At 43.1% G+C, this 68560-nt stretch overlaps 6 protein-coding genes across 10 annotated transcripts in view; 2 read left to right on the plus strand and 4 right to left on the minus strand.

Moving 5' to 3' along the window:
• The first annotated feature begins 987 nt into the window (after window positions 1-987).
• On the plus strand, window positions 988-29223 carry igsf9b (immunoglobulin superfamily, member 9b). Of its 3 annotated transcripts, XM_039621165.1 has the most exons (23): window positions 988-1059; window positions 2952-3226; window positions 8866-8961; window positions 11298-11504; window positions 17885-18031; window positions 18946-19097; window positions 19290-19407; window positions 19691-19832; window positions 20113-20258; window positions 20366-20508; window positions 20597-20737; window positions 20846-20962; window positions 21047-21197; window positions 21297-21408; window positions 21488-21663; window positions 21762-22000; window positions 22124-22208; window positions 22305-22475; window positions 22623-22659; window positions 22892-26308; window positions 26457-26614; window positions 27386-27597; window positions 27809-29223. In XM_039621165.1, the coding sequence occupies exons 3-22, from the start codon at window positions 8901-8903 to the stop codon at window positions 27583-27585; spliced, it is 6120 nt and encodes a 2039-aa protein (XP_039477099.1). In that variant the 5' UTR covers window positions 988-1059; window positions 2952-3226; window positions 8866-8900; the 3' UTR covers window positions 27586-27597; window positions 27809-29223. The 3 variants fall into 3 exon arrangements, with proteins under 3 accessions (XP_039477099.1, XP_031600774.1, XP_039477100.1); XM_031744914.2 differs by lacking the exon at window positions 988-1059 and having other exon boundaries at window positions 2595-3226; XM_039621166.1 differs by lacking the exons at window positions 988-1059; window positions 27386-27597 and having other exon boundaries at window positions 2595-3226.
• Window positions 29224-31460: 2237 nt separating this feature from the next.
• On the minus strand, window positions 31461-35684 carry es1 (ES1 protein, mitochondrial). The gene is made up of 7 exons (XM_031743295.2): window positions 35568-35684; window positions 35430-35482; window positions 35232-35345; window positions 35010-35141; window positions 34788-34880; window positions 31804-31969; window positions 31461-31698 (listed from the first exon to the last, which is right to left on the minus strand). The coding sequence occupies exons 1-7, from the start codon at window positions 35682-35684 to the stop codon at window positions 31564-31566; spliced, it is 810 nt and encodes a 269-aa protein (XP_031599155.1). The 3' UTR covers window positions 31461-31563.
• Window positions 35685-36936: 1252 nt separating this feature from the next.
• Window positions 36937-39554, minus strand: tmem127 (transmembrane protein 127). The gene is made up of 3 exons (XM_031744341.2): window positions 38793-39554; window positions 38530-38694; window positions 36937-38436 (listed from the first exon to the last, which is right to left on the minus strand). The coding sequence occupies exons 1-3, from the start codon at window positions 39025-39027 to the stop codon at window positions 38126-38128; spliced, it is 711 nt and encodes a 236-aa protein (XP_031600201.1). The 5' UTR covers window positions 39028-39554; the 3' UTR covers window positions 36937-38125.
• A 367-nt stretch (window positions 39555-39921) lies between these two features.
• ciao1 (cytosolic iron-sulfur assembly component 1) lies at window positions 39922-43124 on the plus strand. The gene is made up of 7 exons (XM_031744329.2): window positions 39922-40345; window positions 40458-40606; window positions 40699-40810; window positions 40899-40987; window positions 41078-41279; window positions 41382-41448; window positions 42679-43124. The coding sequence occupies exons 1-7, from the start codon at window positions 40207-40209 to the stop codon at window positions 42911-42913; spliced, it is 993 nt and encodes a 330-aa protein (XP_031600189.1). The 5' UTR covers window positions 39922-40206; the 3' UTR covers window positions 42914-43124.
• Window positions 43121-57283, minus strand: snrnp200 (small nuclear ribonucleoprotein 200 (U5)). The gene is made up of 44 exons (XM_031744317.2): window positions 56979-57283; window positions 56598-56761; window positions 55538-55709; window positions 55247-55439; window positions 55095-55150; window positions 54915-55013; window positions 54654-54806; window positions 54464-54563; window positions 54240-54376; window positions 54082-54159; window positions 53790-53963; window positions 53520-53657; window positions 53274-53429; window positions 53012-53182; window positions 52734-52927; window positions 52504-52627; window positions 51580-51729; window positions 51237-51479; window positions 50954-51142; window positions 50662-50859; window positions 50418-50570; window positions 50255-50335; window positions 50024-50107; window positions 49772-49878; window positions 49566-49684; window positions 49323-49477; window positions 48942-49131; window positions 48678-48851; window positions 48390-48550; window positions 48053-48280; window positions 47731-47922; window positions 47429-47607; window positions 47171-47322; window positions 46953-47061; window positions 46485-46593; window positions 46210-46399; window positions 45950-46114; window positions 45728-45849; window positions 45485-45628; window positions 44537-44713; window positions 44286-44446; window positions 44089-44170; window positions 43905-43997; window positions 43121-43823 (listed from the first exon to the last, which is right to left on the minus strand). Exons 1-44 carry the CDS (start codon window positions 57021-57023, stop codon window positions 43674-43676), a joined length of 6411 nt encoding a protein of 2136 aa, XP_031600177.1. The 5' UTR covers window positions 57024-57283; the 3' UTR covers window positions 43121-43673.
• Window positions 57284-62041: 4758 nt separating this feature from the next.
• The window catches only part of zfand5a (zinc finger, AN1-type domain 5a), a 7167-nt gene continuing 648 nt past the window's right edge, over window positions 62042-68560 (minus strand). For 2 of the 3 annotated variants that reach the window (XM_031744294.2, XM_031744302.2), the window contains exons 2-6: window positions 65527-65688; window positions 65015-65117; window positions 64818-64903; window positions 64161-64289; window positions 62042-64064 (exon numbers count right to left, since the gene is read on the minus strand). In XM_031744294.2, coding sequence (XP_031600154.1) covers window positions 63916-64064; window positions 64161-64289; window positions 64818-64903; window positions 65015-65117; window positions 65527-65688 — 629 coding nt within the window. In that variant the 3' untranslated portion in view covers window positions 62042-63915. Of the gene's footprint in view, window positions 64065-64160; window positions 64290-64817; window positions 64904-65014; window positions 65118-65526; window positions 65689-66008; window positions 67684-68560 lie in introns of those variants that run through there. The other variant, XM_039620830.1, reaches the window with a different exon arrangement.

A 68560-nucleotide genomic window follows, 5' to 3' on the forward strand; every position in this document is an offset into this window, starting at 1 on the left:
CTGATGGCTGCTTGCTGCAGAATAACGTGCCACATCGTCCCAAACTGGTTTCTTGGACATGACAATGAGTTCATTGTAGACAAATGACCTCCACAGTCAGCAGTTCTCAATCCATTAGAGCTCCTTTGGTATATGGTAGAAGAGGAGATTTGCATCATGAGTGCAGTCGTCTGCAGGAATTGTGTGACGCTATCATGTCAATATGGACCAAAATCTCTGAGGAACCGTTTTGAATGTTGAATCTATTCCTCCAAGAGTGAAGGCAGTTCTGAAAGTGGCCAAAAGTGATTTCCGATGTTCCTATGTGCTTTTGTAATGTCTAATACGTTTACTTATATTATTAAAAAAGAATTTATGAAGGGGTTTTATATTAAAAAAAAGAAATGACCTGTTTTGCAGGTATCTTTTGCTTTTTTGTACAAACTCTGTTTTACATTATAATTAATCCAGTTCTTTTTGGCCACTTAATATAGAACTGTTATGTTGTATTTATTGCAATTTCTTCTGTCCTCTTGGTCTGATCTCTTTAAAAAGTATTATTAATGTCAATGAGAGTTTTACATTCATAAATAAATGATATATAAAAGTTATAGTCCAACAAGTCATTTTTAACAGTTTAAATTCCTGCAGTCATTTTTTGGCAGACAATGGTACTAACATGGTGTGCCTAATTAAGTGACTGGTGAGTGGATGAACCCAGGAACAGTACAGAAGTGATTTTGGTAAATTAGATAAGCTCGTCCGTCTGACCAAACTGATCCACTGTAGCATTACTATTAACCAAGGACACACTAAATACTATACTATAAACTATACATATATAATACATTACTGTATATGTAATACACTCTATTTGGACACAATCATAAACCTTAGACGGTTAATACAGCCATCCGGTGTCACCACGTGATCTGGCACTGGATTGGCTATTTTAAAAAGTAATATAAAGCATACCCAATAATCTTTAACCAGCTGCAGTCACTGTCAGCCACACATGACAGCAGGTTAGAGTATTCGGCTCATTTTAGGAGGCTCAGGATCACAGGAAGCGTTTTTGAGGTAAGATAACGAATATATTTGGCAGGAAACTTTACTGAAAGCCCCCACTCGAACTTTAAAAGAAGTAACAGTCGTCTCATAATAAAATAGAAACGTTTTAGCCTTTTCTTTTAGCAAGAAAAAGCAAAATAATAGTTTTAAGAACATTAAATGACTTTGTGGTTCATTAGCCGGACTAAAGCTCCGCAAACTGTTTAGCTAATGCTAAGTTGGTTTAACTGTAGATACAGATCTTGTTCCCTGCTAATACACTTTTAATTTTATTTTACACACTGTAGTTTTGAGTTTTTTAATGTGTTGCCTTTTAGGAATATGAATGTGAAATTTAAGGTAATAATAATAACTGGCTCTTGCTACTGTGACGTTTAGCGGAAAGCTAATTCTTTTTATTGGAGGTTAAATGGGCATTTTTTTTAAAATGTGTGTTTATCGATTTCTAAAACATAGTTTTTACTGGCATTCAGATTATCAAACGATTGCAGTTTTTTTTTTTAAAAACCCCACTGTTAAGAAATTTCTTCACATGGTAAAAAAAAGTCTGGTCTTCTCAGCAGGCTTGTAACAAGCTATTATAAGATGGCTATAAATTATGTATAACACTGATAAATTTTAGGTGATCTTACTGAAAAAGTTAGGTTAGTGTGCCTGTATTATAACAAAATCACAGCTAATTCCGAACATGAAATGGTAAATTTTGTTACAAACATGTCCGTTTAAGTTAGTTTTGCAGATAGTTGGAGCTACTTCCTCGCACCATGTTTTTTTTAATGTATATCTGTTAAATGATTTAACAGCCGACTAAAATGTGTCCTTAAGGTTTGCGTTTGCCTTTTGTTAAGACCATCACCAGTTTTTCCCACGGAAAGGCGCTTTTGTCTGAGGCGCTAAAGGACCAATTTCATAAACCAACACAGACACAGGCAGTAAAGTGACGGAAGTGTATTATTTCACCTTCAAAATTAAAGATACCTTAAGCGATAGCTTCCTAAACTGGAGTTAAACACTTCTATTATTACTTGATCCAGTATACTATGCCTTTGTAGGAACTGTTTAGTGCTGGCATTATTTTTGTTGTTGTTATTTATAGATTTGTAATTGATTGTAGCTGTGAATAGTAGGTCAAAACTGCTGATACCGCTATGAATCATGTTCAGTGGTTTTCACGCATTCATTGAGCTGGCTTCTTAAATGCTAGATTTGTTATAAGTGTAAACATAAACAGTATAAAATACTGTTTTACAGACACTGAGTGTAACAAGGAAACAACATGCACAGTAGTGCTTGGATGCTGAAAAGAAAGAAACTCAATGGACTTAAGCATTTTGGCATTTACACAGTGACATTAGCAAGTTGACATCTTTTATCTTTAAATTCCTGTTCTGATTTTTTTTTTCTTTATCAATTAAAAAAAAATAATTAAAACGTCAAAGCTTTAATTTGAAAGTTGTACCAGGAAGCTTCGTGGTTGTGCTCTGTGTGAGTTGACAGCCGTTCAAACGTCGCTGTGGTGGGAGGAGGAGGGAACGATAATAACGGGAGGAGGGCCACCGCGGGGAGAGTATCAACAGCAGGGCTCAAACTAAACGTGTAGTATGCTCTCTTTCTGATGGATCTTGCACCTGTTTGAGGATCAATGTGCTCCAAATCGACCGAGAGCCTTTCAACTTCTTTCTGAAGTCTGTTATAAACTCTCACTTACGATTAAAGGCACTTTGAGGGAGTTTGGACTGAGAAGATTGCGCACATTAAAAAAGAAGAAAAAAAAGAAAGCCAGTGCTTGGAGTGTTTAAATGGACTTTAAATGGACTGATGTCGGAGTCATGAGGGTGGCATGGGTTAATGGATTTTATTGAAGCTGCGAATAGTTTTTTTTTTTGTTTTTTTTTTTGTAGAAAGTCTGAGCGCCATGGATGTCGAGGAATAGCAAGACTTTCGTTTGATCCACGCTCGGACTGAAAGAGGGAAAAAAATGTGACCACCTGCCTTCTTCTCCCAGCACCTTCTTCTTTTTCTTTTAAGTCGTGTATGTGTGTTTGTGGTGTTTGATCTCTCTGAAGAGAAAGGAATAGACGGATAAACTGGGTCTGTAAGAGGAGTCTAAAAGAAGAGCATCAATGGACTGAAACACTGCACTTTCTGCTTCAAGTGAAAAGTGCCTCAAGCAAAGGTAAGGAGCTGGGCGGGCAGAGCTAAAACATCCTCCGCAGGCTAGTCAGCACCAAACATCCTGTAGAAGTTTCTTTGTACTAAATCAGCACAGCTTGAATAGAAATATCTGTGAGATTTCGGTGGTGTTCTTAAAGCCATTTAACAGGAGCCTTTTGGTTGGTGTTTAAATTACTCCATTTGGTTCCTTTTGTTATGATTATTATAATTTTTTTTAAAACTAGTAATTTTGCCGTGGTTAATGTCTAGTTTCCACGTTAAGAAATACTTTTGCGATAACATCGTGCACAGAGTCATCTTTGTGCAGGATTTGTTTATGTTTTGGGTAGCACATGCAGCACTTGTAATCCCCGAATGAGTGTTTCCTTCATGTTAAAGCATTATGAATAGGTTTCACACGTTGTAATGACCCTTAAATCAGCACTTTGCCAGTCAAAATACGTTTTTTTTGTTTGTTCTTTATTTAGGCCCCCCTCGTCTTAGGTGGCATCGGCTCTTCTGAGTCAAACAAAAGATGCACCTGTTTTGTTTCATATAGCGAGACGGGTGTTGACATAAAGGGCTGTACATCAAAATTTACTGTAGGGTGCAGCAGTACAGTGGCTTATGGCTTGGTGTTTGTCGTTTTATTTTTAGACTAGTTTATCAGGCTGATGCACGTTATGGGACAGAACCTAGTAGTTCTGTCTAAAGAACCTAGTATTTTTGTGCCAAAGAATGCAGCAGCCCTGTGCTTTATACATAATATACAGTGTATGCTCTGCTGTTTCCCTTCCTTTGTTTTTGTTGTGCTTGCTGATCGTTAAAAAGGGAGGTGCATAGGGGTACAGATCACTACTGATGCCTTGTAGTCCCCTCTGTTAGAAAATCACTTTAAAGATTATGCTTGCTTTCAAATTGGAAAGAAAAATTTGTGCTATTTCCCCCCAAAAAGCATACTCTACACTACTCTGCTATTTTTACATGCATTTGTGTTTGCAGCAACACAGTTTTTTTTGTTTTGTTTTTAAATTGCTTGTGCATTATTTACACTGAGGGAGCACTAAAAGCAGTTTTGCATTTTACTGCTAGAATCTTTAAAGTCTGTGTTCAACAGTCTCAACTTAACAAAGTCTGTGTGTGTCAGATCCCAAGCCCGGGTGTCATTTTACGAATATCCCCCCATAATTCAGCAAGCCTTGACATTTTACTGGAATATTGCATTGTTCAAAACACTATGTGGCAAACTGTCCCCTGTAGGCAGATTGTCAGGCTGCAGGAAATTGATTGCACCGAGGAGCAAATTATTCATGAGTCGAAAGTGGTTACTGAAAATGATTCTGTTATTGTGTGTAAGATGGAGCGTCTGCTCCTCCATGGTGAATTTAAGCCTGTGACAGTACTGAGGCATATAAGGAAAAATACATGTAGTAAAGCATAAAGATTAAAGAGAGGGTCTAATAAAGTATTTCAAGCTTTGCAGTGTTTCATGTTTGGATGCTGTTGCATGTAATAGATCTCAATTTTGACCTGGGAAGTAACAGCTTTTCCTCTAAGCAGAGAATCGAGCAGCATGCCACCAAAATACTGAAAAAGGGCAGTTCTGTGGACGTCCTTTGAGTCTCGTTGATCTCCAAGTTAGGCATGTGCTTCATGGCTGGACCCCCGAGTTTGTGACCTTTGCTTTTAGGCCATTGATTTCTTTCACTGTCTTGTTTTGAAAGAAACTTTATGGGACCGACCTGGTCCTGAGAGTTAGTTGGGGGCAGGGAGACTTACAAGAGTGATGTTAGCTGCCTTGCTTTACTCGGCACTTACCGTTCCCCCGGGATGTCTGAGTGAGTATTATCCTAGGATAAAACAAAACATGAAATTAAACCACTCATGCATGAAGCAGTAATCTGCAGCAGTATTTGGCTGCTGAAAAAGTGCAGAGTAAAGGTAATACTGTTTAAGTTTTCATGTGCGACTGAAAACATTCAACCACGGCAAGCAAAGTTTTTCCTGGCTCGGAACGGACCTTTGGGAGTAGACTAAGCATGTAAGCACGAACGAGCCTGTGTTACCTTATTTGACAGGAATCTAAGAATTTTCTTGGTATTTTCGAGCGTTTGATAAACACAGATGTCCTGTTTAGCAAAGGAAACCCTTGTTCAAACTCAGTAGTGAAAAAAAAAATATTACAGTGCTGGGAGTGGGGGTTTCCTTTGGATTTGGATAAAACTTCTGGATAAAAACAACATAAAGCTCCCTGTGCAGGAAAAACCCTGGTTCAGTTATCAGTGTTGTTGTGCTAGGTGTTAGGTTACTAACGATTACTATGTTAATCCATATAAACTAGGCTTTCCCCGAGAGCACAGGACTCTATTCTCGTGCCCAATGAGTGCTAAGCTCATTTCCTTTAGTTAAAGTTAATGTCAATACCATTTCTGAGCTTGGTTACAGTGCCAGGGACAAAATCCATGAATCGATCGCTCTGCCGTGCGTGCTTGTCTAACCAGTCTGCTTTGGATTACTGATTTTTCAAACCCATTCCTGCGTTAATGATGGTTCACATCTTTGCTCTGGATGGTTGCGTGTTATTTTTACATCTGTATCAGAGTCTTCTGCGTACCTGTTAAAGTTTCTACTTGAGCAACACTTGTAGTTCCTGCTACAGGCTGGTTTGTGCTGATGCCACGACCTGTCAGGATTAACAAGGATTACTAAGAGAGTAATGCTGCTGCTTATCAGGCCTGTATCTGTCACTGGCATCACTGATGGATCTGCTTAGGTACCGGTGGATAACGCTCTCACACCCATTAGGTCAGGAGTTCACTTTTTGTGACAAGTTTTAACACGAGTGTCACAGAAAACATCAGAGAATATGATAATTTACTTGTCACTTATAGGCCGAAAAAGACAGCTGAAAAGATCCCTTCATTACTCATGGTTACTCCTGCGCGTTAAAAAATGCACCTTTCTTTTTGTGCATTATTCAGCTCATGTCTGAATAATATAATAGTGTGACACAGATGACAGCCATTGGAAGAGCTCACGCCCACCAGCTGTTACAGTTGACAGGTTGACATCAGCTTGCATTTACTGCGAGCAAAGCTGTTGATGTCATGTCAGATTTCAGACATGTTCGTTCATCCGTGAGAAACGGCACCCTTTTATTGCTTGTTATATTATTAAATATGAATTTGGAGGGTGTGAGGGTCTTTGATTTTACTTTTTGAGTCAAGTACTGGCGCTGTAGTTGTTACTACACGTTTTGGAAAATTTTAAAAGTTGGTGGAGATCAGAAAGACCATGAGCAAAACCCCTAAAATAAACCCCAGGTTACCCGGGTTTGTCGAAGCGTCACGCGCCTGCCTTTTCTGCACCAGAAGAAATAGAATCCCAGTCGGCAGACTTGTGTGACTTGGCTTACCAGTGATTGATCACTGAACAGCTAGATGACAGACTGTCCTTGATTTGCCTCACGAATTTGATCTCTAATTCAATTACACTATTAACACTCAAAGCAGCAGGGCGGGATTAGACTGGGTGTTACAAATGGCCTGTCCAGAAGGCTAAGTCATGACTAGATCCAAAGCAATCTGTGTCAGTCAAATCCAGCGAAGCACTGGATGGTATCCGCATACACGTTACAGAGCTAACAGTCTTATGCTGAAGCTTGGTTTTTTGTTTTATTCTTGTTTTGTCGTCTTTATGTTTTCTTTTTTCTAAACACACAAAGGTTGTATTATTCTTTAGTCAAGCTGGCTTTTCGCCACCCGAGAGGTCACTACCCTCATGATGAGTTAGCGTTTAAGACGTTTTACATGCAAGTACAATAATGTCTGTGCTTTTACTGTAGAACAGGAGCTGTTTTTCTTCACACGTTAGTTCTATACGTGAATCATGGTTGCTTAAAGGTAGTAATTGGCTTAGTGCAATGAGATAAATAGAAAAAGTTCCTGTGGTTAAATGTTTAGTGGCTTGTTACAGTTTAAGTGTGCTCATTTTAACATCTGGGCTCCCTTTGAAGCCCTCTCTGTTCACATGCCAATTAAATGGCCTTCCTCTGCTCTACTGCCTGAGGAAATAATCTGGTCGTCCTCCTGCACCTGCAGACAAAGCCCCCACCCACCTGCCCCACAGGCGTCCCCTGTATGTGGTTGTTTCCACATGAAAGTCCTATATCCCGGTCTAGGAGCACATCAGAGCTGGCGAGACAAAGGGAAGCTGGCGAAAATTACTTGAGATTTTCATATGAGCTGGAGTTGTATACATGCAAGTTAGGATTTGTTTATCAGTTTTTCATGTTGTCAAAATGACTGTGGAGCTGGTAGATAAGACAGTCGAGTGGTGCACAAACACTTCCCACATTTGTTGGCTGTCAGAAGTGACACAAAAAGAACTAAATCAGTTTCTTTATTTCTTTAATCCATTGTAAGAGTGCCGTTTATCCGTCACCCCTACTGACCAGCATTATTCCCACAGTCAGAGTAATCCGCCCTTATTTTTAGTGCACTGAAATGATTTTGTCATGCAAAAAGTAATGACCATATCCCAGACTTGCCCCTGACCACCCTCCTCTTCTTTGCTTGTGCAACCACATTCTTGCCTTTCTGTTTGCTTTAGAAAGGTGCAGCATAAAAGTTATTACTACTACAGCATCTCTCCCCCGGCTCAGCAGAAACGTTGTTGGTGTTGGTCAAGTGCGAGGAGATAAAAGCATCTTTGTGCTGTTCTATTCTGGGCTGTTTGTTTGCTCATGTGCCGCCAAGAGACTAAAGGTCTCAGTCAAATGAGTCAGACGACCTGTGTTTCTGCAGTGAATCTCTGGTTGTAGCTGCAGCCAATATCCAACACCTCGCTGCTTTCTAAGAATACCCTCCGCCTTATATTACCTAAATGAACTTAAAGTAATAAGCTGGTATTAGGAGTACTGAATGACTTAAGGGAAGTGTGCGAGGGCTTCCGTTATGTTTGAAGGTCAGCAACTTAAACTTGTGCCTGCAATCCAATTTGAAGTAGAGGGCCATGTGGTTCGCTCCAGCTGTTCTCTTCGTTCACTGGGAAGGAGGTCAGCAAGTCATGAAAGAGTCTGGTCTGTGGGGCTTGTGAAAATTAAACGCTGTTAACAATATAACATCTGGAGCTGGGCTGTGTACCTTTCAATATTGCTCGTCTAACCTGTCAATTGCTGTTGGCCTATTTAGCATTTGACGAGACCTTCTGGATGAGGTGGACCAATCACAAGCACCGGGTTAATCTGTACGTACATCTAGAGCCTTGTAAAGGCCTTCTCTGTGGCCACACATAAACACACACATACACACACGTTCGCCAGTGCAAGCAAACATCTACAAGATTCAGACTCCAAGCAATTGCCCTGTCTATTTGTATCACTTGTTGAAGTAGCTTATTTACCTTAATCCAACCACAGCGCAAACGTACAATTTTCCCCAGGATGATGTGTTTTGAAAGAATATGGTTATTTATAAACCAAGAAGCATCTGGAATGCAGTGCAGTTGTTGGATAATGAGTTGATGTTAACTCGAGGGGTGGGGGGATTACATTTATCTGAGGGGGGATGTGAGGGATGTACTTGTGCAGCGGGGGAATCTGTAAACAGTACAGTAGTATTCTGCTGAGGAGTAAACGGTATGTGTGGTCTTCATTTTCAGGTTGGGAGATGTGTGAAGGAGTGTGACGGACGGCCATGGGACTGGAGAGACAGTGGCTTCAGGCTGTCACCACTGCTGTAGCCATTTGTCTGCTAAGTAAGTATGCCAATGCAAATACTAAGCCATTGCATATATTAACAGTGCATTTGTGTAATTTATCTCTCCTTGTTGTGCTTTCAGAGATTTTTTGCTTTTGGATTTTTTAGAACTGAATAACTCCCCAGTACACCTGAACTGTCATGTCATGAATTGAGCAATTTTTCAGCACACACACAGGAAAAGCAAACAATTGTAGATCTTTTTTCTGCTAACGTGATAAAACTGATTCCAAAATATGAGACCCGATTATGCAACAATGACATTGAAACATTATTTAACAAGTCCACATAGGGCTTATGTAGTATTACAGTACAGATTAACAGTGATAACAGTCTTCCTTATTGGATCACGCTTTTTCATCGTGCTTCACAGTTTTGCTCCTTATCGCCAATCTTTAGCGACTGAAATCTCTTTCACGACACTCTTAATAACACTCTTACCTTCAACTTTAAATTTCAGTTTCGATTTGAATTAGTTTAAAGTGGTGAAATGTTTGAATATTTAATCTGCAATGGAAATAACAGCTGGTTGTCAGAGAAGATGAGATAGGAGAGGTGATAATAAGCTGTTTAAATATGCATATGCTGCACATTGCTTTGGGCAGTTGCGTCGTGTCTTGGAACAAATGTAACTTTTCCTAACGTTGGCTAATGTGAAGCTTAGTTTAATAAGATATTTTCAGTCATTGGAGACATCGCTGCCTCCTTTGTTAAAAAATAGGCCACTTTATGTTAACTTCTTCATTCAGACACACCCACAAGACTGATGGATTGAGTCTTGGCATGTGCACGTACAGGGCTTGTTGGATTGAAGTGAAGTGTTGCCACACTTTTGTCTTTTTGCTTTCTCAACGATTGTCAGTAAGAGGAGTGCATGTCTGTGGGTGGTTCACAGTACTACAGCAAGAAGTAGCTATCACCGCCCTTTGCTCTCAGGCTCAGAGAGAGCTTTCTTTTCTGTACTGGGAATGTATTTGTTGGAGTGAAGACCACTTACCAAACAGTTTTTTTGTGAGCTGAGTAATGGGCAGAAGCGATATGTAAAGGGGTAATCTTCCTGAGTTCAGGGTGATGCTGAAAGTGATACTTAAATGTTACTAAGTCTGATCTTGTGATTGCTGCTGTGGCTTATATGGAAAGCGACCAGGGTGCACACTCAGACATAAAGCTGATACATTCATATGCCAGTAGATTAATGGAAAGGAGTGCTTGTCTGAAAGGGGCTTAAGACAACCAGTTGTTTTGCTCCATTTTGCAGTTTGTTTACATATTTTCACCAAAGTTGTTGCCAAATCTTTTACCTGCACTAACAAAGCTCGGATGCTTTGCAAAGCAGCTGGCATATGCTCCCGTTTTGTTTCTGCACGCAGTTTGAATGACACCATGATGACTATGGCACTGATCCAATTCCCTTGTGCTAGAGAGAGTGAAGAGGAGGGGTTACAGCTCAGACATGAGTGAACGAGAGAGAATGGGGACAAAATCCAACTTAAATAATATCTCTGGGTGTGGATTTAGATCAATCCTGGATTTATGCTACCCCCCAACCCTCAGCACGCTTCTGTGTGTGCGTGCTTGTGTTTGTAAGGGGGAGTGATGGTGGTGGGATTGATTGTGCTGGCCCATAGACCATGTGCGGACCCCAGGGGGTAGTGGGAGGTCGACTGGAGCGGCCACAGAGCGTCCTGCTGCCCTGCATCAGAGTATCGCCACCAACCCCCACCCTCTGAGATTAAAGTAATCACCAGGCCAGATGAGTAGCAGAGCAAACACTGGCACCCAGTCGCTCACACACCCACATGAGCACATGGCAGCAAAGGGAGATGGGATAGAGACAGGAGAGACTGCTCCAGGTGTCACTAATGGGATTGCTTTGTGTTTGCAGGCTTTGCAGCAATACGATCTTGTCACCAAATGGCACATGGTTGTTTTACATGCCCTCAGATGGCCCGGCTTTTAACAGTCTGGGAAAGTCATATGCAAGGTCCACTTCAGAAGAGCATTCATGACACTGTTATGACTCTTTCCACCAGGTTTTCTCTGTCAGGGCCTCTCGCTGCCTGTGTGGTCACAAACCCTTGTCTTCTAGTCCCTCAAGGATGCATTTATAAACTTCTTATCATAGCAAACAATTTTCACAGAAACCAATGACCAGAAGATTTCAAGGAATGTTAATTTAGCTACTTTGGTAGCCATTACTCACTTCAACAGTCCTTGAGCTGCATGATTTATGTGTTTACTCAGATGTGCGCTGTTTTATGGACTTTGCACTGTCAGAAAATGTCTGCAGGGAAACGAGTGCTTTATCCCGTTGATATGCTGTTGTCTTTACAGGTGTGTCTCAAGGTGCAGCATCGTTGGTTCGTGCCCGAGAGGGGAGCTCCGCAGAGTTAAGCTGTAGCCTCGCTCCTACATCCAGCGAAGCCACCACCCCAAGCCTCTTTCCACTACATGTGGTGGAGTGGGTGCGCCTCGGTTACAGCGTTCCCGTCCTCATCAAATTTGGAGTGTATGCTCCTCGTGTTCATCCCAACTACAAGGGTAAGCTTTATTCGGATCTGCTCAGTCATGCACTCCTTTCAGGAAACTGATGAAAGACTTATTACTTGGTTGACAGCGCAACCCCCTGAAGTAGAGGTAGATTCCCTTGAAGACCTCACGTCGTGTAAATCTTTCTTCGTCTGCTTTTTGTGGTTTCACTCCCATAAGTGAGCTTTAAAAGCCAGTAGGAAATAGAAAAAAAGCCAATAACATAAAAGTCTCTGATCATCAGCGGACAGATTGCTCAGGTCGTGTTTCAGAAGACTTTTTTTTTGTGAGGGGAGGGGGTAAAACTTCCTTAGCTCATTTGTCTTGTGTGGGCAAAGATAGACATATGGAGGTTACAGTGGTATTTTTGAACTACTGGGGAGGGGAAGTTTGGATGAAACAATACCCTAAAAACATAATCCATCCAAAGCACGGTCCCTGTAATTACAGCTGGTGTTCAGTCTGTGTGTTTCCAGAGTGCAGTTATACTGCAGAGGAAAGGGGAAGGATGAGAATGGATGTGTTTTAGTGGAGGCAGTAAAGGGTGGGGTGGGGGGGGCAGCTGAGCAATAACAAGGGGGGTACCAGTAACGCTGCTCACAAGGGGATTAGGAGTGTAGGTGGGGGCTTGGTGGTCTGATGACAGTGTTTTATTAGTATGCTGAGGGGTGACCCAGTAAGGGGAGATTGTTGTGCTGGAAGGAGGATGGATGAAGCAATCGGAATAATGGGAGTTTTCTTGCTGGAGCCCTATAATCCTGTCATTGTCTACCAGGGGACAAAAGACAAAAAAGGGGTATCACAACCTCCCATTGCTTTGCCAAAGCCAACAGGACTAGTAGGACACCCCAGATCCCATGCAGTCCCAACTAGGTCACAGAAATGTACAGAGAACCTCGCTGGATTTGTGATGTGAGGACATACAGGAGGTGCTCAGAGAATCAAGCTGCTGATTTAGAAACATGTTTTCAGCTTTGGACGACTCTAGGACCCCACTGAACATTTACAGCGGTCGAAGCACAAAACATGCTCCCACCCCCAAACCCCCAAAACATGCAATTGGACTAAATGTGTTTAGCGGTCTTGTAGGCCGTTAACCATATCATTGTTTAGGAGCAGCCATCTGATACACATGCAGCCATAATGAAGTAAATAATGCAGCAGAGACGTAGCTCAGAGTACAAGAATGTTTAGGGGGTGTCTCCGTGTTTCTGGCAAATTCACCCCTTGCGTGTACTTGTCTGGTGCGGGCTTTTCCCCAGTCTGCATTAGATCCTCATACCTCCCCTCCCACTGAAGGCAGATGGCAGCATGTGAAGCGTGTCAGTGTTGTGGGTCTAATGTATTCTACTCTCAAATTAAAAATGTTGTGGGATTTCAGCTTTAACCACAAGACGGTGAAGTCGGCCACCATTTCCTGGTCTTTGTCTTGGCTTGTTTGAGGACAGGAACAGGAGAATGAGGATGATTTAATTTTAAGGCTTAAGATCAAGAAACGGTTAAGAGATCAAGATAATGAATTATGGGAAAAGAATTACATTGTTGTTCAGTATTTGCAGCATAATGGCCACTTCCATTAGAGCTAAGTAAGGTATCAGACTTGAATTTGTAATACTAAATAGGTATTTAGTGAAGAAAAAGCACTACCAATGGGCTGTCTGCCCTTTGTCTGCTGCTTTGTGTCAAGCTCACTGAGGCTATTAACAATTTTAATCAGGGCAAGTTGTATCTCCGTTTCCTTTTTCATCCCATTAAACCACCATCTTTTTGATAATGATATCAGGTGTCTCCAAGATTGTACTCTGTATTTGAGGAGTGTCACAACTAGACAACAGCCTGTCCAGCTCTCAGAGACCATCTCTCGTGTCCTCTCGGGAGAATATCCCGTTCATACCTCTCACTCCTCTGCCTCTCTGTTTCACACACAGCATGCCATGGAGATCTGAACATTAGTCAGCTCAGAACAAAGAGGAAACAGCCAGATAAACTCTGACTGACACGCTGCTGTTATATTTGTTGAGACAATATGTTGGAGTCTTGCGGTGTCAGGATGGTTTACCGTTGCAAGTCTAGATCAAATACGTCCTGTGTGCTGAAGTAAATGAGTGGCGATTGTGAGCAGGGGGGGGACTCTGACCTGAGGTTAGAAGGATAATAGGCAAACCCCGAGATCTCAGCAGGCCTCCATCACACTCTCAGTGTGACCTCGAACAGTGGAGAAGATAAAGCCTGCATTTGTCACACACAGACGAGTTTTTATACCCGAGTATGCACAGACAGTCTTTCCCCTGATAAACTTATATGGAATTTAATATTAACTCACTGAGCTTTAGCAAACAACGCTCTGTTTGAGAACTCCAAAAGCAGAAAATAGATCACTGAAATGTGAAACTGAGGGCTCCATGATCTTCAACCAGTTTTTCTGCTATAACTAGACCAGCGTGATGTACAGCAAACAATGACACAATAGAAGAAGAATACATAGCTGCAACTTGGGGATTTCATGTTCACGAGCTTAGAGCAGCAGGCCACCACAGAGGCCCTATTACCTCATACCTTAGGATAGGCAGCTAGGCACATATTAAATCTGTGAGATACAGTCCGAGGGCTTCACACAACTTTCATAAAGACTTGAAGGGGAATAGCTCAAGTAACCAATGCTTACTATAAGGAAAAACTTCAGCAAAATCTGGTTTTCTACCTGCAACTTTGCCTACAACAAGTTTGATATTCACAAATTATGGCATGTCTAACTGAACAACTTTAAAATTTAACGACTGGCAATTATTAACATCAGCGTTATCTCTTCCTGAACCGAAAACAGCACAAGATCAACTTCTGCGCTGGAAAACAGCCCAAATACCTCTCACAGCACCGACCTACGGATTTTAATTTCAGAGATTTTAATATTAAAACTAATGCTTTTTCTTTGCGATCATGTGTAAGAGCTAATGCCTCTGATAAGTTGAGTTCCCATTGTAGTGAAATTCAGCACGTGAGCCGTGTGTGCTCGCTCGGCCAGAGTTGGGCAGAACAAGAAGGACAGAGTTAACTGTAATCTATCTCACGACAAAGAGCTATTCATAAGAGGGTTAAACTGATTAGGGGGACAGGAGGATTGAAGAGAGAAATTTAGGGGAACGGGAGGGGTGAGCTGTCAGAGGCAGGGGGCCGGTCTCAGACTTATGATTGTATTCAAATCAAAACACGTCCCACAATGCACCTCTGCCCGGCTCTCTTATGCACGTACGAGTAGACAAAGAAAAGCAGCGCTGGTGCTTCTCCAAACAGAATAATCTTTCTTCCTCACTCGCTATTGTCTGGCATAAAATTCACAGTACTCCATGTATTACTTTGTCAGTAACTTCCAGTGGGAACTCAAAGGCTAAAAATCACATGTTGGTTCATTCTGCCGGAACAATTAAAACCTTGTGCCGAGGCTATGGTAGTCACAACAATAGCAAAGAAAGTGCTGTGCATCATAAATGCACAGCACTTAATATGATGTGTTGCACTGCAGTGGTTTCACTTGCAACAAAAGATGCATTAATCTTATGCAGAAAAAAAAGGAAAGAAACAGGATATCAGCTCAGTGAGGTGAAGCCAGCTACCGGCCAACGTCACGGCTATAAAAGCCCAGTTGCTCCTAACCTGCCACCCACTAGGCGAGGACCTGACAGGCTAATATGAGGAGGGTGCGTCTCTGAGGTTCAAACAGCGCTGCTGGATTAGCGTTTCCATTTTCTTCCCATTGGCTGCACTGCAGAGCAGCTCAACCTGTTGGAAACAAGGACTCATTTTAAGATAGACTGTAGCTGTCATGTGATTGCTGCCGGAGCAAAAACAGTGAGGAGGAGGAGGAAGAGGAGGAGGGTTGAGATGAGATGGAGGAGCAGTTATTGTTTCAGCAATCCTCTCTCTGAGTGCCATAGAGCCTAATCATGTTTGTCTCTCGAGGACTCGCGGACATTGCGCTGATGTAGGACCAGGGAGAGTGATGAATGGCGTCTGCTGGAGCACAGAGGTCAGGAAGGTCAACCTCTCATTGGTTGCCTGTGGATTATTGATGAACCAAATTCGACTAACCTCTCTTTAACCTCTTGCTCAGTTCCTCTTGGATTTAAAAACAGGAAGGGTTTTTTCACTGGTGTGGTTTATAATTTTCCCAGGTTTTGTGTTCAGTTGTTGCAGGATATTTGCATTGTGTCTGAGAGAGAAAAGCAGCCTCTTTCAGTGAACATCCTTAGGGTAGAGCACCTGCCGAGTGCCATCTGAGATTTCAGTTCAAGTCCCAAGATGCAACATTCATATTTAAATAAAGCAACATTTGTCACGCAGCCTCCGTATGTGCTCGTCCACAGACTCAAAAGACCTCTCTTCTTGTGCTTCTCATTAATTTCTCTCACTCTTCCTTCTGCTCTTGGATGTGACACAAGACACCCCCACCCCCCCACCCCCTTCCAATTGTAATTTCTCAAATCTGTGACAGTACAATCCCCCCCTCCGCCCGCATGATCGACCCGTGTTTGGCCGTGGCGTGTTTCTACAGCAACTGAATTCAAATCTAAACCTACAGCCCGGGCTTTTCTTGGTCTAGTCTCTATGGTAACCTGAGAGAATGAGGAATGAGGGGGGGGGGCTTCCATGTCTTTGTGGTGACGGATAAGAGGGAGGCTACGGGAAAGGGTTAAGTGTTCGGCAGTGAAACCCAAATTTCCCTGTGTAGACTCAGGGGACAGGGCACTCAGATTTTGAAAATCAACATGTGTACACACCCATGTGTTTGTGCAAGATCAGTGCCCGGGGCAGACCGACACGTTATAGCAGCCAATCAGATGGATTTTTTTAAGTATCCCATAAGGTGAAAGTCAAAAAGAGGGTGATGCTGTGCCTTCTCTTGTCCTGCGGGTCTTTTTTTTTTTTATTGCGGGTCTAATTAGAAAAGGTGGAAAAGGAAACAAGCAGCTCGGGAGAGGATCCTAAGGATCAGGATAAGAGAAAAAATACCTAAAGTTATCCCATAGCTGTTATCATCTAGCCCTGCCCAGTTGTTTGAAAGATGCTGAGCTGAAATCAGAGGCATTCATTTTATGGAGCCTCTAAGTAACACTTGCCTGTCTTCCGGGAGGTCAGTCAATCATTAAACCTAGCTATTTAGCACAGCAACTGCCCCAGTCAGGAATGCAGGGTTAATTGTTAGCCATTGTTGCCTGTCTTTACTCTCAGTGTGTGTTTCACCCGGTCTTTAGGGCATATACAGAGTTAAATGACTTTCATAGCTGCCAGGCTCTCTCCAGACGCTGCTGTCTGGAGAGAGCTGGTGTGAATACTGACGATATTGTATTTCTTGCGATATTGTTGCTTCAGGGTTGCAGGGCATTCAGCGATTCTGTCCTGTTGAGCTGGAGAAGATGATATCTATGCTCGCTGCTACTTTTTTCTTTTTTGCAATGCTTTATTATTATTACTTTGCAGAGATGATTGATTATGAGACTTTATCTAAGCAATGTGTTAGGAGCGAGCAAGAATTACAGGACGCTGGACACTGATGGGTCACTGTTTACTTTCAAACTGCTTTGGCAGGGCCTGGTATGAGCAATGTGTGTGTTTCCTCCCTGCACGCATCCTCCTGTCTTTTAAAGCTCTGTGATTGAAGGGCAAGAAAAGAGTTCATTGAGAGACTGAATAAAAGGAGGGGGTGTACCCTGAAACCAGGCTGCAGTCACCAGGCAACCAGCAGATCAAGTTTCAAAGCCTGACAAGGAGTTGTAAGAAGTACAGAGAAGAGGAGAGGGAGCAGAGCAGGGGCTGTGTGTGACAGGAAAATGTGTGTGCGTGCTTGTGCGTGGATCCATCTGCCTTTTAATGGCGTTCACACACGAGTTCAGAGCGTGCATCTGCCAGGCCCTTACATTGTTTACTACTGTCCGTTGCCCCCACCTAACAAAAAAACAGCTTATTTATATCACACACTGCGGTGGGTTTCTCCTTTAAGCTTAAACTGCATTCAAGTATTCCTGGCATACTCATCTTAGCTCTCCACTTCACCAACCAAACCCTAAATGACAGGACAAAATCTTCATCTGTCATCTTGCACATCTTTATAATCATCACTGTAGTGATTCATGTCTTTCAACTCTGTCTCAGGGCCACTGACTTCTCATCACTTGAGCTGCAAATTTTCTTAATTATTGGTTTTGCTACTCGCTGCAAACATTCGAGCTACAGTTGCTCTTCGCACTGTTCGTGGGTGTGTCTGTGACTTTGATCGTGCCCATTGTGACACTGGGTCCTGTGCATGATAAGCCCTTTCCTGCATATGCTGACTCTGCCTGTCTGCTTGCGTGTATGTGCTGACTCTCTCTCTGTCCCCCTCACCCCTCCTCTCACAGGCCGTGTGTCTCTGACCCGGGGCGCCTCTCTGCTGATAGAACGGCTGACCCTGGAGGACGAAGGCTGGTTCGAATGCCGCATCCTGCTCCTGGAGAGCAAAACCGACGACTTTCGAAATGGCACATGGACCTTCCTCTCCATCACAGGTGCAGCACCGCAGGGTTTTGGGGAGTCGGGAGCTGCTCCTTTCGTTGCTCATCACTGGCACTGTCCTTATTTAGAACAGCTACAGCATGGGGCCTGGCTTGGACTCTGAAGGCCTTGGCAAGCTGAATAGTGTTATTCCAGTGTATGAAGAGGTCCTAAGTGACATACCTTGCACCCAGTAATCACATCGTGTCTGTCTGTGCCTAGCCTGCTGTGAAGTAAGGCTGGCTTTTAGAATGGCACTGTATCCTTGGTTTGTGTTTTACATGCAAAAAGCTTTTAACCCACGTACATCACCCGCTCTCTCACCTTCACTGGTTATGTTGTGGAACACTTAGAAGTTCAAATGAAAGTGTGACGTGAGTATTAGATATGATTGTAAGCCTACATCAGGATCGACGTCAAAGCTTTTTTTTGGAACACAATAGTGTTACATTGTGCATAAATTGGAATCTGTTTAGAGTATTAGACACTGACAGTGATGATATTTTATCCAAAGCTCTTTTTAATGCAGGGATTGCATATATTTTTCAGCATGGAAGTGTTGTGTAGACATATGTGCCTCTGTCTGCCAGTTGGAGGCTTACTAGTTATTGTGCTACAATTACAACGTGTCTATCTAAATATATTCACAGTAACTTATGAAAATCTCTCCTTGTCGCCACTTCATATCCATGCCTGTCTCCACACACTTGTCAGAGCCTGAAATGACTTGCCACTGAGTTCTAATGTAGTTTTAGAGGAGCCACAGGTGGTACTTCTAAACCACAGCAAATCATATCTAACCTCTTTGGATTTAGCTGTTCCTTTGGATTAGCCGTTTGAGTAGTTCTCCATTTTAAAGTTCCTTTATGTGTCCTTTATGAGTATGTGGATGAAAATAAGTGGTCTATTTGATCTGTCTTTGTTTCAGCTCCGCCCGTGTTTATTAAGACACCGCCAACTTTTGTGGAGGTTCTGCTCGGTGACTCGCTGACTCTCAGCTGTGGAGCCCATGGCAACCCTCGACCAACTGTCGTCTGGCATAAAGACGAGAGCCCAATTGAGAAACATGAGAAAATAAAAGTGAGGGGGATTAACAGATGGCATTTTCAGTATTCTAATTAAATACTTATTAATTAGCATTTTCTGCAGGAGTTGCAGCTTTGATTTTTCTTTGAAGCAAACTGCTTTGTTGTTCTCTTCATCTCTGCCTCATAGTCTTCCTCTCCTGTTCCTTCTTTGTCTTTGATCGTCTTTACCTTGGCCTATTTTCAGGTGCTCAATGGTAGCTTGTCTTTGGCCTCTGTCACACGAAATATTTCTGGAGTTTATAAATGTCACGTGTCCAACTCAGAGGGGAACCTCACCCACTACACGCAGCTGCAGGTCAAAGGTCAGTGTTTAACTATAAGTCATTGTGGACAGGTGTAATCTCTGCCTACCTCGTGATAAGCAACAGCACAAATAAATTATGTTTAGTGAAATTGTCAATGTATATTTTTTTTACACCACTTAAACATGCTGCTTAAACCATGGTTAAATATAATAGTGTATAGTGCCACCTACAGTCTTTTCCTTGCATTGCAGCAATTTAACAATTTTTTTAAAAAGCTCTCCCGCCATCATCAGTTGTCCATTAATTCTGGTCATTCTGGTCTATCTTGTGCTTTGTACAGGCCCTCCAATCATCCTAATTTCCCCAGAGGACACCACTCTTAACATGTCCCAGGATGCAGTTCTGCAGTGTCAGGCTGATGCCTACCCATCAAACCTGACATACGAATGGTTGAAGCAAGGACAGAATGTTTACCATATTGAGTGAGTCCATCATTTCAAAATATCCATTAATATTTTTACATTTTAAAACAGCCCTCGGACAGATTGGCGACCTGTCCACGGCGTTCCCCGCCTCTCGCCCTATGGCAGCTGGATAGGCTCCATCCGCCTGTGACCCTAAATTGGTTAAGCAGAAGAAAATGGATGGATGGGTTTTAATGCAGAACCTTTTAAAATTAATAATATTTTAGTTGCTTCAGCAAAGTGTTTTTGTGTCAGCTATTTTGAACACCTCTTCAAATGTGTATCTTTTTGATTTCAGATCACTTAAGTCTCGAGTGAAGGTTTTGGTGGATGGAACACTTCTTATCCCTAATCTCATCCCGGAAGATGCTGGAAACTACACCTGTATCCCAACTAATGGGCTACTGAGTCCACCCTCAGCCTCTGCTCATCTGAAAGTTAAACGTTAGTCTCTTATCCTGCTGACTTTTTGTGGTTGCACTTACCAGCGTTCCCTGTGAAATAAGCACTGTAGTAATTTTTTGTGAGTGATTTTTCTTCTGTCATCTTAGATCCTGCACGTGTAGGCCGAATGCTGCGGGAAACATATTTGCCCGTAGGCATGGAGGGGGTCATTGTCTGTCCTGTCCAAGCCGATCCCCCTGTGCTGTACGTCAACTGGACCAAAGACGGGAACGTTTTAAATCCTGATAATGTAAGTCATGCGCCATGAAATTGAAATGTTTCACTGAGTAGAGATTTTCACCAGAAGGAGTTTGGAATCAATCTTTGTACCTATCCAGTACCCAGGTTGGATGGTGAACTCAGAGGGCTCAGTATTTATAGCAACAGCCAATGACAATGCTGTGGGTATGTACACCTGTACGCCTTATAACAGCTATGGCACCATGGGGCAGTCTGAACCCACCCGTGTCATCTTAAAGGTAAGGCTGTTGTTCTCAACTCAAGTCTTTAGTATCAGGAAGATGATCTGCTTTAAATGTGCACACTAATTAACAGGCAAAAGTAAAAAGGCTCTCCTCCTCCTCCAGGACCCGCCATCGTTCCGCGTGCCTCCTCGACCTGAGTATTTCCAGGAGGTGGGCCGGGAGTTGATCATCCCCTGTGAAGCCAGTGGAGACCCTGCTCCAAACGTAACGTGGAGCAAGGTACGGGAAATTTCCACTGATGCAGCAACCCGTATGTATTAATTCTAATTCCTTATTTGAACTCATCCGTGTCCTTCCTCACAGATTGGCCCTACGCCTCGCTCCCCATACACTATGTTGGCTAACGGCTCCCTCCTGCTGCAGCCAGTTAGTAAAGATCACCACGGGGGTTGGGAGTGCCTGGCCACTAATCGTGTAGCCACTGTCAGTGCAGGCACTGTGGTCATGGTGCTGGGTGAGTGATCAGCCGCATCGCTGCAATAAATATGTGACTCCTGCATTTACTGAATTCAAGTGTACTGCAAACAGTTCAAAGTGACGTTCTCCTCCTCAGGCACCAGCCCTCACGCTGTGTCCTCAGTGTTTGTCACCACAGAGGTGAACCAGGCAAACGTGTCCTGGGTGCCAGGCTTTGATGGTGGATTCACCCAGAAATTCACTGTGTGGTCAGTGACATAAAATACATAAAATATCACACAATCGTTAGATCCATGACTCTTTTTGACTGTTTTGTTTTTCTTCCAGGGTCAAGCAGGCATCCAGGGGGAAACATGAATGGGCGTCTTTGCCAGTGCCAACATCTAAAAACTACCTGCTGGTGACTGGGCTACTTGCCGCCACTGGCTATCAGTTCAGCGTCCTACCTCAGAATAAGCTCGGCTCTGGACCTTTCAGCGAAATTATAACTGTGCGAACTCAAGGTTTGTACAAGTGAACTTATGTTTTGGGTTTGAGTACCTCTTACACTTTTTACTACAAGTATTTATAAGTATGAACTTATACTTTGCTTTCTTACCAGCTGTGCCAACAGAAGCACCTACAGCTGTCACCACTCTCCCAATTCTGGATCCTCCCATATTCCTGTCAGCCAACCGGACCGAGCAAGGCGTTGTCCTGCGTTGGTTTCCTCCCGAAGCTCCATTTTCTCCACTGACAGGTTATGTACTGCAGGCCCGCAGGGATCAGGGGCAGTGGGTCATCCTCACCAGCAACATCAGTGCCAATCAGAGTGACCTGCTTGTTCAGGGACTGCTGAGGGTAAGTTTTTATACCTAATTGTTATACTATTTTATATGAAATAATGATTTTTTTATGAAAAGCCACCCTTTAAATGAGTGCTAGTTTATATCTATAATCAAAATCCTGATCTGTCTCTCTCAGGACTCGAATTATGATCTGAGGCTTATGTCTCGCTGTAATAAAGTGCTCAGTGAGCCCAGCGAATCTGTCAATGTATCCACCATCGGTATGTGGCTTTGTACAAATTACTAAAAGCATTACACCCCGCAAGTTCATAACTGCTGGAATTAGTGGCCTCTGTAATTGACTGGTCTGATTACAGGGATGGAGATTTACCCCCTGCGCCCAAGTTTCTTGGAGGTTATCCCTGAGCCGCTGTTGGCTGGTGTGTTAGCTGGAGTGTGCTTCCTGTTTGTGGCCATCGTTCTGTCTTTGGTGACAGCATGCTACATGAGTCAGAGGAGACAGCGCCGGCGCAGGAAGAGGAGACAAGGTAAAGTGTGATTAAATCATACAAACAAAAGTTTTAACTTTGAAAGTGTGAGCACGTATACTGTTCCTAATTTAAGTTAATTATATGATTTGAGAGTTTCATCTGTGCTGGTGTCTGATATTTTTTCCTTTCCTTACATTTTGGTAGATCTGCCATCTGCACTTCAGAAGAGCACATCTCAAGAGTAAGTGTAGGAGTCCCCCTATCTGTATTGTATTTGAAATAGACCACACGCAGTAATATTTATGTAAAGCTTGTTGTAAAGCTTGTTTCCTAACTGATATATGATTATTATGTACATGTGATAAAACGGTAAAGGCAGCTATTTTTATTCTCTCTTACCAGGGAAGTAGTTTAGCACAATCTTCAGCTTTAATCAACTTTAACAGCATTTATTTCCTGTCTGACCTTCTTAGAGTTCACTCACCCCCTCGCAGTCCAGACAGTGTCCTGAAGCTGAAGCTGTGTCCACCACTTCCTTTCTTTCCCAACTCGTCCTGCTCACAGTCCGATCGATCCTCATTTGACAAGGGAAGTCACGGGGAATACCACGACCAACGGAAGCAACTCTTGTCCAATTCTTCTCCGCCACCTCATTACACACTCTTTGAGAGTCACCTGGGGTCTCAGGCGCCCTCACCAAGTGCTCTGGAGTCCATTTCCAGAGGTCCGGATGGACGCTTCATTGTCCAGCCACTGCCAGAGGGTTCTAGTCCCTCGAATAAAAAAAATTTAAAGAAGACTGTCCTACAAAGTAATGGTGGAGCTGGTGGGGCAAGTGGCTCAGGAAGCAGCAGGACATCCTTTAGGGACTCTCCAAAGTCGAGCATTTTAAGCTCAGAGAAGGACGAGAGGAAGGATTCTCCTCTCACTGTGGATGTCCCGGAGCTGAGCAGGCCTCCTTCCTCCCCTGGAAGAGTACGAGCCATGGCCAGAAACTTCTCCCGTCATGGCTGCTTTTATTCTGATGACGAGCAAAGCTCAGAAGCTCTTTTAGAAAGAGCCAGCTTTTATTCAGACAACAGTGAGAAGAAACCCAGTGATCCTCTGAGGAGGTATCGCATGACAGGACACACTGAAGACCTGCTGCCCTCTTTTGGAAGGAGGACAAAGCTTCTGGATAGAGACACAGACAGGCCGCAGCCTTCAGGCTATGAGCCTATGGAGAGTCAGTTGACTAATAACAGCACCTTAGTCTCACAACTTGACAGTGAGCTGGAGAGGGATAGCATTAACAAGTGTGTCCAGCTGGCAAAAGAGAGGGAAGAAATGGAGAGAGAGCTAAAGAGCTATACAGCTGAGCAAAGAAGTCGAAATCGTGGGAGAAATGAACATCAGACTAATAAAACAGAAAGTCCTCAGAGGGATGAGCCTGAGTCAGAAGAAGAACCTGTATGGAAACCACAAGATGTTAGTATCAGACAGAAACATAGGCCTTTGGGTCAAACAAGTCGGGTGTCTGACTATAGGAGAGCGTGCTACTTTGGCAACACAAGCAGTCCCATGGACCGGCTCCCCACGTCTCGCATTCAGTGGGACATTAGCCCTGTAACATCTGTGACCAGCCTTATTCCTGTACAGACTCCTCAGGAGACCGCATCGCCCAGGCCACAGCGTCCTCGCCTCTGTAGAGAAACCACCGAGGACTCGCTTGCTGTTGATTCATCACGGTCTCCGGTCACCCAGAACACCTCTCTCCCCACGATCTCCCCTGATGTTACCAGTGAACCCGCTGCTCTGTGTGTCGACGAACCAGATCGAGTGCGGTCACTGAGTCCTCAGGGAGATCCTGATATATACATGAAGTCCATCAATGAGCAGGACATAATGGAAAAGACACAGGATGAAGATGTTGCTGGACGGAGGTCAAGGCATTCGTATGCTTATGGAGGCACTCATCTCTGGGAGTCAGCTGCCAAAAGTCCTTCATTAATGAGTGAGAGGCCTGAAAGTTCAGCTTCTTCACCTTATAATCAGCCTGAGAGACCTGCAGACACAAACTACACATCCACAAGGGATCCCAGTACCTCCAGTTACTCTACTTTGCCTTATGAGCATCACAAAGTGGGGCCAAAGGCTAAAGGCAGAGAGACTCCAGTCCAGGATGACCGACGAAGTTCAGGATTTTACTCTGACTTAGAGAAAGAAGGAATCCGAGCACGCTCCCGGAGGAGCGACAGATGCCTTTTCTCTGACAGCCCTAGCCCTATATCATCCTTAACTCTCGTGGAAGAAGCCGAGAGCGACCAGTCTCAATTTTCTGTCCCCAGAATGTCAGACGCCTTCAAGGCCAAGCCCACAGCTCAATCTCCCAAAATGTCCCCACTCCAGACAAGTGCAATTCTTGAGTATCTGAGCCTTCCTGGTTTTATTGAAATGAGTGTGGATGAGCCTGTGGAAGAGGTCACAGACAGCAACGGGGAAAGCTCAGAACTAAAGCCAGAAAAATCAGTGGTGGCTAAACCTGATGTAGTTCCTAAAAACTGGGAGGTTCATGTTCAGGGAAACCGTGAAACTGGCTCAAACCAAGAGGAGGTTCGCTTTAAACAAATTCATTCTGCAGGCGCTGCTGAGGCCAGCTTTGAGACTAGTAAAAAACAAGATTATGGACGTTCCCGCCATGGGGAAGCTAGAGTAAGATTTCCTGATGACCCAAAACCATCCTCACCCGGCCCAGAAAAAACTAGCAAGCAGCTCTATGATGAGAAAACAAAGATTCAGGCTGGAAATAAGAGCACATACAGGCCTGAATCCAGACTTGGGTCCATGTCAGCTCACACCTTGTTCAGTGCAGCTAAAGGCATGGCGGATATAGTGTCAAAACACTCGCAGAGTTTTGTAGACAGTAGTGAGTCTTTATCAGAGCAATCCCAAAGACAAGGTTCTCAGGGCAGCAGGACTAATAACATTGTATCGCGTATAAATCAAGCCCCTGTGCCATTTCTAAAGAAATCCTTAAGCATAGGTCCCTGCAGGACTCTCTCAGGCATGGGACAGCCTCGTCCTTTTCTAAAGAAATCTATCAGCCTGGGCCCACAGAGGTGGGAGCACTTTGAGAGCCCAAGGACTTATATTTCTGAGAGATGCTACTGGGACGAATTCCCAAACCCAGACGTCAGGGTCAAGTCCTATAGTTTGGGTCGCACACCGCCTTCCCTCCCCAGGCCAGGCCCCTCCTGGAGGGAGTATGTCCCGTTCAGGCGCCCCAGCATGGGCAGCTTAGAGAGGCCTCATCACGCACAAAGATCTTTAGCTAGTCCTTCCTACCTCACGCCTGCTGCGTACCCACCCAGACAAACCTCAGTCTCCCCACTGATGGAACCCTCCGATCCACGACGGCAAGCTACCGTTTTCCCAGAATCCTCCAGATGGTCCCCCACTTATCCTGAAGCTCTGAGGTCTGTCCAACATAAATATGTTCCCATGCCCTCCTCTATCCCCATCCCCCACTACCAGCACCAGCACTGGGCAGGATCCAGAGGGGATGGCCTGAAACCCATGGACTCAAGGAGAGGTCCTCCGAGGTCCTACCTGCCCAGGGGCATCAGCTGGCCCTCACCTTACTACGCCCCTTTCCCACCACGAGAGGGGGAGATCTACAGGCAGCCTGACAGGATGATGGGGAGGGGAGGGGAGACCGAGATCCGGGAAGGCAGAGAAATCAGGGAGGGGGGCAGGGCCAGTTATGCCAGTCAGAGCAGTGGTAGAGGGAGTGCTGGACTCTTCCGACAGTCCCTGTCCATCACTCCCACGCTGCTCAGCTCCCCAGAAACCACAGAGGAAAATGAGCGTCACAGAGCTGACATGGATTTGCCTGAGAGGAGAGCAAAAAGGTGAAACACCGCCACACCTGAAAAAGCAAACACACTGGAGCGTCCTCACGGCTGAAGGACTTCTTTCTGTTGCCAAAATAACGTTAATATTGTCATTTTACTTGTTGGTAATTGCTTTTGTTCTTACCACCTTGTTTTGTGTGTCTAGAAGGAACACATCAGTAGATGAGAGTTATGAGTGGGACTCTGCTGATGCCTGTGTGGACTCGGAGGTCCTGGAGGCCACAAAGCTTGATCAGTCACAAACAGGTTTACAGAGAGGCAGTCGGGATCAAGCTGGTGGCCTCCAGGATCAGCGGCACAAAGGTGACTATTTCTCTTACTTTTCTGCTTTATGTTGCATCTTTCCTTATGAGTGAAATGCTTAGGTGGGATTCACACGGATGTGTTTTATGCTTCGACGCTCTCACTTTTCATGCACTTTGATATTACCGCCGACTAATTTACTGGTTGCATAAATGAACAAATAAATTAGACTACTTAAGGGCTGTCAAACTTAAGGTTGGGGTCGGGGGGCCAGAATTGACTTGAATCCACGAGTATTTCTTTGATCGACTACCAAACATTTAGATGACTATTTGGCGTGTACTTCCCTACACCGAATCTGGTGACATCACATGTTGCCAAACTAATTATGGATCCATTACTTTGCTTTTGAAATGCCTGGCGGAGGTTGCTTCCTGTTAAAAGGGAGTTTTTCATTCCCACTGTCACCAAGTGGTTGTTCACAGGGGTCATGAGATTTTTGGGGTTTCTCTCTATTATTGTAGTGTTTTTATCTTACAATATAAAGCATCTTAAGGTGATTATTTTTGTGAATTGGCACTATATAAATAAAAGTGAATAGAACAACGTTACTAAGAGCCAGCTAATGCTAACCGCATGTTAGCATTAGCTGGGAAACACCCACCGTCAAGCACTGAAGCAACACATCCATGTGAATCCTGCCTTACAGTGATGGCTGCATGTGTTCATCCTGTGCCCTCGTGCTGTGATTATTGTGAGCTTGTCCCATGACATGCCCATCCATGCATTTCCTGTGCCTCACCTCACCTCACCCCACCCCTCCACCCCCAGGCCCGTCTCCCTCAGTCAGCCCGCCAGTTTTCAATCCACCTCGATGCCAGTTCAGCCGCTCTCTAAGTGAAGCACGTTTCAACGCTCTCCGCCTGGAGTACGAAGAGTACAGGCGGGCTCAGGAATCCATCTGTTCCCGTGAGCCCTGCGTCACCTTTGGCCACGATTCAGACTCTGACTCCAGCTCAGCACTGCTCTAGCAGCTTAACTCGGTCCGTTATTCTGCCTGCCCTCTCGCCTTCTTCCTCCTTTCACCACCTCTCACTGGTCGCCCTGCTTGCACCATCTTCTTGCCTGCTTTCATATCATTGATGTGCAGTGAAGTTGTGCTTGATTAAAATCTTCTGATTATATTTAAAATCCTTTAACCTGGCCTTTCAAGGTTCATGTAATGCTAAACTCCTGTGTCTTTGTCTTTCACAGGTACTTCTAAGGGAGATATCAAATAGCAGTTTTAATGAATTAACGACAGCCCTGTGGTCCCCGACACAGTCACACCTCACTGGAGCTTTGCTATGTGAATCCTCTGTTTAAACGGACATTGCTCATCAAATATAAGACAGCAACTCTTTGGTTGTTTTTGGATTACGTATTCTTTTTCTTGTCTTGTTGTTCCATTGTGCTTTGCATAATGAAGCTGAAAAGGAATTATTTATTTTTCTTACGAAGCGCGTGCAGCTGTATTTGAGGTTTTATTTTGTAATCTTGACAATCAGGCCCAAAGGAATGATAAGTTTAGTGAGGCTTAAAAATGTTTTTACAGTCCACAGTTCAGAAAGACCTGCTTTATAAAAGCAACAGCCTACTACGTATTTGGACTGTTTAAGATGTTCCTTTAGGGATGTTTAGGCAGTGTCTGTGTCTCTAGTGTCGCCTGTGATACCAATCAAACAGCACTAAAAGCATTTTCTTCCCACTCCCACTTAATGAGACTAAGTACTTAAATAATAATAATAGTAATTGCAGTTTAAATAATGCTAAGGCTTCCTGCAATTTGTGTTACTGAAAAGAATTTGCTCACTTCCTGCTACGACTCACCCTTCGGTTGCCTAAAATTATGTATCCCACATATTATCTGTCCCAGTAACATCCTCCCATTGAGCTCTTATTAAACAGTTCACCTAAAATATTGCCCCTGTATTAGTTCAAAATGTATAAATGTTTATATATAGTTTATTGTGAATGATTGAATGTTGTATTGTGTACAGTCCTCTTCAAAGAAAAACGCTTCTTTACTCCACCTGAGTCAGTCAGACTTTACCTCTGCGATTTATGAATAACAGATACTGTCACACTTGATAAGATTCACAGGGAAATTTATTTTTGCCTTATTTTATTCACGTCACGCTGAATGACAGTGGAGAGGTTTCGGCTGGCGGGATGTATTCAAACAAAAACCGGAGGATTCACACTGATTGAACACCTTCTCCTCACACAATGAGTATTTGTGTATATTTATTGAAGCGACTTACGATATGCAACGATGTTTACAATTCACATCCTCGATGTGAAGGCAGCACTGTGAATATTTCATCGACTTCTGATTCTGTATTTGAAGTCTGTTATGAATTTTGTGCCCGTTTTTTTTGCTTTTGTTTTATTTTTTACCGAACAGAAGCCGCTTTTGTACATCACCTGACAAACAGAGATCTAAAGAATATCTTTGTAGCTATAGTTTGGGATTTGTATTATATTTACTTACCTAACCCAGATGAAAATGCATTTCTGACGGTGGCTTTGGAAGCTTTGTACAAACTGGAAATTTTTATATCTTACCACCTGGCTGTTTTTTGTCATTTTTATATGTTTGTAATGAATAAATTGTTTTATTCAGAATGCATCAGACTAAAAGAGTGTTGACTGATTTTCTTTTTTAAACACTTTACACACTTTATCACACAATAGTCCCTCTCATTAAAGCTCGTGTAACCCTCTAAAATAAGGCTTGCGATCAAGAGTCTAATTCCCCTGTAATTAAATGGAATTTCTTTTTTTAATTATAATGTAATTATATTTATCTACAAGTAGTTGAAGGTAGGTACACTAGAATGAGGGGGTAAGTTCTTTTTTACAGCAAAATTAGAAATAATTATAATGTAAGTAGATTTTAGATTTATATAGCAATAACAATTTTATTGATATAGCACATTACATATGTAAAATCAATGTGCTTAATAAGACAACAGCATTAAAACCCTGTGTAGGTTTACAATGCCTTAAAGACAGTGAAAACAGCAAAACAAATCAACAGGATCTATTCAGTGTAAACCCGGGTTAATAAAAAGGTTTGGAGTCTGTTTTTGAATATGTGCAGAGTTGTAGATCAGCAGGAAGTTGTTGCAAAAAACCAGACCACAATAACGGAAAACACCTTCAGCACACTTAGCACTACTTTTTCAGTCGTGCATCACTACAGGAAAGAGAAAATGATTATATTATAAATGAATTTAAATAGTGCACACGTGATTTAAAAGGTGTATCTAAAATTTTGGATATTTCACAGGAAAAGCGGTATGGGTTGTATTGTAAGTCATTTTAAGTACTGTGTACAAGTTTTTGGTAATTTTGCAGAAAAACTATATTTCCTCATCTATATTATAAGTACACTATCCTTTGTTTTTGTAGGGGGCCGTATTATGAAGTGATCATGCCTAACTTTCAGGTGTTTTACAGGAAAGGATTCACAAATTATTAGGATTATTAGGATTTTCCCTTACAAGAAAAAATAAATAACATCCACATTTGTAATCACAATGTAATATGGGGAAATATTGTTTGTTGTTCCGCAAAATAACTTGAAATTACGCAGTACTTAAAGTTACTTACAGTGTAATTATTCCTTTGTTTCTTGTAAAAACCTGACTTGTTACCCTCTTGTTCTAACGTACATATATTTAAGTATTTGTAAGTAAATATAATTAGATTGTAATTTCAAATAAAATACATGCATATTCTGTTTAAATACAGAGGAATTACGCCTTTAGTCATGGGCCATGTTATAAAGTGTTACCAACGCTTGTTTAAAGCAAACCTGTAGGTATGAGGCTGCCAGTGTTTTCAAAATGACACAAAATCAAGTCAGCTTTATCTTTTATATTAAAAGTATTTCAGGGGCTCTGTTAGATTCTACTTACTTGCAGCTCGCAGAGCCATCTTAAGCCGCAAAGGCGTGAAGTAATTGTTTTCTGCATGACTTTGAGGAGGTCTTACAGAAAGTGCACAGGTCCTGTGGCCAAATCATTATCGCTTCCCCACCGTGCCTGACAGTTGGTGTGAGGTGTTTGTGCTGATGTTTGTTTTTTTCTTTAACAAACGTGGCCAGACATTTTCCACTACTTGTTCAATCTTTTTCTTATTATACTGTTATAAGCTTTAACATTAACAGCTGACTAAGGTCAACTAACTGAGGTCTCTAGAGTCTGATGTAGCTGTTGGGTTTTTCCCAGTTTTTCTCAGCATTGTGTGGTCTGACCTTGGGGTGAATTCACTGGCATGTCACTCCTGGGAACACGGTGGGATTATGTTAACACACACCTGAATACTCCAAACCGGCAAACTGACAAAATGTCTGCATTTACAGAGGAGCTGACACTTGCTGATCAGTTAACTGTGTGCTTTGATTGACAGACGCTAACTGCCACTTACCTTTGCTCCTACTTTTTCCCAAGATTACTTTTCTTTACATGACTCACTATTGTGAGTGTAGGCAGTGTTCTGCAGAAAGCTGAGTCACAGTTTGATTTAAGGACTTAAAATGTCGGGGTATTTGTGCGATATTAGACTTTACCTACACTCGAGGTGTAGATCCTTTCTACATACGAACCTTTCTGGGATCAAAACCATTAATTATTTTCTCCATGTGATGTTTATCTGTTAAATTGGTGGAAGTAGCTGTGATGGTGCTTTCTCATGCTCCCAAATCAGCAATTAAGAGCACAAATGTACCAAAAGAGGACACTTGCTATTAAAACTCTGACTTGTTATTTTGAGGAAGCGCAGTGGATTTCTCAGTGGCTGTCTTTATCCCCATCCTCAGCTCGCATATTGACCAAACAAGACTACACAAAACACAGCATTTGCTGTTTTACTAAACTATTTTTTATTGTTTCAGGTAAGAATTCATCACAGTACACAGGTGTATATTTTGTGGTAGCACTATTTCTTCTCCAGACGCCACCTCACTTGGTTGACATGCGCATGACATGCTTGACCATATTTCCAATACCATCAAATATATAGTGATAGTGATAGTCAGTCTCCCACATGAAGGATGGAGTGCTAACCACTTTGTTCTTCTCATCCACATAGGCTTCGTAAAGGAAAGGGTTAAGGTCAAATCAGAAGTTATTTCAGGATAACGACAAAGAGAATATTTTTCACTGATATTAATACTGAAAAGGAGACCTTGGAAAGGATATATATGGCTCACGGACGTTGTGGCGAGCACCCATGCCCTTCACAGCCTGCACCATGTTTGTGTTTGGCCAGTGTCCCCAGCGGGTGTTGTCGTCTCGCTCGTAACCCATGGTTACCTCAATGCTCGGCAGCACACGGCAGGCCAGCACAGGAGCCATGCTGGCGAGTCTGAAACAGGAGCGGCAGAGGACAGTCGTCTGAGGTCGGTCAGGGTGGGAGACTTACCGGTGTAAGCCAGACAGGAGAGACTCAGTCCTGAGAAAAGAAAGTCTCTCCCAGAGCAGCACTGATTTGGTGCGACACCACAAAACTGGTGGCTAGATTAGGATTAATATGATCATTTAACAGCAAATTAAAGCCAAAAGACCCAAAGTTTTAATTTGGAAAAGTGGAATAGAAGCTCAGTGAACGTTTGCCATCACTTAATCTGCAATTTATACCCATACTCTTGACTGATGACAGGCAGTAGTGCTGTCTGATACTGCAAATGTTGATATCCATCTGATGCCAGGAAAATACCAGGCCAGCATTGCTGATAGCAGTACTGATACTGATAACCTATAAAGACAGCTTATGTTTGGGAGAGCAGTGTGTCATGATTTATGAGATGAATCATCATCAGTTTGCAAATTCTAAACACAGTCACAGTCATTTTTACTTTCTACAATTATCAGTTAAGACAACAAAACTCATTTATTTTGAAACTGGGTTTGTTTCGGAGCTGGGATGTAAATGTGCTTGTCTCTGAAACACTTTGGATCAGCTTCTGTTGTTTAAATGTGCTAAAAGCTATAAATAAAATAACCATGACAACCAAAATTTTTTATTTTGTGTAGATTTTTTTATAAACATTTTTTAAATTTAATATATGTTTTCATTAAAAATGTATCAATCCAATTCACTGGGCTACATACTGAACTTAGAGGGCAGAAATAAAGTATTGTTCCTATTACCAGACTCAATCTGATACCAATACCACCACTGGTATCAATACTATTGATACTTGGATTGATCCACCCACCTCTAACAGACAGGATACGTCTTTCTTTTTTCCACCCACATTTTTAAATACTGTTAACAAAGCTAAATACAGACATGCATGAAGCACTGTTCAGTTATTTCTCAGGAGAAATGAGAGCAGTTTCTAATGCACTGCGCAGGTATTTGAGTTTTAAGAGTGCTGCCTGTGACCCGCGGTCTTCACAGACACTGACCATTTCCTCGCCCCTCTTTGCACCTTTCGATCTGCCTGTCAGACATCGTGGCACTGCACTGAAAAGCTAAGGGGTTTTTTTTTCTGCATGAAGCTGCAGCTGGAAGGTTTGTGCCATGGAGGAGATGCGCATTGCGGAGTACTCATTATGCCTCCCAGGCACTAAATTCTCGGTTTAAGAAAGGTGGTGTGATTCTAAATATAGGTTTGCTTGTTTTGTTGGCAGATCGTTTTCAGATTTAAAGACTCAATTACAGCTCTGACAAAACAGAACAATGGAGGGGGTGTTATATGGAGGCAGCAGGGCTCCCGTCTGCAACAGAAACATGTCATCACTTTGACAGTGATACTGACTCCCAAATTACACAGCTTGCAAAACATTTGAAGGCCTTTGCTCTTGATGGTAGAATGGCTTCAGATGATGGCTGTTTTAGTCTTTAAATAATCTGTAATGGCTCCGACTCCTCTGTAGGCATTAATGGCAGTAGGAAAGGATTATTCCTCTTTGGGTCGCGGTCAAGAGTACTTTTTAACCCCACTCAGCCTCCAACTCCACTCTTTAATTCCTGTAATCCCGCATCTCCTGTGACCTTTGACTAGGTCTTCTGCACCCTGTTCCCTGTCTGCGCGGCCACTGCTCATCACCTCATCAGTGCCCTTGTGCCAACGCAGTCACCAAGGCCAAACCGGTACTCATTATGAAGCAGTCTGATCGGATGTTTTCAAAAGACAAAAAGGCATTCTGTAATCAGATTACATTACGTAATCTAGCCTCGTTCAAAATTTGTAGGAAAGCCAGCTTTAATAATCTGTTCTCTCCATAAATGAGGATCATTGTGATCTTATGGTTTAAAACTTGAGTTCAGAATACCCAGAAGCCACAGCCAGCACCCTGCACTGTGATAATGTATGTAGTCCCATTTAGAACAGGCGCAATCGGGATGTGGTCATCTCATACACTTTGAATCCGGATCAGGATGAAGCTAATCCAATGCTAATTTAAAAAATGAGCATTAGATTAACTGGAAAAAAGCACTAAAGTAGGAGGGGTTAGATAAACCTGGAGATTTTCATAGATTATTGTGATCCTGATTTTTTTTCTTTCTTTTTTCTTTTCTTAACATTTTGAACAACACCTGAGTGTCAGTGCCGAGCCTGTCCTGCCTGCTTTGAACAGCAGGATTTGTGTGGTCTGCCTGCCCTCATGTTCCTCGATGTCAGCTTAGGACTCTGCTTGTCCTGCTGTCTGCTCTGATCAGTGAGAGCCAATAAGGAAACTTTTAGCTGAAGCTTTGTAAATCTTCTCAATCACTTATTTAATTATATGCAGCTTTTCTTCTCGACTGGGTTTGTTATTTTAACACACCAACTATTCTCTGTAGTTTCACTGTTCCACGGTAGAAGTCAGATTTCCATGTGCAAAGCTTTACTCGCAGGAAATGAAATGATTAACAAATTTTAAGGATGCGATGTGATCATTTTTACCTAATAAGATCATATTAGTAACTACTAAGAGAATCTGCAACACTGTAAATATAAAGTCTCTCAGTCAGCAGCTCAGCATTCACTGCCTGACTGTTTTCCTTTTTACAGCCTCTCCATTGTCCCAATTCCATTACAGGGATTGTTTAAATCTTTAAATAGTTTAAAGTAATCTAAGATAATCTGATTTAAAGTGTGCCAGAACTCACTGGCGGTCTTTAAAGTGGCCTTGTGATTTATCAAATTCTCCATCAGTACTGCCGGAGTGAATATTGCTCAGATCTTACGCACCCGATAGGCTTGCGTGAACGATGGAAATCCTTAAGCACCCTCTCCACGTCGCCGTGCAGCTTGCAGTCTTTGCCGTCCTTCATAAAAGAGGATCTGAAGAGTTAAAACTAGTAATTAGTGGTTCATTTTTAATGCAATACGAACTTGTGTTGTATCTAATCCTAACTCTGATTTACACCAGCTGGTCTCAGAGTGATTTCTTCACATGTCAGCACTCCTCACAGATTCTTGATGATTCCATGTCCTCCTGGAAAGATGACGGCGTCGAAGCTGTTGACGTCCAGCTTGGACAGGTCCTGCATTTGCGTCATTCCCTGTCCGTGACTGAAGCGGGCTGCCTCCATCATCATATTCCTGTGGGGATGGACAGAATTCATCACAAAGTGCACCCACGTAACCATAGACAAAGTCAAAACGCCCACTGCACCCATCTTCGAGGCCTACCGGTTCTCTCCAGAGGCAGGTTGCTTTCTCATGTGGTCAATCACGTGCATCTGCTGTTGATTTGGAGCAAACATCTGGAAGCGGGCGCCGTTACGGCTCAGGTGGTACATGGTGCTGAAGACGAGAGGGGTGCATTACCATCTGCCCGTGTTAATTCAGTCATGTGCATTTCCTGACCTCAGCAGGAGTGATACTCACTAAACCCCTTCATGGACATCAGTGCCGTCCCACCATCCGCATCCTGAGAAAACCTGAAACACATGGAGTCACCAAATCACAACTACACCCACACCCGTTGATCTGCTCCTTTCTCCCAGACTGATCTGCATCACTTACCACTGCAACGTTAGTATTTCCCCAGTTGCCGTAGTCACCCTGGTGCACAAAGCAGGCAGGCTGGCGAGAAAGAACAGCCAGCGTTTGTTTTGACAGCAAAGCCCTGGTTGCCAGCATGATTTAGCTTCAATCTCACTGTTGTAGAAGAAAATTTTAAAAAATAAAAGACTTCACAGTTTTACCACAGAGCCACGTAGAGACTTTTAATGGTCGTGGTGTTGATGTCAACGAGGTTGTCCGTATATATACCTGCAGAGTGGGGCTAAGTGACGTTACCACGTAAGCTCTGTCTTCTGAGAAGAGCCGTCTCTTGTTCGCCTTGACTGACTTACTCTCCTCCTCATGAACACTCTTTCCTATTAATACCTTGTTTATTTATCTGATTAAGTCATTTGGCCACAGAGTGACACTTCAGCTTTGAAGAGCAATGTAAACATGTAGTGCTTCAACCCAAACAGTATCTTGACCTTTTAATAGTTTAACTCTTGGCAACAGATGCAGACAAGCGAACTTGAAGAACAGCTAACATATACTTTTGCAAAACAGTCACAGTGTCTTTTATATAAGGCAACAATCGATGTGATGCCTGAGTGAGCCTTTTTTCCCCGCTTTCTATAGTTACTCCTTTGTCCCAATTCAATTACAGGGATTGTTTAAATCTTGTGCGTTTAGCTAGTTCAAAGTAATCTAAGGTAATCTGATTTATGAAGTGTGGCAGAACTTGACAGTCTGTAATTTAGCCTCATGATATATGTTATTCTACGCTAGCTCATTATTTAAAGTCTGTATATTGACCACATTATGCATCCGGGAAAAGCCTTGCAGTCTTTGCCAGTAAGACTCTTTTTTTTTTTTTAGCAGCAAAAAGGTCCTGGGTTCAAGTCCCCCAGTCAGATGGGGCTTTTTCTATGGGGTTTCTCTGTTCTTGGTAGGGTGAGAGGTGATTCAGAATTGCTCATTTGTGTGAATGTGACTGTGATTGGCTTTCTGCCTCTCTGTGCTAGCCCTACAACAGACTTGCGACCTGTCTTGGACGTACCCAGTCTCTCTCTCTCCTAGGCTCCAGCCTCACTGCGACCCTCAAATGGATAAGAAAACGGATGGATCGAGCATTTAAACTGCTTCATACTTCTGAACTCTTCACAGTAAAAGGCGTACCATACGCCCACTAAAGTCCATTAGACCTTAAGACTCTTACTCTCTTTAATGCCATGTTGTGTCTACAGTCTCTAGACTACGAGACCAGAAATACCCCAGGCAGACGTAAATGTTAAAGTCACAACACTGTTAGATCAACGCAGATCCTTCGGGCTGCATTTGCTGAAATCACAATAAATCAATGTTAATTCACAGATGACGAGCGAGAGGCAAAAGTATGAGGTTTCCTTTATTATGATCACTTCTTTTTTAAATGTATAAATGATCATTATTTACAAATTGAGGAGGGAAGGGGGGTTATAGTGACAGTTTGAGGGACAAATGCAGAAAATTATGGAATCAACAGAACAATACACAATCAACTAGAATCACAACATCAGTCACAAGTCCAAGCCTCTGCCTGTGTGAGATGTTCTCGTTTAGATGGTGACTCAAAGTTTAAAGTCTTCACACAAATGAACTCATGCACTGGAAATGCATACTGAAACGGTCACATGTGGGAATCACAAAGTGCAAGTAATTTTTTTTTTTTCAAAAGCAAACACGAGAAATATAATGAACAACTTCTGATGCGGTGAGGTGTTTTTTAAACTAAATGTCACCCTTACTGTGAAATAATACAAACATGTTTCTCACTTTCTCTCGATTGCTACACACACACACACACTTTCTCACACATGCGCGCGCGGACACACACACACACCATGATTCGTTTTAAAACACCAAAGACCTGGCTCACAATTTCTGACAGTTTTCTTATTTCAAGTACAGAAGTGAACAAAGATTTAACTAGTGAAAAGATGAACAAAGCAAAAACTACAAAAAGACAGCACAGACAATAAATAAGGTCCAATCTGATATCTTATATAAAATAAAGATGTTTAAAGAATCTTGTCAGTGTATTTCTGCATCTGTAAGGTGTCGGTAAAATAAAATTCACACAAATGGCAAGCACGTCAAACTAAAACCATAAAGCAAACAAAGCTCCACTCACGTCCGATCGAGAGCAAAACAACCGCCGATAGCGCTCATTCAACTAAATCCTACTAAAACGATCCAGCTCTGGTTGTTCCATCAATTAATTGTCATGAGCCGTGTTGAGCACTTCCAGCAAGTTTAGTTTTCTTTACATGTAAGGACCAAATCCCTAAAAGCCATTTACATGCAATTCACTAACAACTCCAGTGGTGAAAGTAAGAATTAGCTTCTAAATTTCTGTCACCACTAAAGAAAGCTTTCATGCACCCAAGCACCGTCATTCAAGGAACCTGCGCACTGACACGCTGTGTTCACTGAGTATTTTTGCAAAGATATCCATTTGATAAAGAGCTGGGCTTTGCCCATCAAGCTAAGTAGCTGTGCTGAGAGAGAAAGGTGTTACAAAGGCGAGTCTGGTGGCATTAGGGTGTGTATGCGGGTGGCGGTTGAAATTGATTGGCAATGTCATAATCGGCAGGAAATGTTTCACTGCTGTCCTCCATCTCCGAGAGCAGCTCTAAAGCCTGCTCTTCCTCCTCAGTTGGGTAGTGACGAAGAAGATTTGCAGCTGTGGCGAGGATGGATGCTCCACCCGCGCCCGCCACCAGGTAGAAGCTGATAGCAAAAGTGACGTATATGAGAGAGCCGTGGTACTTTTTGTGCTGCTGCTGTAGGGACAAGATCAGCTCTGAGGCCCAGTAGCAAAAACCTATGACTGTGGCACACTGCAGCACTGGTGGGAGACAGAAAGAGACAGTTACAGATCATTGAATTTACACATTGTCTGTCTTTTTCTAGACAGCAAGAGGGGAAAAAAGATTATTACCTGTGAGAATATGTGCAAATGCATATCTGCGGGTTATTTTCAGGGCAGGGTGCTTGGGACCAAACACATCCAAGAGAAAAGCAGTCAGACTACAGAGGATTCCCAGGAAACAAAAGGCAGCGATTACTCTCAGCAGCAAGATGGTCTGCGGGTTCACGCAGTAATCTGATGGGAACAGACGGACACATCACAGAGCATTACACGTGAGATCTGGGATTAATTGCTGCTGTGGGTTTTTAACGGAGCTTGTGTGTGGGCCTCACCATCCAGAAGCTTGGGGTCAATGTATCCCAGGACATCTGACACCCCCAGCTCTTGTCTCGGACAGGTTCCTCCGTGGACGCGGAGCCAAGCCGGCTCAGCCAGAGCTGTACACAGCGCTGTGATGGACAGAGCTCCGGGAAGAGCCGACACAAGGCTCCGCTCCGGCTGCTTGGGCAACGAGGTGCCTCTCCTCCTTCGGCCTCCAGGGACAGTAGAACCCGGCGGGGCATACATCCTAATCCGATTTCCTCGTCCTCTGTTGTATAGTGTTGCTTTCCCTTTATTGTCAGTGTACCTGACAGCACTGCGGTAGTAACGAGCAAGTCAGCCAAAAAACCGACAGCCGGTAAAGCTAATTCTGGACTGATGACAGCGACCCGGCTCCTTTGTTCACTCTGGTTTCAAATGTTTCCAAATTAAAACAGACCATAAAACTAGCTGTTTAATCAAAAGCAATTCAGGTGTCTGACTGACGGCAACACAATGGACAGATGGTTCAGGCCTGCTAGCTCTGTTGTTAGCCTGAAAAGCTAACTTCTCGTAAACGCAAAATGTCGTCAAGTTTTTCTTTTTTTTACAAAAAATAACTATAACAGCGACCGACACGACAGTCATACGTCTATAAAGTAATCTAGCTAACAATACTAATAAAAATAACGATAGATTTGGTACACAAAAAACAAAGACAAAACAAAAGGAAGCGTCCGCTGGCTTCCTCGAAAACACTTGACTTCCTTGTTCATACCATTCTTCTTCTTCGCGGACTCGATAGCTGTAAAAGTCAGTACTCCCACCTACTGGCGACTCCTCCTATGGCAGAAAGTCATCATACAATAACATAAAATTCTCTTCTTTATTTTATTAAACTCACTCATTGTACATTAACAAAATAAAGGTGCTCGCGTGAATACTTCATAGGAAATCATAAAAAGAGATGACCAAAAATTTATAGCACAATTAAAAGAAACAAGACTGACCAAAGTGCTTTACAAGTTAGTTAAGAACAAACAAGATAAAACCTTAGATCAATAAAATACAATAAAACACGACATAAAATAAAACACCGTAAATTTCACGGAATTGTTTTTTACGTGAAATTTCCCGAGGGGAAAAAAAAAGACCACGAAACTGCAACCCACAATGCAGCGCGGGGACTAGATAAGTAAAGATGGCGGCATTTTGCTCACCGGTGATGTTGTGAACTTCTGCACTTTGTTGTTTGGTGCTAGTTACAGACTGTGTTCAGCGCAGATACGGCCATTTTTGTATCCGTGCCCTGGTTGTTGACTGTGGTTTAGGGCTGTAGTGCTGCTGCTGCTCTCTGTCTGCTTTTGGTGCTTCGGGCCATTTCCTGTCTCGTTTCTCGGCTAACTGTCAGTGACAGCGACTCGGAAGTATTTTCCCAGCTCGACCATGAAGGAGGCTCTGTCCCTGGTTCAGAGGTTGAGCGCACACCCGGACTCCCGCTGCTGGTTCGTCAGCTGGAGCCCCAACGGGACGCTGCTGGCCTCATGTGGGGGCGACAAGACCATCCGGATATGGGGGAAAGAAGGTGAGCTCTCCATGAACTGAACCGCAGACACCCCCAGCCTCAGTCGCATAACAAAGCATTATAGTACAGTAGTTGACATCCTTCACCCCTTTACCTTGCTCTCGTTTTTCAGGTGACTCCTGGATATGTAAGAACGTGCTGCAGGATGGACACCAGCGCACCGTGAGGAAAGTGGCTTGGTCTCCCTGTGGGAATTATCTGGCCTCTGCAAGCTTTGATGCTACCACTTGCATCTGGAAAAAAAAGAACGATGACTTTGAGGTCAGATGACAGGTCTCCTGTTCATTGTGTTAAATGGCATGCCTTAGAAATGCTGCATCTTTGCAGATTGTTACCCACACTTTGTCTCCTAGAGTTTGACTGTGCTGGAAGGACACGAAAACGAGGTCAAGTGTGTGGCGTGGGCCCCTTCAGGGAATCTTCTAGCCACATGTAGCCGAGACAAGAGCGTCTGGGTTTGGGAAGGTTTGTATTAAAGAGCGCCTAAATTGCACTAACTGATCTGCGCCACTGTCTGTTTATATACTTGACCTTGTCTCTTTCTGCTCTGCAGTGGATGAAGAAGACGAGTATGAATGTGTTACAGTTGTGAACTCTCACACGCAAGACGTCAAGCACGTTGTCTGGCACCCGACCCAGGAGGTAGGTCTCATTTGGATCTGTCCACATGATTGTTTTTTCATCTCCAGTTGCAACACCACGTGACCCTGCACTCACCATGTGTTTGTACAGCTCCTGGCCTCAGCCAGCTATGACAACAACATTTGTCTTTACAAAGAAGAGGATGATGACTGGGAGTGCCGGGCCACCTTACAGGGACACACGTCCACAGTGTGGAGTTTGTGTTTTGATGCGGCTGGTCAGAGGCTGGCCTCCTGCAGCGATGACCGCACTGTGAAGATCTGGAGAGAGTATCCAGCTGAAAGTGGACCGGGTGAGTCAGCAATGGTTAGGACTAATTAGTTTTATCATAAATCAATGCTGTAATAAAAATATTGACAATATGTATTTTTTTTTTTCTGCTTTTCTGTTTAAGATCTGTCATGGAAGTGTGTTTGCACTCTGTCTGGGTACCATGGACGAACGGTGTATGATGTTTCCTGGTAAGACTATTTTTGTAATGTACTCTGCCATTCTTGTAAAATGCTTCAGTCAATCATTAAAGGTGCAATTAGTCATTGTTTGAAGTCATTTAATAGAAAAAAAGACCATTGTGCACATAAACATACATCTATTAGTGTGTAATTACATCTTATGCATTCTCATAAACTTAGATTTAATCCATTAAAAATACATAAGTGTGGAAGCCACCACGTTGCCTCGCCATCTTGAATGGAGTAACCGAGATGAGGATTGCAGTTCAGCCTAATCATGTTTTATGTATGTAGGAAGAGACTTGCCAGATATATAGTATGCTAAAGGACGGGGGATTCATGTGGTGTGGAGGCAATTTGTGTTTTCACCTTCAGACTAAAGATATGAAAGATTATTCATATGTTTTACCATCTGAGAAGGGTTCACCAAGGAAGTGAAAACATAAAGGAAAGAAACAGCGTGACCCGTAACTGAATAAAAATGTCATCCTCTTCCTCACCTCAGGGCTCTAACACACAAAAACATGCATGAAAATGCTAATTTATTCCTGATATTGTTGCAGTTACTTATTGTCGGCAGATTAGACATGCGATCCTCTAATACCAGCTAATGTTAGGCTCGAGGGTCCTAAAAGTGACACTTTCCCGCTGTTACAGTGTTTCATTAGATTCTCAAAGTTTATTGGCAAAAAAAAGATTCACAAATGCCGACCCCAGCAGATCGCTCAACAACTCACCTCAGTATCACCGTAATAGGATAAAAAATGAGCTTCAGTGACCTGTATTGGACCCCTGTAAGTTTTGCAGCCTCCTCCAAAGTAAATAGACCTGCACGTCTCACCTGACATATCAGCAGCTTACACTAGCTACAGATTAATGGCAGTTTTTGAGGTGAAAACTGTAACTAGGATTATTAGAAAAAAGAATTCAGCTGAATTTGTTCTTAGATTTACTGACATCTAGTCGTTTTTACACACTGCACCTCTAAGATCGTCTAGCGATAGCAGTGGTTAAGCGTTCCACAACTTGTAATTTCTCTGTAACAATGCAGTAGATAAGATAACCTTTATTAGTCCCACACGTGGGAAATTTGTGAGGAATATGTGGTGCTCTATGCAGAGAATTATGTGAGAACATAAAGTGGAGGTTAACTGACCACCAGAAATCCCAAAGATGTGGTCTCCACGTGCATGAATTTGTCATTGTTAGACGTCACAGTGAACCTAAATCTTTCTTCAGGTGTCAGCTGACTGGCGCTTTGGCAACTGCCTGTGGTGATGACGCAGTGCGAGTTTTCAAGGAGGATGAGACGGCCAATCCCGACGAGCCAGTATTCTCGCTGGCTGCTCAAGTGGCCAGAGCTCACAACCAAGATGTTAACTGCGTGTCCTGGAACCCAAAGGAGGCGGGACTCCTGGCTTCGTGCAGCGATAACGGAGAAATCGCCATTTGGAGGTTCCAAGAAGAGGAATGAACATCACTGGAGTGCATAGTTACGAGTTAAACTGGGAACTTTCTGCGGCATTCACCACAGATCATTATTTTATAGCTCATCAGGATTCTGCTTGACATCAGCGCTCATCTGTGTCCATGCTGAGAATACTGCTTCATGTGCTTTGAGTAGCAGCGCCACTGAGAATTAATAGAAATAACATGTTTAACTATGAAATAAAGTGAAAAATGTTTCTTCTCCTTTTTATTGCAAAAACATTTCAGACAGTAAAACACTTCAACCAGTCCAAGGATTACATTTCATAATAAAATGATGTGAATGCAAAATATAACCGGATAGTTGCCGGTTGTTTTTATGCACCCTACCTGGTTTAAGGATGCACTATCCCCAGGATTTATAAAGCACATCTCCTTTTTAAGTGTTTCTTTAATCCACAATGGCCAATTAAATTTTTGTCAGATCTCAAAACTGACACAAAAGTACAAAGTGTTAAACCTCTTATACTGAAAACTCAGACTGGGGCTTGGTTAGCCATGTGTCTGTACTACATGTGGGCAAACAGATCCTGTACACTATATTCTTGGACTGGCATCATTTAAGGGACTTCACTGAGAAACAACTGAAAACAAAAATGATTTTCACAAGAGCAGAAATGATAATGGGAGACTCAGAGTCAAAATAAAGAAATGTGAATCAGGTTGGATATCTACAGCAAAAAAAGAAAACTACTGATCCCGATCTATCAGAGAACTGCTGAAGAATGCAATAATCAAGTCTCTGATTAGTCCGAGTCACTGTCTCCATCACTGTCAGCCTCCTTTACATCTATGCCGAACTTGTACTCCTGGTCACAACCCATATATGCGTCACTCATGAAGTACAGGGTGTAGTTGTGGATGCCCATCGCCGGGGCAACAAAGTCCAGCTTGACCTGCGGTGAAGGGACATAAACTAAGTGAGGCCTCTGGTGGTTAAAACATAATTCCTGGCTATTATAAGATGACTCACTGACCTTTGCTTTCTGCTGAAGAGTCAGCCTCTTGATAGAGATCAGGCTGTTAGACTTGGGGTCTCCGATCACCACCCACCAGCCCTCCTCGCGTTTCTATAGCGATGAAGTATTTCCACAAGAGTTGGTCATTAAGGTGAAAATTAAATAAATATATATGCCATGGAGATGTTTGAAAAGAACTTACCTGGGGAAAGAGCGGTGCAATGACTGGACCTGTTACCTCCTCCTCTCTCTCCAGCTGAACCTGAACCAGAACTGGACTGCCACTGTGAATAAATATGGAAAGAGATCAATTTCCCACCCATCTGTGCAATTTTGAAATGTAATTTTTAGTTTCCAGGAAACACAGCGAAAAGTGCTGCTGACAGACTGTACACGCACCTCTTGACACTGTCCTTCTCTGCCACTTCGTACGACAGCTCGATGTTGGGGTAGCGGTTACAGAAGCGAGCCACGTCGGCCATCTGGGAATCCGAGAGCTGCAGCAATGCGCTTCTGTCTTCATCCTCCATTTCCATTATGTCAAAGATGCTCTCCACTCCCTTATGAGCAAAGGAAACGTGAGCACGTTCAATCAGCATGAGATTCATCTACACTAAAGTGAGAGTCAGAGTTTCTTAGGATCATTTTACCTTTTCTGTGCAGCGCTTGATGTGCTCTGAGGTGAAGAACGGCAGCTGTTTGAGGTACGAGTCCTTGGACCACATGGCCTGAGTGACCATCTGTGCCAGCTCCATAGCAGCCAGTGCAGGACTCAGCCAGCCGTTGCTGGACAGCACATCGACACACGCCTGAATCAGTCGGATAGCCTACAAAAAAGACAACACACACATATTCTTTAAGTATACAAATATACCTTCCAATATAAAGCACCTTGAGGCGACTGCTGTTGTAACTTGGCGTTTATGTAAGTAAAATTGAATTGAATTAAAACTGAATTTCTGTTATTACTGCGGCCCACCTGCAGTACCTTCGGCCCCACCAGGTGGCCCCGGCACTCGCTTTGGGAAGCACTGATTTACAGTGATCTCATGATCTAACCCACTCCCTATGGGATCATTCTAAAGTCTTTTTGGGCCTTTGTCATATATTTCAGTCAAATCCAAAATTAACAAATTTACTGCGTCCAATTTTTAAATGTTTTCTAAAATCTATTACAGCAACATTTGGGTGTAAACCCTCGAAATGTGAATCTGAACAGGGTACAAGCTGTCTTTTGTTCATGTGTGACAAGAAGGCTCATCCTACAGTAAGAGGACTCCTCACCTCCATCACATGGACAGTGGATTTAGGACATCATGTACTTTTTACAGCTGCTTTAGTAAAACATCAACCTAACTGTTTTTTGAAACCTGGCAGCAATTTCTTTCCTTTGTATCAAATATGGAAGCTTGCTTATTTCATTGTTTGTTTGCTGTCTTTTTGGATGTGTGTAACTGGTCTGGCCATTTGTTCATTAATTTCAAGACACATTTTGTTTACATGTGTGCTTTTCGTGCAAGAAATAGCTTGTTCAAAAACATATAGATGGATAAAATCCAGAAACAAAACTGTTAGGCTTTATAGAGAAAAAACTGAACCTTGCTGAGGATCTCCTCGGTGTCTGACTGGAGCTCAGCACTCAGCTGCATCCTGGAGAGATGGGCTTGCAGCAGCAGGTTAGTCTTCACGTGGGGGTCATTGAACTTTGGGTTGTTCAGCTTGTGGGGCACTTTCTGTGCAAGCTGAAATGCAAAGAGCACATAAAAGTGTGTTATTTCATCTTGGTGTCTTCTTGCAGATGTGTTAATGCTGCTCTGTTTGGGTCTCGTCACTTTGTTTACCTGTCGGAGAAGTGCATCCTCATGGTGTCTGATGGGAATGTTCTTATACTCGGCAGCATTGGAGATGATCTCAATTAAGCCGCGGATCTTTGTCTTGGCGTTCAGTGACATGCTGAAGAGCTCTGTAAGAAGAGCAAAGCACCACAGTTAGGTTTGAGTTGAACACATACGTGAAGGAATGATGATACAAATCTGAAAAATCCAGGAGGCGTCAGCACAAACCGATGGTGGTGTAGTTGATGTAATAGTAGGCAGCAATCATGCCCAAATTGAGTGGTGCTACATCCAGCTCATCCTCGATGCTGATGCACTTGGACTGCTCCAGGTCGTGTAATGTGTTCTCCACCAGCTCAGACAGGTGGTCAGACAGATGGCGATGTGACATGCCTGTCAGGAGGACAGAAGCCACAGCTCAACATGAGCAAATTGTTCCCAACATCCAAAGTATAAGTCGGTTATTCCCTTTGAAGGACGGGACTTACCTTGCAGGTTGTAGTAGTTGGGGTTCTGGGTCATACGGCGATAGAGGAATGTCCATGTCAGGTAGTCGACAGCATCCTGCTTGTTCTCTACCGTCTTGGTGACAATCTCAGCATTGAAATGGTCGTGGAGACAATGATCCAAGTGAGACTCCACCGGCAGCGGCTCGTACAGGAATTTCTTGAAGAAATCCTATCAAGAAAAATCAAAATGGTTTGTTCTTACTGTTGTACAGTCATTGTTTTCAACACCACAGAAGTGACTGAGGTCTGTCTACCTTCTTAGAGCCTTGACACATGATTACACAGCGCCCCTCATCATCCAGCATGGGCCTGTTTGCCTTGCCCACCATCTGGAGGACATCATATATGGGATAATCCACATATCTGATAGAAGAAAGCAAAAAGTCAATATCACCAGCAGAGTACATATTAAGTTTTATTTAAATATATTTTATATAACAAACAAAAAGCCAGTATAAACTACGGAAGAGGATTAGGGCCACTGGAAAAAAAATCTGAGAAAAAAGTCAGAATTCTGAGATTAAAGTCAGAATTCTGAAAAAAAATAATTTTGATGAAAAAGTCAGAATTCTGAGAAAAAAGTCAGAATTCTGACTTTAATCTCAGAATTCTGACTTTTTTTCTCAGAATTCAGGAAAAGAAGGAAAAAAAAAAAGACCTGCCCACTTCTTTTTTTCCCAGTGGCCCTAATCCTCTTCCGTAATAAACAGAGGATGTCTTACGCGTGAATTTTGCCATTGTAGTACTGGGTGTCCATGACGATGACGAGGTGTGCTGAGATGTTGATGCCCCAGCACAGTGAACGAGAGGACACGACGACCTGAACAGCACCTGTCAAAGCAGAAGAGAAGGAAAGAAAAATTACTCTGTTTTGTTTTTTTCCCCTTTTCTAAAAGCCACCTACCTGTCCAGCACAAAGTGCAGCAGAAGTGAGTCATACCTGAGTTGAAGAGCTGCTCCACTATTCTGCGTTCAGTTGCAGAGAGGCCCTCGTGCAAGTATCCCACGCCGTTGGCCAGAGTCTCTTTCAGAGTAGAATCATTTATTTTCTCTAGGAACGGAGCCAGGTCTTTCTCAGCACAATGCAGGAACCTGCAGAAAAGACATTTACTCTTTGACCACAGTGCGAAGATGTGATGCTGGCATCATTTCCATGAAGTTGTCTGTCTGAGGTGTGAATCTCGCCATGGTGACTGACCTCTGAGGAACCACATCAGCAGCACAGAAAGTGAGAACGTCGATAGCTGTGAGGCGAGTCTGCCTGCGGGATGGGACGAAAACCACAGCTGGCTTTGAGGGAGAGTGCTTCATGATGGCGTGATAAACCGGCTTCGCCATGGACAGCAGGCGAGTCTGAGTATGACTCACATTGAAACCCTAGAAAAACAGTAAAAGATTGACAGGCAATCAGAAACCTGACAGGTACTTTCTTGGCTGTGAGCACTGATCCATTTAAGAAACACATTTCTCTTTTTGTTGACTAGCATGTTGTTTACAGACCTGGATGTGCAGCTCCAGAGGCACGGGTCTGACATTGGGATGGAAGTTGAATGTGGCTGTGGTGCTGCAGCCCAGCCAGTGGGCCACATCTTTGGCGTTGGACAAAGATGAGCTGAGGGCCACGATACGGATGGGACGCTCAATCTGGGAAGAGATGTATCTCATCCTGGAGCAGATGACCTCCAACACAGGCTGATGACAAGAAACAAAATCCATTAACACAACACAACACACACACACACACACACACACACACACACGCACACACACACACACACACACACACACAAAAGTGCAACAGCAGGTAGTACTCTGTTCTTACTCCATTTTCGCCTCCGATAAGGTGCGTCTCATCCACAATGAAAAGGCTGACATTCTGGACGTTCTTCCTCTGCTTCCAACGGCGAGACAGGATGTCCCATTTATCAGGGGTACTGATAATAATGTCACCTTTTCCCAGGAGCTTCAGATCAGTACTAGTCTCTCCTGTCAGCAACACCACCTTCTTGTCCAGGATGTCCTGGAACTTCTGGTGCCAGTCAATAAACACCTGAGACACAAGGATAACCACACTCATGTCAGTTTTAGATCTAACAGAATCAGGCTGGAAGAAAACCAGTTTGCCAGTTTTCATAGGTGCTAACTCATTTAATTCAGACCTGTTCAGCCAGTGCTTCCATTGGGGTGATGTAGACACAGCGACCTTCTGCATTGTGCAGCAGCATTCTCAGAATGGCAAACTCTGCACAGATGGTCTTTCCACTGCCGGTGGGAGCTCCCACAAACACGTTATCATCACTGTTGTACACAGCATTGAAGACTGCGGGAGTAAAAGTAAAACAGATGAGTGAAGAAAATTTTGTGAAAACAGACCGCTGCTTCTAACGGGGAAGCAACTTTTAAATAATGATGGAAATGGATTAAGGAGAACAGCATGTAGTCTGTACCTTGTGTCTGAATGGGGTTGAAGAAGGGGAACTTGTTCTGGTAGAGAGCCTCAAAGGCAGAGTTCCTGAGGGCAGTGACAGGAAGAGGCTGCAGGTCCAGCAGCTCAGTGGGTGGGGGGTACTTCTCCGGTAGGATAAGGTGACGGAAAGATACTGGGAGTTGAGTCTCGCAGGCTTGGGGAAAAATAAAAGAAACAAAAATGAATTAAAATGCTGACATGATTGTGATGTGTAGCTATGACACTTTTTAATCAAAGCACTTACACAGCCAGCGGTCTGAGACCACACGGATAAAGTACTGCGGTGGAAGAGGCTCGAACACTGGGACAAAGAAAGTGACAAGATGCTCGTCCTGGGCGTACTTGGCTTTGAGGAGGAAATACTCATGGTGGAGGATGACCTCACTGTCCACGTCCTCAACCAGGATCCAGAAAGCCTCAGACGACCCATGAATCTAAACAGCAAAACGAAAGTAAGTCAGGAGTATAGAAAAAAAGAGTTCAGTGTGTTCTCTGGGCTGATCATTTTTTTTCAGGGATTAAGGGTGCAGTCAACATACTGGGACCAATACACTGATTACCCCCTAGTGCAGTCGTATGGGAAAAACTGTCTGATTAGCGTTCCATTATAGATCTAAGTCCTGACCTTGTCATCCCACTGGAAGTCAGGTGTGACTGTAAGCTCCACTTTGAGTGTGGAGCGAGTGATGGGCTGCACATGAACGGCCAAGTCCAGCTTGGGGAACTGGTGGACATATTTGTGAATAGTCTTCCCCATCTTTGGCATTCGGATCAGTTCACCTAGAAATCAAACATCCAGGAGGTTTTTAATTACTCTCCAGGCTGAAGAAGAAATTCAGAAACCGTAACACCGAGGAAGGAAACTCACCAATCTCGTTGTGGTTCAAGTCGTAGAGTCGCTCAAATGGGAAGTTTTTCTTCTCAATCTTCTTGATCACTTCCTCTGGCAGCTTCTTGAACTGACGCAGAGGAGACATGGACTGCCACCTGCACAGAGGACAGAGTATCAGATGCCTGCAGCTTTGACCAAGCAAAGGGAGTGTTAATCTAGGAGTGAGTCAAGAAAGGGCTTACATTCTCTTATCGATCATCTTGCAGAGATTCAAAGTCTTGTCTGTGAGCTGAGCCCAGCCTCTGCTTAGCACAATCTCAAATATGGCCCGCATCAATCGCCCAGCACTCTGCAGGAAGAAGATACAAGGAAATTTCTATGAATTACAACAAGCCTGGGACTTCTCCTTCAAGCTAAAATGAAATTACAATTTTAAATAAGCATATAGGGAAACGTAAAAGTAAATGAATAACGGAAGTACGCCGTTTCTGCACCTGTGTAACATACACCATGTCGGCCATGAGAGCAAAGCCTTCAAGCTTCAGCTGAGAGATGTATGCCTGGAGCAGCACGTTGATCTGAAACGAGAACACAAAGTACAGGAAGTATTATTTACTGCAAATGTGAAGTAATGTTTCTCTTTACAAAGGCATGGTGTGTGTTTTCTGGAAATCAAGCACATCATATTTTTGCGTTTCATAAACACCATCACTGGTTGTCTTTACCTTCGCACTGGGCTCCTCAATGCTTTCCTTCACAGGGATAGGAACTCTTTCCAGTAACTTTTGAAGCTCCAGTTTTTCCTCCTACAAGATAAAGCTGTATGTTACTTTTCTTCATTTTAGATATAATTTTTAAACCATCGATGCTGTGAGCGGGTCAGCATACCTCTCTCACTGTGATGTTCCTGAACTCTGAGGACAGTGAGAACACTCGGAAGAGTTCGATCTCGCTGAGCGTGGGTTTAAGCAGCTGGTTGTAGGTTTGGACTGAGTCGTGGGTGATGTAGAAGTGACTGGCAATGCGGCCCAGGTCTGTAACCTTTGGGTGAAGAGGCAAAAAAGTGAAACTTCTAATCAGTACATCCACTCCCAAGAATAAAACGACCAACACTCAGCTGAGACTTGCATACCTGGAAGCTGCCGGTCCTCTTGTCATATTTGATGAGGCTGTTCTTGTCCAGGATGTTGGCTGCTGTGTGCACCAAGTCCATCCTGCGCCGCTCCAGCAGGGGGTCTGTACTTCGGTCGTCGTGAGAAACACCATACAGGGTGGGGTTGCGAAGCATGCGCACATAGAGATACGTGTAGCCAAGCCAGTTCACAGCATCCTAATGGCAAATTTGAGAAATCGAAACTTAAAGAAACGAGGAAAATTTGATCCTTCTGTCTTAAATAGCTGCATGTACATTTCAGGTCACTAACCTTTACATTCTGCACATTTCCCAGTACTATCTCTGCATTGAGCATGTCAGCCAGCTTGCCCACCATCTGACTCTCAATGGGCAGCTGCTGGTTCAGCAGGGACAGATAATACTGCAGCTCTCCGTGGGACGTGATCAGGATTCCCTCTCCTTTGGTGTCATACTGAGGACGGCCAGCTCGACCAAGCATCTGGAATCAAACACATTTTCAATAAATAGAGTTAGTAAAGCTACAAACTAAAGCAGACCTTACTATGTTTGGTAACAAGAAAGGATGGGCTGACCTGTAAAATGTCCAGGGCACCCAGTTCAGTCCATCTGCCTTTCTCTGGGCTGTACACTTGTGTCCCTTTGATGATGACAGTATGTGCAGGCAAATTGACACCCCAAGCCAAAGTAGCTGTAGACACCAGAACCTGGATGTGTCGATCGGCAAACAAATCCTCCACCAGCGTACGGTCGACTCTGGTCATACCAGCGTGGTGGATTGCAAAGCCGTATGGGAGCAAATCCTTCAGCTCTAGGTTCTGCATAAGAAGGTTAAATTTAGCATTCAGTTGTGGTATTAAAAGCATTTACCACACAAGAGTTTTAAAAAATGTTTCCAGTTTAATGACATTTGCTCACCTTGCACTGCTCCGCCTCAGTTCTCAACACTTCAGTAGATGCAGAACCCTCTCGGAGGAAAAGACCCAGAGTGTCCTTCTCCAGGCACATGTCCCTTATGGCCCTGGCAGTTTTCCCAGTCTCCTTCCTGGAATGGACAAACACTAGAACCTGTTGGGAGGAAAAAAGTAAGGCTTTCAGATTTGGTAACGCAGTGCTGTAGATTTTTCAGAGAAACAACACTGAAGTAAGAAGTTACATTCAAAAACTCAGCCCTGTGAGTTCCCTGTGTATAAACACACAAGAGCACGTACACACTGGAAAGGTCTGCATGGACACAGGGTTGACAGGAGGCCCGGGTTTAGAGGGACCTCGACCCTCCAGCTCTGGGAGCCACAGAGGAGAGTTACAGAGAGTAGTAACCTGCAGGTTTATCTATGGAAACCTGGACATTTATTTCCTCTTGATATTTTGTTGGGCTTCGCCTCTTTCCTTTATGTTGATATTAACAGTGAGTGAACTGTCGCTTTTTAGGGATCAAATTATAACATAAGCCACATAGTAACAACAATGAAAGCAGCACAATGTCAAATATCTTGTTTTTCACTGGAGGGCAAAAATGATAAAAAACCAATAACAGGAGTTGTGGTTTTCTTGCAGAAGAGGATTATATGATCGAGGCGAAGTGCAGACTGTGACTGAGAAAACAGTGTTAGGAGTCCCCGGTTTCAAAAATCTCATTTTGTGCTTATCCAGCAAAAATACATAAATAAATAAATGAATAGGAAAAAAAAATAGAAGAGGTGTCTAATTAAAATGTCATTAGCATTTACACAGCTCAGCTGGCAGTAAAACATATTTTAGCAGACACATCTTAGATAACGCTAGGCTAATTCAGGTCACCGAATTATATCACTTTGGAAGAACAAGTCAAACAGGACTCACCTGGTTCTTTCCAGCATGCTCCATAATCTTTTCATAGACAATCTCATTCATGATCTGGAAACGCTTGATGGCCTTCTTCTCTGTGATACCAACATAAGTCTGCTCCAGGGGCACGGGACGGAAACTACAGAGAAAAGCCGTACAGCAATAAGCAATAAGGAAGAGCAAACAAACAGCTGTTCATAGAAATCATCATAAAAACGTCTTTTTTTTTTGCTTAAGCAGCACACCTGTTGTCAAAGTAGAAGAGCCCTTTGGCAGGATCAACACGCAGGCAGGTAGCCACGTCTTCATAGTTTGGCAGTGTGGCACTGAGGCCCAGCAGGCGCACATCCTCCTGGGTCAGCTCCACGTTGCGGATGGTCCTCGCCACCAGAGATTCCAGCACAGGACCACGGTCATCGTGCAACAGATGGATTTCATCCTGAACACCCACATTAAATTATTCATCATTAAAAGTCAAGTCAACTGGCACATTTGCTTTTTAGTGACAAAACTGTGCACTTACTATGATAATGAGGCGCACTAGCTGGGTGTAGGTACGTTCACCACCTTTACGAGTGATGATGTCCCATTTCTCTGGGGTGCAGACAATGATCTGAGTGGCGTTAATCTCCTCTTTACAGAGCTGGTGGTCTCCCGTCAGCTCGGACACTATGATGCCATAACTTGCCAAACGCTGGGAAAAGGAGGAAAAAGGTTTTCAGATTTGTGCTCCCTGATGGTTGTCAAGTATGCAAAGAAAGCTGTGCAGGACAGACGAGGCTCACCTTACTAAAACTTCCCACCATCTCCTGTACTAGAGAGCGCATGGGGGCTATGTAGATGATTTTGAAGTCGTCCACATTAATTGTTCCATCAATGTTGATGTGCTTTCCAATTTCTCTCAGCATTGCCATCAGAGCGACATTGGTCTTACCGGCTCCCTGTGTGCACAACAAACACAAACTCATAAGAGAAAATCCAGCTGGGGGAAAGTATTGAAATGCTTTCTGGCTTTAACAAAGCGTGCTCACCGTTGGAGCACACACTAGCAGGTTCTCATCTGTCTCCATGGTGGTCTTGAACAGCTTGCTCTGAATGCGATTCAGGGTTTTAAAGCCTTCAAATCCAGCCTGGGCGTACTTGGGCAACTTCTCAATGGGAACAAGTACCTGATGACACAAAATAGTGCTGACTGTAGGACCTGAACACAGTTATATGCTACTTATTACTATTATTTTTTCCTTAGCTGCTGCACATTTGGACAATTAAAATGTTCCCATGAAGAAACATAACTGACAAACCTCATCTTCAGCAAAGGGTTTAGGTTTGAGGGCAGGTACGTGGACTTCTTCATAGCCCTTGCGCTGTTTACGAAAAGAGCCGTCTGGCAGCTGGCAACGCTTGTTGGCCATGAAATGGCTCCCCTGACTGAAAGCCAGGTCGTCAAGGTCTAGCAGCTGTCGAGGGGTCACTGACTGTCAGACAGAAAGGACAATTTTCCTATGCAGTTTAGAAATGTGTAAAAGAAAACTCACAACAAGTAGTGTTCCTGACAGGATGATTTGTAGTTAATATATTGAAAGTGTTATATACCTCTCCATGGTCTATGTCCATTGCTTCCAAGTCATCGACACGGGACTTCCTCACTCTCTCCCTGCGAGACCGCTCTTCCTAAAGGACGTAAAAATAAATAATGTGACAAACTGAGCCTCACAAAGAGTTCACATAATCTCACAATCAAGCCTCCTTACTCGAATAATATCCTCCTTCTCCGTCTCTTGCAACTGGTAGAGAATCTTTGACAGCTCCTGATCAGACTCCATCTTTCCTATGATGCGCTCCTTTTCCGCCTCACTCTGAGCACTTGCCAGCATGGTACAGTACTGAACTGTGTGTCAAGGGAGAAGAGAAAGAAATCAGTACCTTTTCAAAGACATTAGCTCTGTAACAGTTTCACTCAACAAAGCAGACTTACTCATGCGACGATGCTGACGCAGGATTTTAATGAAATCAAAGGTGTTAAAGCCGAGGAGCAACACCAGCTGGTTCTCACACTCTCTGTCGTCGCTGGCAGTCTGTAAAATAAGAGACGAGAGAATGATGTTGACAAATACAAACTTACCTGCTCTAAACAAACAAAAACACAGGGAACGTCACAAACCTACCTTGAGGATTTCTAAGACCTCATCTGCCTTTTTTTGTGAGACGATGGCGTCATCATAGAACCGGCTGAGCTGACGCTGGAGCCAAAAGGCGTCGATGTCTCGAGGATGTAAATCTTTTTTCTTCACTGTCATCACGTCACCCGCACCACCGAGCTAAGTGAAAGGTAATTTATTAGTTACTGTGCAGCACAGTTGCAATATCTCACAAAGACTAAACACAAATATGGGCTTAATAGAGTAATGCCACGAATGGAAACTTACATTAGCTGAGAGAGTGGAATCCACAGCTGCCTCCACTCCTTCACTGTCTTCATCGGAGTGTTCATCTCGTACCTCGCCATACTGGTCTTCATCAACTTCCTGTATGTTAAGACAGGAAAAGTCAGTGACACAAACTAATCAATCAGCTCAGCTGTAAATCTTAAGAGCTACAAGCCTCACCTCCTCATCAGACTCAAACTGAACATTGACACCATACGTTTCATCAATGTTGTCATCTGTGGATAAAAAATACCACACATAATGAATATTTTTAGAGAAAACTGATGGATCCTGTACAGTTTTCATTCAACAGTTACTCTGAATGTGCCTACCCATATTCTGCAAGTCTTTGTCCCCCCCATAGTCTGTGATCTTTTTGCCCAGATTGACTAAGACGTGGTAGCGCGTGTCATCAGCAGGTCCGAGAAGCTGCTCTACTTCCCGTCGCCTCTCTTTGTCTCTCATTTTGTCATTCTTGAGCACAGCCAGAACTTCATCAGCTGCTCCACAGAGAATATCACGCGGCTGTAAAAACGTAATGAGATAATGAGTAAAACATGCAAGATGTAGCGGAAACAGAAGCAGAATACTTCAAGAAAGCAGCTGTTGTGGCGTTCACTGACCTGATCTCCCAAAGCAGCATGGATGAAGCTCAGTAACACCTCATATGTTTCTCTGGTCTCTTTGGTTTTTGGTTTGTACACAATGCCCACCATCTCATCAATGCCTTCAGACAGAAGGGTAAAGCCCTTCATTTTGTTAATGTCGTGTCTGTCTTCATCCCTTTTTCTTCTCCTGGATAAAAAATAAAAAAAAATAAAAGATGATATGTTAACAGTAGAGCCATGTTTGGCCATTTGAGTGGCAAACATCTTCCAAGGCATGTCACATATGTTCACTTTTTCTTTTTTTCTTGAGAATTGCCTTGAAGAGACATCAAACTTGACAGCTGTTCTTCCCCATACTTTTATTTTCAGTTTTTCAAAATTAAGTTATCACGTGGAACTAATGAAGTGATTTTTAATACCGGATTATTTTGTTCTTTTTTTAAATCAACCGGTTTTGCCTTCAAACCATAGATTCGACGAGTTAAAGCCTATATTTCTCAGAGAGTTGGGGCCACACTGACATGACAGCATCGCACAGTAGCTGCAGATTTGACAACTGCACGTCATCCATAATGCAAATCTCCTGTTCCTCCACATCCCAGAGGTGCTCTATTGGACTGACATGTTTAAGAAACCAGTTTAAGACTATTTGAGCTTTGTGACATAGTGCGTTATCCTGCTATAAACAGCTGTCAGATGAGGGGTACACTGGAATCATAATGGGATGCTTAAACAAAAAGATCCCCTACACTATTAGACCACCAGCAGTCTATCCTGCCTTCTTGCATTCATGTTGCTTATCCCAAATACTACCATCCATTTATGTTGTGCATTCAGAGATGCTTTTCTGCATACTCAGACATGATCAAAGTCAACCCACCTTTCTTGTTCATTCTGATATGCAGATTGACCATGCCTAAATGCTTAAATGCACTGAGTTGCTGGCATGTAATTAGCTATTGCACATTTGCATTAATGACAAGGGGAACAGGAACATCAGAGTGGCCGGTAGTGTATATAAATTATGTATTGCTTTAAGTTCACATGAACAATATATGTAGCTGTCTGCACTGACTTTTCTCGTCTCTCCTCCAGCCTCTGAGGTTTGGTCCTCTGGGCCTTGTCACCCATCTTGGTCCCCTCCAGCTTCCCGACCAAGGACAACACCTCACCGGTGGGCTCATCTCTCCGGGTGCGGTCGATCAGAGAGCGATCGGCTTGAAGCACCAAGTTAGAGTTCTAAGAGTTCGGCATAAAAACAGTGTGATGATGAGACAGTACATCAGTCTGCGCTGCAACAGGCTGAAGTAAATGCTAGTTAGCAGTACGGCTAGCTAAACAAGGATAAATATCAATTAATAACAGTACACACCAAACACTTTTCCTGATAACTTTACAGAATAACAATCCCTGCCTCTGATTTTTTATTTTTTTGTCTCACTCTAAACACACTCACCGCTTTGTACTCGTACTGCAAGCTTCGAGCAGTAACATCCGCCATGGTGCTGGTTTTCCCTCAGGTTTTAGCGCACTTTGTGAAACGGCTAACTGACTGTTAATATCCACAGAGTCGACCTCACTCTGCCTGCTTAAAGAGACGCTGTGAACATGAGTGCACTGATTACACTTGTAGCATTAGCCAGTTTTCGAAAAGTCCGAGTTTCATACAACAAAATGCGTTTCGCATACGTTACAATAGCGCCGCTAACACGAGCGCACAACAAGCCGCGCTTTTCCTCTTCCGCTGTCAAAGGTCAGAGCAGGATCATCGATGCAAAGGAGCAGCGCCCCCTACAGGTTGGATTTATTTAGTTTCAATGTCCTATTGTTATGTCAATGTATTCATGGGTATATAAACTTATGTAAACTCGCCAAATCTCCTCTGCTAGCGGCTTATTCTGCTACTGACTCTTTTTTTTAGCTTCTGGTACCCCAGAATCAGGTGTTGACAATTAGACCCTGATTAGCAGCACCTGTGAGCATGGACCCTGTTACAGCGGTCAGTTGGTGTCTGCTCCAAGCATGGCACATTTGACTGATCTGGATAGGGCCTGTGCCATAGAGCAACTTTAAGCTGGTGTCCCAGTTGTAGCATTATCTGGAGTGAGCCCTTGTACCATCTCCAAATTGAAGGCCAAGTTCCATATAATGGAGCATGTCAGAGACAGGCAAAGAAATGGGCATCTGAAGAAGACAACGGCACAAGACAATTTTGTTGTAGCACTTAGGAACTGTTGGCGCTATTCTTTAGATTTGCAGTCATGGTTTGCAGGACAATATGGTTGACAACACTTTACCCAGAAAATCAGAAGACAGGCAATCTCTGGTCTCATAGTGCTGCCAGGAGGATGCCATGACTGCCCTTCACCGTCAGGCCTGTTGTCAGCGACACGTGGAGGAATGTTCTCTTCAGCGATGAGTCCAGATTCTGCCTATGCCACTTGGATCATAAATTTAAAGAGAATGCTATGCTCATTTCTGCACCATAGCGTAACAGACCTATCATCATAGAGGCAATCATCATAGAGATATTAAGATGAGATTACGCAACCAGTGGCAATCCCATATCTCCACAGTCTGGGATCAAACTCTATCCTCCAAGATGACAACCCATGCCATTATCAGAGATTGCCTCGAGAATTTGGGAGTGGAGAGGATGGAATGGCCTGCCTGCAGTCCTGATATCAGCCCCATTGAACACTTGTGGGATCAGCTTTGGGTGCTCTCTTCATGCCAAAATGACCAACACAACCACAATCGCCTAACTTGCAACAGATGCTGGTTGAAGAATGAGACACCATCCCACAACAGAGTACATTGTTTGGCACTGGCGGAGAAGATTTGGCAAGTTTTTCATGGGTGCAACCCACATGCTCAACTCTGATGCTCAACCCACAAATACATTTTCCTTACAAATGTGGCACCATTTAAGGAGAAATAAACAGGCCTTCTACTGATATGAGTTATTGCTAAGACGCATTGTAACAACAAAGAGACAAACACACTTTTTGTGCTAACTTCATTATATTGTCTATCATGCTTACATTATGTAAAATTGGAATAATTTCATAAGAACAACAAAACTTGCCATCCTGTAGTGTCTTCAGGACTTACACAGCAGCCATGTAGTGTTAATACTACTAAAAATAATGCCCCTGTCACTATCACTACTAAAACTAAAAGTAATTATTATTATTATTACTGCTATTGTGTATCAGATACAGTATGCTGATTTACCATAGTAGACATCTGTACCATCACTTGCACAGTATAGTACTACTTAATGTAATAGCCCATTGATAAATACCATACTACTGTACATGCTGAAAGTCTGCATAAAGTTATCTGTGGAATCACTATACCAGCCAAACTTAGCTGTAGACCAATCTGCAGATGAGACACTTTCCTGTGGCACTGGCTGATGTTTATTTGTTTGGTCACATCAATTTGGCAGTGGCTAAGTGTTCAATGACAGTGACAAGGAGCCAACAGACTTTTAAACAGACAAGGCAGTTTTATTAAATTAAAACTTCTTTGTTTCCCTGGCACAAAATAGGGGAAAGGAAATTATAAAAAAAATGTGATTGATTCATATCAGTATTTGCTTTCACTAAATTGTTTCTTTAAACATCATAGATTACATATATTATAGATCCAGGATTGGGACATCTCTAGTCCTGTGTGTTATGCTGTATTTCATTTTTATTCACAGAGGGCAACACAGCGTGTAGCTCCACAAATAGGGGGCAAGTGAGGGTGGCTGTGGTTCAGGAATTAGAGCAGGGCAACTGCCGGATCGATTCCCTGCCTCCTCCAGTCTGCATGTCAAAGCATCCTTGGGCAAGATACTGAACCCTGAGTTCCCCCTTATGCATCCATCAGAGAGCAAGTGTGTGAACAAATTTCACAATGGATAAGTCCATGTTTGATTTGGGATTTGTGTCTACTTCTCATCTAAAAAAATTGAAAACGAAGCTACAACAAAAATTAGAGACTGTTCATAAATGAACAAACTTACAAATTCAGGAGAGGATCACATAATTATTTCCCCCATGTACATTATCTTCTAAGCTGCATGACGAGCTGATGCAAGATAAAGCTTTGAACCCCACACAGGAGACACCACTGTAAAGAGTGGGGTTAAAGTGTGGATGTCCTTTGGGTTCACTCCACTCTAAAGAGTAGTCGTTCTGCACCTTGGGGCGGTGGCTTAAGAGTTGGGAGTTCGCCTTGTAATCGGAAGGTTGCCGGTTCGAGCCCTGGCTTGGACAGTCTCGGTCGTTGTGTCGTTGGGCAAGACACTTCACCCGTTGCCTACTGGTGGTGGTCAGAGGGCCCGGTGGCGCCAGTGTCCGGCAGCCTCGCCTCTGTCAGTGCGCCCCAGGGTGGCTGTGGCTACAATGCAGCTTGCCATCACCAGTGTGTGCGCGAATGGGTGGATGACTGGTTGTGTAAAGCGCTATACAAATACAGGCCATTTTACCATTTACCTTGAACAGTGTGAGATCAATTATTTCTTGGTGTAAATAAACGTCAGATTTATGAAGTGCAAAAAGAAGCATGTACAAGAACTTTTCTTCAGGAACTCATATGTTAGTCTTTGACTGTCATTTTGATCTAAATTAAAATTGCTAAATGAGAAAGATGAGCCTCATTGTGGACAATATAAGCTGCACTGTGAACTCTATGATTAGCAGCGTGGGCCACAGTCTGTGAGCTACAACATCCAAAATTTAATATTTAAAAATATAAAAAAATTACAATTCCGTGTAGGTATGACAATGATTAATGAAGAGCTGTCCAGGTTGGATTTTCAGGTACCTCTGAGGTTATTATCATCCCACATAACATTTTTTTCCATCAACCACCAATATTCTTCTAAAATCTGTTTTTATACATGACATACATGCATTTTAACTGTACAGCCACATATTTGTAAAGCTTTTAGTGCCCTAATACAATTTTTTTTAAACACACTGTTCAGTTTTTGATGAAAAAAAATAAGCTGTTTTTTTAAAAGATTCTCTCTTCTTTTTTTTTTTGCTGATTTCACTACTTTTCCCTGAAGCACTTGACTCATTTGCCAATAAAAGCATTTATTCAACTGTTATGTACATGTTAGTCATAAACATGTGTTTTGGTATGATGTAATAATGGTGTGTGATTCATATCGGGTAAACGAGTGCTTTGAAAATGTGTGGTAAATGGGTTGCACTTACACAGCTCTCACACCCAGATGGCAGCAGTGAGAGCAGTTGTCTTTCTCCACGACACGTTGACTTGTCAGACAACTCTATCACAGTCCCCTCAAACACCTAAGTTCCCAATATATGTATATCATTTTGCTGTGTATGAGAATATTCCACAGTTATGGATGTAAAAAGGGTAGTGAGTGGATGTCTCATATGTGCTTATGTGTCCATTCAATGTAAGTTGTTATCTTGACCCAACACGAGCTGCAAGGATCAAACAGGATTTATTGTAGAAAGTGTGTGAAAAGAAAAGGAGTAAGATGAACTTGACTTTAGTTTCACTGTTGTTGTTTTTTACTGGAAAGTACTTTGGTCAACCATGTTGTTTTTAAAGTGCTCTATAAATAAAGTTGGATTGGATTGTTGTCTTTAAAGAGGAGAGTACTGTATGTTCCTGTTTGTGGCCCCATATAACTTCCATTGCCTTTGCACATCTGGCTACAGCATCTGTCACTTTCCACTAGTCGGAGTCTCTGAGGCCACCGAGGCCTCGGTCACACCCAATGACAGACAAATAGGGAGAGGATGACACAGATAAAGGATCTGCATCCATCAGTGAAACAAATTATAGGTTAAGTCTGTGTGAGAGTGGAAAGAGACCGTTAACAATGCAGTGTGATTCCACTGCATCAGTTACATGGTGTGCTCACTCTTCTGTCACATTGGGTTCAGAAAACATGTGGTCAGTGATTAATTAACTGTATAATGCTTTGTCACTGGCATAAGATTCAGATTTTTTTTTTTTTTTTTCCACCCATTTGTGGAAATCCACCACATTTTAGCCGTGTGTCCAGACAATGTGATCTTTGTGGTCTTCTGTCACAGGAACACCACATGAGGACACCTCAGCTGTCTGAGCAGCTGCTCCCGTTAACGCCATCTGCGAACGCCCTTCGCCCTGGGGCTCCAAACAGGAGTGTGAGAAGACACGTCGTCCCTGAAACACGCTCATAAGAATCCTACCTACACGGTGTTCCGCAATCCAGGGATTAATACTTCCTGCGTGACCCAGACGAGGTTTGAACAAGTGTCTTAAGTGTCCCTCGGCCTGAGGTCAGGTTAGCCTGGTTTAGGAATTAATGACGGGGGAAATGGTGCTCCTACTGACTGAAAATAATCCAGCCACGTTCAGTCAAGTTGTCCACAGTCATCAAAAACCTGCTTGTTTTGGCCACATTTTCTATCTTAATGTTTAATCAAACCGACAACAGAAAACAAAAACAATAATAAGCAAAACGGGACACTGTGAATCAGCACACACTCAGCCTTTTGTAATGTCTCTCTGTACAGTTTTATTTACATGATACTATTCTGTTGTAATGCTGGATAGCAAGATTATATGTAATACATAAATATCAACACAGTTTTGTTTTTTCTTTTTTTGTACAAATTTGCATATAACTAAGAATCAGAAAGGAAAAACTCAAACGGATACATACAGTTATCTTTAAATGAAAAAACAAAAACAAAACACACATCCATACGGGGGAGAAACAAATCACAAACATACATTGGTTTCAATGTGTCAGGCAGCCATGAAAACACACTGTCGCACAGGTATGTGCACGTTCACGCACACAGATACACACTTTTTTTTTTCTCCTTTTTTCCCCCCTACGGCACTCTATAGCAGACACACAGAGACCAATAGCTGTTAGACAGATGAGAAGTTACATCTAATCTTGGTATCTATTATTTTTCATAAATCTAGCTCTGGCATGCTCCTGTAGTTCTGTAAACATGTGCTGATAAACTGGGTAGCTCCACAGTCAAAAGGGATAAGGAAGAGGTGAAGACAGAACACACGCACACAGCCCAACACAGACACACACACACACACACACACACACACACTGTGCTCACATGAATGTTTTGTTAGCGCATTTAAAAAAACGAAAAAAGAAATCATGGTTCACATACCCTAACTCCATCAATGCACTGAATACATGTGCTAACATCAGTACAATGGAAGAGAAAAATAAGCTAATAAAACATAACAGATAATTGTCTTTCAGCAAATAAAACATCTGAAACCCTAAGTTGAATGATATTTGTGAAACACTAAACACAGATGAAGAGTGACTCATGCATTTATCCCATTCATTCATGCCCCTACAGTATTGAAGCCTACATTCACCCTACCAGACCCACGGGGGAAGGGTGCCATCCTTCCCCTCAGGCCACACGTCGGCTCACACACACGTACACACAAAAACACACACAGTCCTGCAACAGTTGGTGGAACTCCTTCAGCGAGTAATTTGTGTGTCCCCGTCTAGCATGATACCTCCAAACAGCCTTAATCAAAACCCATCAAAGTGAAAGCAAGGTGTGCCGATTGGAGGGGTTGGGGAAATTCACCGATGCCGACTGTCACGATGATCAACTGCTGATGGGGTCGAAGCTGACGAGAAAAGTAAAAGGGAAGACAATGTAGCTTAACGCGGCAGCCGTGAGGTAGGTAAAGCTAGGAAAAGACAACGCAACAAATCCTCCCCTCCTCGTGCGAGGCAGGAGACGCTGACCGACTCCAGCGCCGACGGAGCACAGAGCGAGAAGTTCAAAGGTTGAGGGACACAACTTGTACGGACTGTTTCTGTGTAGTCTGAATGCTTTTGAGAGACCGGCCAGTGTCTTGACACGTGGCGGCGCGGGTTAAATGGCCTTCTACGGTTTGGCACAATAATGGCGCCTGGTATGGGTGAGAGGAGCACAGCTTATCCTGGACATGTAGCCTGGTCTGCTCTTGGTAAGACAATACATATTCTTAGAAAAAACAAAAAACAAAACGTCGGACTGAACGGCGGCAAAAAAAATAAAAAAAAAATAAAAAAGAAAAAAAAAAAAAATCACACCACAGAAAACAGGATAAAACAAACTAATGAGTTAATCAAAAAAAAAAAAAAAAAAAAAAAAAAAGGGAGAAAAGTGATCATTCATGCATCTTCCTCAGACAGGATCTTTTACTTTTTTTTTTTTCTTCTTTCTTTTTTTCCTCTCCGTGATCTTCTTGAGGTTGTAATTTTGTAAATCAAGTCTGTTCCATTCTCATTTATGCTCATTTCCAAGGTTCACACTCATACTCCAGTCTTTTGTCAATGGTGTTTCATTGTTGCTGCCACTGCTGCTCTGTCTCATCTTTTATATTCTCTGGATCTTGTCAGCCACCACCACAGGGTTCTCTTTGCGGATCTTGGCGGCAGCCTCGGCCTTGTAATCATAGGGACAGTTGTGCTTGTCAGAGTACCGGTGGATGCCGCAGAACAGGTTGCCACAGCGACAGTCGAACCCTGAAAGCGCAAAAATCGAGGGTTAAAAGCTGGAATGGGAGGGTTTCACAAGTGCATTGACAGAAATTCATGCTGAACTGCGACCTGCTTGCTCACCTGTGAGGCCCACTCTCTTGCGGCACATGAAGCACCTGTTCTTCTTAGGTTTGGGGGCGTCACTCTTACTTTCTTCACTGCTAGAAGAGGCTACAGGAGTAGGGCTAGAAGCAGCAGGCTGGCTTACAACTACGCAGAAAGAAAGACAACAGGAGGGGAAAAAAAAAAGTCATAAGTCATGGAGGCCTTTAATGTGTCATTATCCCTTTAATTCGCAAAGCAGCAAACAAGGCTGTTTGTCATACTTCTACAAGACAATGAAAGCCAGTGGCCTCTAAAATGCTGCATTGTTGTCCAAGATAATAGTAATTAGTATTTTCCTTATTTCTAAATTGCCCCTCTTGTTCTTGGCAGCAAAGAATACACTATTCTGAGCAAGCCTCTGGCAGGCAACATTAGATCTGAGAGTGTCCTGAGAGTGGAGGTATTTTTAAACAGGTTTATTTTTAGACACCCTCTCTTTCTTGGAGGCTGTAAGTGAAAACCAACAGCGGAGCTTGAGGTATGCAGCGAAGCATCAAAAATAAAACTGAGGCTACAGAAAGAACTATGAAGCAGCGTTTGCCTCGAGAAGTCTGTTTTTAAGCTGTCAACTAGGTATGTGTAAAATGCCTGCAATGTTGCCAGTAACCAATAGGAATGAATGCACGTTTTTACCAGGCTCTAGGGGTTCAGGTTTGTCCTCTCTGGAGATGCTCATCTCTGTCATTTGCTGAGTCACAGGAAGAGATCCTTGAATGGTTCTGCAGGTTTAAACAGCGGGGAGCGAGGTGAGTCAGTCATCACATTGCTCATTCAATATCAAGAAAAGTCACCAGCAAACATCACGAGAGCTAATGGCAGCAGATACTGACCTCGACATGTCTGGTGAAGGGGCAGGGGAGGCATCAACCTTTGCTAGACTGGCTTCTAGTCTCTGGATGGCAGAAGCCTCTGAGGTAGGACTAGCAGTTGAGCCTGTATGATGACAATGACAATCAATTTAAAAATCCAAATAAATACAATCCAAGCGATGTGGTTTGCATGCCAACAAATGAGCTGAATAATAGAAACCGTTTTCAGTAGTTTCAGGCCTATCTAAAAATGTATTCAACTTCACTTCTCTTTTGCAACATATTCTCCCTTGTTCCTTGTTTCAAAGTACTGACAATGTTTTGCATTATGAAAAACTTTAATGTTAAATCACAGAAGTGCTTAAAGGAGCACCCCATCACCCTGACCCTGTGTTATTATCCACAGTGGAGAAAAAGCTTTAAATATACCGATTAAAGTTCATGTATTTGTTTACATCAAAACTGATGTAATCAGTCTGAGCTGCAGTAACTCTGAAGGAGAAGACCAATCAAATTTGTGTGTGCCGTCTTACCCATTGGGCCGAGGGGGCTCATGCGGTCGCTGCTCTGCTGCCGTGTCAGGTGTTCCTTGTAGCATACAGAGCACATACCATTGGTTCTTGGGTTGCCATAGAAACCGCAACCTGTGGCACAAAGCATGGGCACTGGACTCTGGTTCGTCTCTTGAGCCATTGCTGAAAGAACGAGGGAGACAGAGTGAGAATGCTTATTAGACGGACAGTTTTTAAACACAAACACCTTGATCTGACACATGCATAAAAAAAATAAAAAAAAATTGAAATGTTTTCCTGGACGCATTTCCGCCCCTACCGCTCTTCCTGTCAGTCTGGTTCCAGAGAAACTGGTTGCAGTATCAACAAAGCTGACTGATAACACGGCTGTCATTTTATGTAAATTCAGCAACAACATGTCTTTCTGTTTCGACTTGCCCTTTAGCCTGAATACAGTAATGAATGTGTCTCCGCAGGAAGCCCACAGAACAAACAACACTCACTGTTCTCTGTTCAACACCTTTGGCAAAGGCTCGCATGTGCTCTGTTCTACAGTTTTGTTCACTGCAGTGTCACCTCTTCCCTCCTGCCGTCTCTTTTGGTGGTTTTGAGAAAAACTGATAGAGCTATTCCCGTTATCCCCCCACCCTCTGCTTTTTGTAGGCTTTAGTGTCAGCTGTTCTTCTTCCTCATACCAAATTCAGGCCCTTACTTCCTCCCATCTAATTAAAAACAAAAGCTCTGACTCACTCGTGGTATCATGATCGCAAAAGAACATACGAAACACTTCAGATTAAATAAGATTCTGTTTTTGCTAAACGGCACAAGGCTATAAGCGATAAACACAGTAGGTCAGCTGTTTCACAAAGTGTTCCCCTCCCTACCCTTGGCTCTTGCCTTACAAGGCATTTCAAAACCTCCGTAGTCATTTCTCACCACGCATACGCCCATTAAGTGAGCGTGCATGTGCGTAACTTGGCAAAACAAGTAGTCCTGTGACGCTTGCAACCCGTCTTTGTGCAACAGCGCAGGAAGTTGTGTAATGGGAGATACTGACTTTGAGGTCATTGATCAAAAACAGCCACATGAAAGGACAGATACACATGGAAGGCCTGGATTAGATATGAAAGAAGAGCTGTGCCTGCCAGCCCTGTCCAGGCCATTTTACAATTCAGTCGATCACCTATGATACACACACACACACACACACCCCCCCACACACACAGAAAAACTAAATAAAAATAAAATATAAAAATTCACACACAACAACAGTCTCATATTTCCTCTGTGAACAACCTTTGCCCTGTTCTGCTGCAACACAGCAGCTGCTTGCTTGCGTTGGTGTGAAGCTCGTCTATATTCTGGTCACGGACACAAACAGGGCAGGCGAGCTCAATGTTCTGGCAGCTGGTTTAGAACGTCCTGTCAGTTCACCTGAGGGGTCCTAAATAACAAGCGCCATTAGCTATCAGACCCCCACCCTCCACCCAAACCTGTCTTCCTACCACTTCCTCGTTTCTCTACACCTGGATGTTATCACCAGTGTGTCAACAAAGGGTCTCCTTGGAAAAGCCCACAAAGACCTTTTTTTCCCCTTTCATTTGTGTCACGTGTCCAACTGCTGACTGCTGAAAAATGCCAGACAGGGGGACTCAGCTAAAAGCTAGTAACTAATGCGTAGCTCAAAATTCTTTTCATTTCAACCCCCATCAGTAATTTCCTTTTAAATATGACTGACTTATCAGTTCATCGTGTAGACTAGATGTAGACTGGAGGATTTTAGCTCCACGTTACGCAGTTCAATAAAAGAAAAGGTAATGATTTAAATTGGAACTAAATCATATCTGACGATGCAAAAAACATATTACAAAAGAGGCCCGTAGCAGTTAACACATTAACTTTATGACACAAAGGAACAATGGGTCCAGGTGTTTGATAAACAGCAGGCATGGTAACCTAATATTTACCAAGACCTTATAAGCACAGCGATAAAGTAAAACAGACATGGGCACGCTGAATACTTGATAAGACTTTCATGTTTTTCGAAACAAAGGGGGATCTCCCAGAGAAACATAAAGCATACTGAGGGTCATCACACATTCACCTCAATCAGTCCCTACCTATAACACTATTTAAGAACAAAATATGCACTTGTGAATTATTCCAGACAGTCCTATGAAACATTACAGATGTGAAATTGTAAAATACACCAAACAAAAGGAAGTGGGGGGCTTTCCAGCACAGAGCAGATCATCAGTCACGACCAATAAACCCAAGTTCCTTTCACAAAGGATCCAAACCCTTCACTATAACCAAATGTGAAAACTGGTCTGACTAGAAACTGTGCCATTTGATTTCTGTGGACAACCAAAACTACTGCGGGGGGGGGGGAAACAAAACGTACGCGTGATAATCTCCAGCAAACAAAAGGGGGAAACTGTGCTTCTTTATCAGCCGCAAGCTAAGCTCATATTTCAGGCCCTGCTGGGCTTAAAAGTCCTGAGTCACACTGAAGGGCAGGGGAGAGAAGAAAAAACAAAACAATTGGGCTTGTCACATGCTGTAAAATTTGCTCTTTAAAAAATGGACAGTGTTGAAAACAAACCACGAGAAGCCTACGGGAAGATAACGGCACTAATGTTTTCTGAAAACCCACTGTCTAGACAGTGAGGTATCGGCTCCCTTTGTTTCTTCTTTCTTCCTTTGTCTGCAATCTCCCTGCTTCCTGTTTAGACATCGTTTTGTAGTTCGCCTTAATCGCTTTATTTGTACTGAAATACGGTTTTCTGCGTGATTTAAGCGAGGCTATGCGAACAACCACGGTTATATAATCACACTAAGGCACTTAGAAAGAGACTTGGTGATGCCACATAGTTCTCCACATCGAGCAAACCTCGTCTGAGCCAAAGCTGAAACTACTACCTCCATCGGCCGAAGCCGTGCGAGAACTTCGTTCAATATTCAAGAAAATGTTCTGTAGCAATTTAGAAAGCAACTCTCTTGCCCTGCTTGCCTATTCAGCTTATGAATTTTCTATTTCTAGACAGGAATTAGC

This window comes from Oreochromis aureus, linkage group 12 (assembly GCF_013358895.1).
Source record: "Oreochromis aureus strain Israel breed Guangdong linkage group 12, ZZ_aureus, whole genome shotgun sequence".
NCBI classification, from domain to species: Eukaryota; Metazoa; Chordata; class Actinopteri; order Cichliformes; family Cichlidae; genus Oreochromis; species Oreochromis aureus.

Coding starts and splice junctions, on each gene's coding strand:
- igsf9b (XM_039621165.1), top strand. CDS start 8,901: ATGGGACTGGAGAGACAGTGGCTTCAGGCTGTCACCACTGCTGTAGCC. Junction 8,962..11,297: donor TGTAGCCATTTGTCTGCTAA/GTAAGTATGCCA, acceptor TTGTCTTTACAG/GTGTGTCTCAAGGTGCAGCA. Junction 26,309..26,456: donor CCTGAGAGGAGAGCAAAAAG/GTGAAACACCGC, acceptor TTGTGTGTCTAG/AAGGAACACATCAGTAGATG.
- es1 (XM_031743295.2), bottom strand. CDS start 35,684: ATGCTGGCAACCAGGGCTTTGCTGTCAAAACAAACGCTGGCTGTTCTT. Junction 34,881..35,009: donor CATGGAATCATCAAGAATCT/GTGAGGAGTGCT, acceptor TTAACTCTTCAG/ATCCTCTTTTATGAAGGACG. Junction 31,699..31,803: donor ACAACGTCCGTGAGCCATAT/ATATCCTTTCCA, acceptor CCTTTCCTTTAC/GAAGCCTATGTGGATGAGAA.
- tmem127 (XM_031744341.2), bottom strand. CDS start 39,027: ATGTATGCCCCGCCGGGTTCTACTGTCCCTGGAGGCCGAAGGAGGAGA. Junction 38,695..38,792: donor TGACCCCAAGCTTCTGGATG/GTGAGGCCCACA, acceptor TGTTCCCATCAG/ATTACTGCGTGAACCCGCAG. Junction 38,437..38,529: donor ATTTGCACATATTCTCACAG/GTAATAATCTTT, acceptor GTCTCCCACCAG/TGCTGCAGTGTGCCACAGTC.
- ciao1 (XM_031744329.2), top strand. CDS start 40,207: ATGAAGGAGGCTCTGTCCCTGGTTCAGAGGTTGAGCGCACACCCGGAC. Junction 41,280..41,381: donor TCCAGCTGAAAGTGGACCGG/GTGAGTCAGCAA, acceptor TTTCTGTTTAAG/ATCTGTCATGGAAGTGTGTT. Junction 41,449..42,678: donor ACGGTGTATGATGTTTCCTG/GTAAGACTATTT, acceptor ATCTTTCTTCAG/GTGTCAGCTGACTGGCGCTT.
- snrnp200 (XM_031744317.2), bottom strand. CDS start 57,023: ATGGCGGATGTTACTGCTCGAAGCTTGCAGTACGAGTACAAAGCG. Junction 53,183..53,273: donor TGGTGGGAAGTTTTAGTAAG/GTGAGCCTCGTC, acceptor TCCTTTTCCCAG/CGTTTGGCAAGTTATGGCAT. Junction 45,629..45,727: donor AGGATGCACTTCTCCGACAG/GTAAACAAAGTG, acceptor TTTGCATTTCAG/CTTGCACAGAAAGTGCCCCA.